The sequence below is a fragment of the Pipistrellus hanaki genome (assembly GCF_964339955.1).
Source record: "Pipistrellus hanaki genome assembly, chromosome: 1".
Lineage (NCBI taxonomy): Eukaryota > Metazoa > Chordata > Mammalia > Chiroptera > Vespertilionidae > Pipistrellus > Pipistrellus hanaki.
In genome coordinates this window covers 67609692-67681780 of record NC_140503.1, presented here as the reverse complement: position 1 = coordinate 67681780, position 72089 = coordinate 67609692, and the positions used below count along the sequence as shown (strand labels likewise).

The window sequence follows — 72089 nt, the reverse complement described above, 5'->3', positions numbered from 1 at the left end:
TGGGAAGGAATTAGGAATATTTGCAATTAGATAAGGGCTTTTACACCCTTTGAGCAAGGTGTGAGGCATCCAAGCTTTTCTCCCATACCAGCAAGAATCAGTAAGACTTTAAGATTTGGAAACTTAACCTGTTTTTGCCTTCATTGTGTTAACCCAAGACCCAAAGAAATCATGCTGATCAGCTGTGGGAGACAGAAAAAATTTCCCAAACCAGCCACAATTTGGAGTAAATGAGAGTGAGGTGACACAGTGGTGGGTCTTAAGTTGAAGACGTGGAAGTCTTGGTTTTGGTCCTCTAGATTATGGCTAAAAGATAGCTCTGTGAGTGTCATCAGTTACTGCAGATGCTGATGTAAGAAGTGTTTTAGGAGAACGAGTCTGGCAAATGTATGTGGTGAAGCTTGGAGGATTGTATCTTCCAATGTGCAAGCATGACAATTATGTACTACTTTTTCTCCCTAAAACTCTATCTTTCTCCAGTTAAAATAGAACCACCTACAGTCTTCAGAAGTGATGTGACCAGGTGACACAAAAGATGTGTTATTATTTCCATGTAAGACATTTCAAGATACGACCTGCCCAGACTTTTCTCCTCACCCATATTAGTGTTTCTTTGTTTTTCTCCATTATGGTCAGATACTCAAGCATTCTCCAAGTCTCCTGCAGGCTTTGCACTTTTTATTTTTTTGCTGTTAATCCTCACCTGAGGGTATTTTTTCCATGGATTTTTAGAAAATGAAGGTGGGGGCAGGGGAAGAAAGAAAGAGAGAAAGAGGGGGAGAGAGAGATATATGAGAGAGAGATACATCAATCGGTTGCCTCCAACTGGGCTGGGGATCGAACCTGCAACCCATGTACATGCCCTTGACCATGAATTGATCCTGAAAATGTTATGCCCAGATTTCAGGATCCTCAAGGACCACCAGGGAACCGAGTCTGATGCAAAAAACCAAAAGAGCCTTTATTCCATGCTAGCATGGGCTCTGTCCCACTTACACCAGTGGCAGAAGAGAGCGAGCTTCAACAGATCAAAGGCTTTTATAGGGGTGGTGATGTCACTGCTTTGGCTGACCCCGATTGGTTGGGTGAGGGATAAGGTCCAGTTACAAAATGATCAGTAGTTAGCCCCACCCTGTCCTTTCACAACCCTTCAGTGCATGGGCCAACACTCTAACTACTAAGCATGCTGGCCAGGACAGGCTTTGTAATTTTTTTTTATTCTACCTTCAAATCCTGATTCTATCAGGAATACTCACTATTCCTTCAATGTGCTTGCAGATTTGATTTTTCTTCTCTTTATTCTACACCTTACTCTTTATCAGGCCTTTGGCCATTTACACCAAAATTACTATATTTGCCTCAAAGGATCAGGTCTTAAATTCTTCTTGTCCTGGGCCATGCTCTAAAGCAATTCCTGGATTAACCTCCTTTGACATGTTTTTGACATGTGATTCACCCATATAGGAACTCTCCATGGCATTGCCTCAGAAATCCCTTAGCCTGATATTCAAAGTTCTCCATGGCTAGGCCCACTGCACTCTCCACCCTCATCTCTTACTACTCTGTTGTGGAGCCACCTATTTAGGGTGAAGACAGTGTCTGAAGAGTCCCTTGCTCACTAACTGTTTCTCTCTGTCTCAGTGCTTTTGCTCCTGAGGGTCCCCTGTCTTGGAAAACTCCCCTTTCTCTTCCCTTTTGAGGAATCTATATCCTGCTTTCCTCCCACCCCCCAAAGTTCAGCTTAAGGACAAGTTTCTCCAAGAAGCAATCTCTGATCTATCTTGCCCAATGCTTTGCTTCCCTTTATGTTGCTCATCTTTAACACTTAGCCATGCAGCGCCAGCATGCAATATCATATGGAGTTTTGAAATTACTCTCTAGTGTGCTGGGAACACAATACATAGTTAATAGAGACATTTGTTAACCTGACTTCATGCTTTGTCTCCTCCATTCAACTGCAATTGTCTTTAAGGTGATGCTTGTATCTTGTATTACTTCTGATACCCCCTTTCTTCCCCAGAATCTAATGCAAGGCCTGCCAGCAATAGGAACTTAATTAACATTTGAAGTAAATACATGGATAAGGAGAAATAGATCAACCTGAGGTCCTAGAGTCCTCCTCCTCTCTACCCCCACCCCGGGGACACTGATCAAACCCATCTGTCTCACATTGTTAGCTCCTGTCCAAATGGGAAGCTAGAGAACAGACCGAGACTAAGTGAGGATCAAAAATTGCTCACTGGTCTAATATGAGCTGACTGTGGGGCATGTATGCCGTTCTCAGCAGGGTACAGCTCCTGATGTGTTGTTTATAACCGAGAGTCCTGATTTATACATGGTACTCAAGTGTTAGGGAGATGTGGATGCTGGGTCCTGCTGGTATTCCTCTAGCTTCCTTTGCTGGGTCTTAACCCACCTCTGGCCACTTCCTCTCCACCCCCTCCCCCTTCCTCCTTCTTCTAGCTTTAAAGAAGCCCCGGCTGTCTACTTTAGAAAAAATGTAATACGTTTTCATGAAGTTGTGAATATCTGGTGATAGCAAAATATCACCTTTTTAAGAAATATTTGTTTTGGAAAAAGGGGATTTTATGGTTTAACTGAACAGCCCCACCATGGTGACAGTTTGGGTATGCATCCCAAGTTTGCAGTGAGGTATTTTACAGCAGAGACCTTTTGGTGGCACTCCTGAACCACAGGATGTGGTGACCACCTAGCTGTTTGTTCATAAGGCTGATTCTGAATGTGTGTAGTGCTTATTTGCATGATAGTGTGTTGGGGGATTTTCTATGTGTGTTTGAAGGCTAGCATGACAGGTGATCGGGACAGAACTGGCTTGACCGGGCAGGTAATAATGAGGGGCTACCAGCAAATTGAATTGCATCAGAAAAAAAAATTTTCAATCCCGACCCTTCAAGAAATTCATGTTCCTGGAAATCAGATGCCTCCTGCTCCAGGGCATACATAATTTTGATAAGCACTTATTGATAGGGCAGGAGGCAGTTCTTCCCTGCATAGCTGACTCAGCATCTCTCCCCCACACCCCTCATCCCCCTGCACCCCATCTCCAGGCAGGTGCATTGGACATATTCCTGTTTGGGTTCTAGACGAACAGAAGGTAAAAGAAAAACAAATACTTGTAGATTATATGAGAAAGGAGAATGACACTTTGTGACACATGAAAATTACATGAAATTGCAATTACAGGGTTCACTGTTTTATTGGGACACATCATGCACATTCCTTCACATGTTTTTCTCATGTGATCATTACAGCAATCCTGAGATCTGAACTTAAAGCCCCATTTTGCATATGAGGAAGCTGAGGCTCCCCGAGTTAGGAGACTTCTCAGGGAAGGGGAGGGCCATGCAGTGGGAGCCATCCTCAGTGCACATGCCCGTATTTGCTCCGATTGAGTTAAATGAACTTACCAAACAGGTAAGGAGATGAGGAGTGGACTTCAAATTAGACCTGATGGCAAACCAAAACCACCTTGCAGCACAGTGCAAGGTCAGCAACCGTAGATCATTTTTGCTTTGCCTTGAATGTTTATCAGCTGTGAATCTTCCTGAGCTCGTTGATGGGGGCAAGAGGCAGTTCTTCCCTGACTAAAGGAGATCCATTTGGAAGTTCAACCATTATTTGGCAGCCCCTGTCACACAGTTCAGCTTCGTGTTTCGCAGTGGGAAGATGGATGTGGTACATTTCCTTTCTCCTTGCCTACAGTTCTGACATGAACGTTAGCCTTAATCAGCCAGTGCATTCTGGTGAGATTGCTTTGGAAGTCACCCCAAAGTCACCATGGCTAAATGGGATGCGGCTGTTAAGATGGAAATGCATTTCAGTTAATACCTCGGTTGCATGGAAGCTAAGCCAGTGCCAGCCCTAATTCCTAACGGAAAACAAATCCACAATAATCCACCTCCTAATTCTGTGCAGACGGGCTCAACACCAGATCATGCCAGTTGTGAGGCCTCTTTCCCTCTCAGGGAGGCCCAGACCAACCCCTCCCAGGCAGTCACTGAATTTGAGATCAGCAGCCATACATGTAGACGTGTACGGCTCAGACATCCACAACATCCCTTGGTTTATCTGAAGTGAAAACATCCACTGTGATGACAGAAGCAAGCGCCTTCTTTTCCAAGGAGCAATGAACTTGGCCTGAGCAGCAGTCGAAGTATGCTCTGTTTTGCAGGTTGCAGGCACAGCTCTGTTGGGTTAACCTTTGCTTTGTCCTATTTCCTTTTAACTATCCTTTTTAAAAAATATTTACTTGAGGAGAAACATCAATGTGAGAAAAGGAAGTCCATGGGTTGCCTCTCATACCTGCCCTGACTGGGAATCAAACCCACAACCTTTTGGTGTACAGCGATGACACTCCAAAACACCGAGCCACCCGGCTGGGGCCCTTTTGACTCTCCTTCACCTTGATTTTCTCCCTGGCCTCTGAGGAAAGGTGTTGATATTTATTCATTCACACTGAGCTGTAAGTGACTGATGAGAGAGGCCATTAGTTTCTAAAAATATTGACATTTGAATACCATTGTTTAACTGGGGTGAAAGGTATGAAGGGAGACAGAGCAGACAGGGTGGAGGGGAAGATACTGATTTAGGTCAAACTCCAGCCCATGGGCCAAATCTAGCCTGCCACCTATTTTTGTACAGCTCACAAACAAAGGGTGATGTTCATATCTTTAAAAATGGTTGGAAGAAAATAGAAAGAAGAATGATATTTTGTGACATGTGAAAATTACTTGAAATTCCAGTTTCAGGGCCCATAGTTTCATTGGAACACATCATGTTCATTCATTTACATATTGTCTGTGTGGTTTTTGTTGCTGTTTTTTTTTGTTGTTGTTGTTGTTTGTTTTTGTTTTTGTTAATCCTTACCCGAGGGTATTTTTCCACTGCATTTTAATTTTTATTTTTAGAGAAAGTGGAAGGGAGAGAGAAAGACAGAGAGAAAGAAACATCGATGTGAGAGAGACACATTGATTGATTGCCTCCCGCACATGGCCTGGATAGAGCCTGCAACTGAGGTATGTGTCCTTGACAGGATTCAAATTTGAGACCCTTCATTCCGAGGACCAATGCTCTATCCACTGAGCCAAACCAGCTAGTGCTGCCTGTGGTTACTTTCACGCTTTGATGGCACAGTTATAGCTGTGACAGCGACTGTATGGTCCATACGACCTAAAGTATTTATCCTCTAGCCCTTTACAGAAAATGTTTGCAGTCCCTTTAGGGTAAACCCATGGTCAGCAAACTGCGGAGCTGCATGTGGCTCTTTGGCTCCTGAGTGTTGCTCTTCCACAAAATACCACAGCCTGGGTGAGCCTATTTTGAAGAAGCGGTGTTAGAAGAAGTTTAAGTTTAAAAAACTTGACTCTCAAAAGAAATTTCAATCGTTGTACTATTGATATTTGGCTCTGTTGACTAATGAGTTTGCCGACCACTGGGGTAAACTATGTATATAGCAAGCAAGTAGCTCCCAAGAAGAAGGCAGTTCCAAAGTGGAAAGGTATATCCTTTTAACAACAAAGGTGGGTGAGCAAAGCTTTTACTTCAATTAGTATCTCCCTTGCTAGTATTAAACAGTAAGCTCCTCTCAGGGACAGAAGACCACAGAAGATTTCCCACGGCAGTAGGATCTTTCCTCCAAAATACTTGCTATAGTAGGGTATAGATTATCTCACTCCCTCCCCCATCCCCATGCTGGGGCAAAGGTGCTTTTGGGTGGCTCCATTCTGGTGCCTAGCTGCCACTGCAACTTTGATTTAAAGGATCCATTACTAGTTCCAGCTGGTTATGTCTACATCTTCCAGTAAAAACAACAACTCCTTAAAGTTTTTTGTTTTGTTTTTTTTTGCTTAAAGTAGCTTTTTTTTTTTTTTTTGTAATTTAGTCACTTATTAAATCATTTGTTCCATAAACAATTGCAGAGTACCTGCTATCTGCTAGGTGCCAGACATACAAAGAGACTGCAGTACAACCTTAGTCCCTGCTTTTGAGGGGCTCCCGGTCTAGTGATGGAGAAACAGGTAATGATTAACACAGACAGTTTGAACATGAGCCATAGCTTTACCATAAAGGTTAGGGTTAGATGCCTGTGAGATCTCAGAGGGCACATAGAACTCAGAGGGTACATAGAACTCAGCTTTTCACTGAGTACTAAGTAAATTTATTGATGAGTTACTTAAATATACAGTTGATATTCAATATTATTTTATATTAGTTTCAGTATAGAGCATAGTGACCCCATTTTGATAGGACACTTTTAGCTTATCACAGACCGTTTAGAAAGAGGCCTATTTCCCCAAGCATCTGGTGTCCCTCAAGGACGATACTGGTTAGAGCCAATAGGTGGCAACAAATGTTTCCTACCCAGCGGAACTAAGTAGATTGTTCTGTGATGTTGAAATTAATTCTTTCTTACTGACTATTCCTACTTCTTTATTATTCTGAAAAGTCTTTGATTCTGTCTTGGAATATTGAAAATCAGCCATATGAGGCACTATTTGTTTGTTGGGGGCAGGCCATATGCTTGGTTTGTATGAAGCCATGGAAAAGGTCTGTCCTCTTGTCATTCCAGCAGAATTCACATCTGTTAGCCTCTGGGGCATCACACCCAAACCATCTGCTTGACCACTATTTGCTAGGGGGTTGGGAGCAAGGATGGAAAGAACAGAGAAAGTAAATTAGCAAGCCTTTCTTTGGTGTTTCAGAATGCCGAAGGGCAGCCAGGTTCCTGTCCTCTTTAGACTCAAGTAAAGGGGAAAGTCAAGCTTTGAGGCACTGGAACTTGATGATTCTCTTTTCATTATAAATTAAAAAACAACAACAACAACAACAACACATACAAAAGATTAAGGACACACTTGAAAACTTACAGATACATAAAATTTTGGTCATGCCTGGATCAGCCCCCAAAAGTTAAATATTTCAGGTGATCAAGCCACATGTGTGAAAAATCTCAATAGCAACATCACTAACTCCCCCTCACACAACTGAGTCTTCTATGCACACTTAGTATAGAAAACAACATTTCTACTTATTTAGATATGCTCATCCCTGGTTACACATAAGGATCATGCAGGGAACTTTTGGAACATACTTGCCATCAGGTGCCAGGCCTGGAGATTCAGATTTAATTGGTTCAGGTGTCAAGTCCAGCATTGACATGGTTTGTAAGTTCTCCCAGGTGATACTAATGGGCAGAAATGTCTCTGATTTGGAAAAAAACAAAACAAAACACTTGATATTCTTTTCTGCAGCTGCTGGTCACCTAATTTCAGAAGCCAAACTTTCAAAAGAACCCATTAGGTTAGGAAAAGAGGTGTTAGAAAAATAAAGAAGTGTGATTCAATGAAGAAAAGGAATAACATCAAGCAAAACCAGCCTGGGTTTCTCAACTACAGTTCTCTTATGACCTTGGGTGAGATAATTCTTTGTTGTGGGGCTGCCCCATATATTGTAAGTTTAGCAGCATTCCTGGCTTCTGCTCCCAATAGCAGCACCACCCTACTCCCCCCCACCCCCACCCCGCCACCCCACTTCCCCCCTTTCCTGACCCCCAGTTGTGACAAAGAAAAATATCGCTAGTCATTGCCACTATATGTAACTCTCCCCACCAGCAATTTGAGAACCATTGATCTAATTAGAGAGTGGGTTTTCACCTCTTCTTTATTTAATCTGATCTCTCTTTCCTAAAATTAATAAGCCTAATAAGTTCTTAAAACCCATCTGGAACTGGCAGAAAGGTTGGCAACTTTGCTGAAAGGCCAGGAAGGCTATGTTTGATGATGGGAATAGCCATGTTTGTGGATGTTTTGGAAATAGGGTAGCATCCAAAGTATGAGAGTTTTTTGTTTGTTTTGTCTTTTTAAAAAATGAGAGGTCATGAATCTTACTATAAATTTATCTTCTGGAGGGAAAATCTTACATCCAAAATTAGTTTGTATTTAAAAATACAAACCACTATTGTTACAAAATTTACCTGGCGACTGAAAAATACACAGGGAGTACTCAGAGATACAGGATAAACCCATTTATTTTCAGATGTTTCAGATGTACTAGTACAGTGATTCAGGGAGTCAGTTCTCCAAATCCCTGTGTGAGTGAATATGGAGGAAGCTTTGCCTTTATACCCTTTGGTTTCTCTGTCCCCCAAATATTGATCAGGCTCGGGCCTTGCAAAAAGGCCCATCTGTTGGGATGCGGAATGTGAGACCACACCCAAAGACCTGGCCTGGCGCCAGTGCTGATAGGCCCCTCCGGGGTTTGTGTATGGTTCATGGTTTATGGCCTCTGCAAATAGGGTACATTCTGAGAAACAGGTTCTACAAGGCAGGACAGGCATCAGTGAAGTTAATTATTGGCTAGCAAGAATGTGCCTTAGAAGGCAGGTTACTGGCACCGATTTAGATTGCTAGCCCCCCAACAATGTCTTATATTCCCCATCACTATAATACTGTAGTATGGTCAAGCTGAGAGAGCTTACATAGACATATTTCAGAAACACCAGAGAATAATTTTGATGCAATGTGTCTTAAATCGACTTCTCAAAGTATCACTAGATTTACTAAAAGTGTGTTTCTTATCAAACAGAATAAGCAATTAATATAAGGATCAAAGCCCTAACAGAAGACTGACAGTGAAATTATTAGCATAGTACTGTGACAAACCTCAGGGGGATTGTTAATTTCCTGGCTTCAGAATGACTTGGTTGACACCAGATATTACAGACAGTACAACAGTCACCATGGCAACAGCACTTGATTTGAGAAGCTGTAGGTTTAAAAATGAAAAAAATAAAATTGAAGCTAAGTAGTTAGGGCTAAATATACTTTTATGATGCTGAGGGTTCTGTGGATCAATATGTGCCTATATTTACTGATCACTTACTATTTGCCAAGCCCCGAATTAAATTCTTGACTTGCATTAGCTCATTTAACTTTCACAATAGCCCCCACGGTCATGAGTCTTATTATCCCTATTATGTAATTGAGGAACTGGTGGTTGAGCTTGCAGTGTTAACTTTCCCAGGTCACAGTGCTGGGAAGCCACATTTATGTCCATCTCAGAAGTTCCCAAACTCTTTCTGTTCACAGTGCACTCACTGTTTAGGTAATTTTTGTTTTATAGAGCACACAGGCTAAAAGAAATACTTGTAGGTTCCATTTATTAGATAGTCCAGACAACTTGATAAATAGTATTTCTGTCCTGACAACTTTGTAGTCATTTGAAAAACAATAGACATAAATTGGAAGAAAAAAAAAGACATGTTCTATATCATCCTATCTAAGAAAAGAGTAATAGGTAAATTGACCATCACTCCAAGACACAAGATGGTCGCCCCATGTGGTCAAATATGGCTGCCCCCATGTGGACACAAGATGGCCACCACAAGATGGCCTGCCGGGGATGGAGGTTGTGGACAGTTGGGGGAGACCAGGCCAGCAAGGGAGGGCAGTTGGGGGAGACCAGGCCAGCAGGGAGGGCAGTTGTGGGTGATCAGGCCAGCAGGGAGGGCAGTTAGGGGTGACCAGGCTGGCATGGAGGGCAGTTAGGGGAATCAGGCCAGCTGGGGAGCTCTTAGGCATCAATCAAGCTGGCAGGGGAGTGGTTGGGGAGTGATCAGGCTGGCAGGCAGAAGTAGCAGAGGCAGGCAAGAGGTTGGGAGCCAGCAGTCCTGGATTGTGAGAGGGATGTCAGACAGCCCGTTTAGGCCCCATCCCAGATTGGCCCTAAATGGGCGGCTGGACATCCCTCAAGGGTCCCAGATTGGAGAGGCTGCAGGCTGGGCTAAGGAATACCCCCCTATACCCTGTGCATGAATTTTGTGCACTAGCCTTCTAGTTCTTAAATAACCAATCACTTAACTTAATGGGATAGGTGCAACCACTCAGTATGCACAGCTTCTCCAACTTGGAATCAAACTGAGGGACATTTCTACCCTCATTTTCAATTCTATGTCGAGTTTGCATGCTACTTGCTTTTTAGCATGGCAATGGCCTCAAATGTAGCTCTGTGAAGATATGGTATTATCAAAAGGAGTGTTTCAATCTCAGGTTGAAGCTGTGAACTTAGAGTTGTCTATTTGCACCATGTCTGACAGATATCAAATATGGCTGTGTTTGTCTTGAAAACTTAAAAGGTGTTCATCGTTTGGCTGTGAGCTCTTTGACAGGCAGCCAGATCCTCTTATTCATCTGCATACTCACCCCTCCCAGAGTGCCTGGCACACAATAGGAGGTGAGTGGGTGAAAGCAGAGGTCTGAATTGTTCCCGATTCTTGGTTCTACCTTTACTCTCTAGAGAAAAGATTTATCCTGGGTTTTTGAGAGGTGACTTTTTTTCTAAAGCTTATACATTCCAGATTCCCCTCCCAAGGATAAGCTCAGACTAACCTCCAAGGGCTGGGGAACCCAGAGCTCCATCGCCAAGCCCTGCTTGCCACTAGCAAAGTCAGGGTCCAGGAAGATTATCCACACAAAGTCAAACTCTCTGTGACCCCAGCGACCCACACAGCTGTCCCCCAAAGGAGTAGCAAGTGCAGTCACACATGTTTGCCTCCAAGGCTCTAATGCAGCTCTCTGTGGGGGATGAGAGCAGGGAGGGAGGGAAGGAGTTGTTTGTCATGAGGACAAAGAGTGACCTTAACTGGAATGAATGCTCTTGTTTTGGTTTCCACAGTGCTGATACCTCAGGAGATTTATTTGAATGGAGATACATGCTTTCCATCCACCAGCTTTCCATAATCCCATTCCAGGGGTAGTGCTAGGAGAAACCACCATTAACTCTCCTTTCAAATGCTGTTCTTCATTCTGTCTCCCAGCCCACAGACTTCCTTATCTCCTGGCCTTCAACCTTCCTTGATATCTTTAATGCTGGGGGACTAGGTTAACAGATATATCCATGAAAAGCTCATGACATTCCCCCCCCCCCCCCGCAGTAATCCTACTTCTGGGTATTTATGTATGAGAATGACATGTATGAGAATGACACATGTATTAACATATCAATTCCAGCAGTATTTGTAATAATGATAGCTTAAAAATCTAATCTGGTGTATTTTTTAATAAGGGGCTATTAAAATAAATGAGCACACTTTATACACAAACTATTAGACAACAATTTAAAGCAGGTGTGGACCCACTTTTTTTTTGTAAAGGGCCATAGAAGAAGTATCGTAAGCTTTGCAGATCATAATTCTCTGTTGCAATTATTCAATTCTGCCATTGTCATGCAAAAGCAGCCACAGACAATGAGGAAATGAATGAATGAATGAATGAACTGTGCTTCAAAAAAACTGTGCTTCAAAAAAACTTTATTAACAAAAACAAGTGGAGACTGAGTTTGATATGTGAGCTGCTGTTTGCTCATCCTGATTTAAAGGAATGAAGCAAGTCTACATATATTCCTATGGGAAGACTTTTAAGATAAGAGTAAACCAAGATTGAGCTGAAACCAGTTTGGCTCAGTGAATAGAGCGTCAGTCTGCGGACTGAAAGGTCCCGGGTTTGATTCCGGACAAGGGCATGTACATTGGTTGTAGGCACATCCCCAGCAGGGGGTATGCAAGAGGCAGCTGGTTGATGTTTCTCTCTCATCGAAGTTTCTAGCTATCTATCCCTCTCCCTTCCTCTCTGTGAAAAATCAATAATATATATATATATTAAAGAGTAAACCAAGATTGAGTAAAGCAAGGAGGAAAAAAGTTCAAGGACATATCTAAATACACAGAATATTCCTTCAGGCTATACAAGAGACTGTAGGTGTGGTTGCATCTGGGAATTGGAACTGGAAGGCTGGGAGAAAGGGAAGATAGAGAGGCTTCTGCTGGATATCATTTTGTCCCCACTGGAGTTATATATGGTGTGTGCATGCTTTTCTTATTCAAGAAAAACATACTCTTAATAAGTGGGTTCACAGTAGCAGAACCCCAATTTGAGATATTAGCTGAGCCTTAGTATCTCCTTCCCTAGCTAGCATCCCCCTACCTGAACTCTCCATGTTATAGAGCACATTTGATTCTCCACACAAATTACAAACTCTTTTGAAGGTCTCTTTATATTTGCATCCTTTCTTGCTTCCTGCCACACATACAATTGGTCCCAGTGTTTTGCACCAAGTAGGTCTTTTCCACATACTCAGGACACTTCAGTTTCCTGTATCAGCTAATGTTGATGCTATAAGCAGCACCTGGGCTACTTCAGTACCACAGCAACACCCCCAAATCCCAATTTCAGTTACTTCTGTGTAGGTAGAATCAAATTAAAGTCAACTTCAGGCACTGAAGGAAGCAATGTGTGGGAATCCTTGGTCCACGGCAGGCACTCACTCCAAGCTGAATATTCACATAAATGAAATGACCACTGTGGCAGAGTCACTGCTCTGTGTTCATCACAGAACCACTTTTCCGGGGTGCACATGAAACATCCCCAGCCTCCCCCTCCAGTCTTCAAGCTGTCCCAGGACCACAGCGAAGGTGTCTACAAGCCCAGGGCCAGCTTTCAGGACACCTACACACTGGGCATTAATCAGGGTGAGAATGGAAAGCACCCCCTCCTGTCTCAAAGAAGGGTTATGTGCTGTCACAGCGGCCCAGCTGTGTGGTGCGCTGGGCAGTACAGCAGCAGAGACAGCTGCTGTGGCAGTATTGACTGCCACCCACTCATTCTCCTGGAACAGTGACCCAGCTCCCTGCTGGAGGACGGCAGGACGGATGATGAAATTCTCAGATGCTTGCTTTCCAGTGACATTTATGACCCTGATATGTGAGTTGCCATGACAATTTCCACATATTAGATCTACGTTCTCTGGATCCTTCTATGTCTTCAGTGGGGAGTAAAACTTGCGATATTCAGTGTTAGAATTCTCTCCATCCCTACGGAGTCTCCAAGTCAGAGGTTTCGGCATTCCTTGTTTGTGGCCTACGGTTGGCATATGAACTGGGTCTCAGGGATGGATTCACCTTGAGCATGAGGGAGATAAAAAGAAAATAGTCAGTCATAAGGACAATAAAATCACCTGATAAGATGACAACCACACAGTCTTGGAGTTGGAGGGACCGTAAAGATTGTGCTGTTCAGGCCCAGCATTTTGCAGGTGTTAAGTGAATACAGGAAGGGAAAGTGACTTCCCCAAGGTCACAGAGCTACTTAGTGAATCCCAGAGGGTTAGAACGTGAGTCTCCTGACTCCATTTCCAGCTCAGTGCCTTTTCTAGAGGCCATGAAATGAGGGCATTGAATAGCCAGTAGAATTTGTTAAAAAGTGGAAAAGAGAGCCTGCCTTTCTTTAATTCATTGCTCAAAAGTTGTCATTGTTTGGGGCTGGAGGCTGAAAATTGCAATCAGGGACACTCCTAAAAATACTAATGAATTCTTTCCTCTTTCATGAACTATGACACAGGTGCACGAAGGGTTAATTTATGGGAATTGATTTTGAAAATACAACTTTTTAATGTAAAAAGAGGGCAGTTATAATATCTTAGTTGCAAATTTTCCAACTCTGAGAATTTGTCAACTCTTTATTGCATCTTCAATGTTCAGGACTTTCAAATTGGAAAACCTTCGTAGGTTTCACCTATATGTAAGGTGATGATGATGATGATGATAAAGGGAACATTTCTTGAACACATACTACATGCTAGTCACATAGCTAAAGTTAAATCACATGCTACAGGATCTACATTTATTCTTCCACTTAATCTCAATAAAGTCGAGTATTACTGCTATCCCAATTGTATAGACGAGCAAGCTGAGGCCTAGAGTTTTGTGGTACAAAGACTTAAATGCAGTATCTACATTCAGACAGGCAGAGAGCCTGTCCACACACTGTTTTTCATGAAATTAGAAACAGTCCTTTAGAGGTGCAGGTGGCCATCCCATCCAATGTCTTTCTTTAATAGATGAAGAAACTGGCACTTAAAGCAGTGGTTTGTTGTGAGTTACATGATTAGTGACTGAGCCCAGGCATCGCACCTCAGGAGAATGCCTTAAACTGTATTATTGAAAATGTTTTTATTTAAAAAAAAAAAAAAATCTCACCTATGCATTTTTTCAGCAGCTTCCCAGATATTTAAGGAGAGCTGTTTAGCTGTGGATTACTACAGATTAGCTGTGCAATCATTAAGAATCCTGGCTTCATCCCCTCCAATCTTGGGCTATTTGTTTCATGTCTCTGTGCCTCACTTTTCTTTACATGTAAAGTGGGGATATCAAACTCCTGTACAGTGCTTGACACAATGAAGCCTCTGCATAAATATGTGCATTTGTATAATGATGTTATCATGCATATGGGAGAAAGTGGAGTTGGAGGTGGGGGATAGGGATGTCCCCATATTGTGCAAGTAGCGCTCTGGCTGGACATTGAAACCAAGTGGCCACTAGCCTTTTTCCCTTATGCCCTTAGAACTGTACCCACACATCCCTCTCTCCAGTCTGCTTACTGCCCAAGTTCCAGTCCACCAAAGCTAGCATTTGTGCTTGCCATACTATCACAGAGCCATTCCCTGCCTTCACTCTATTGAGAGCCTTGTGTTGGGCAACTCACTTTGCTGGCAACTCACTTTCCCTGGGCCTTGGTATAGTCATCAGTTAAATGAGGAGCAACTAGAGAGAGTAATGTGTGAGTTAAAGTATATGTTAAAAAGAATTTTATGGTTGGGTCTAGAAATCTCATATTATTTTTATGGGAAATGTGTCTTGAGTTACAAAAAATAATCAACAGCGGAAACTGGTTTGGCTCAGTGGATAGAGCGTCGTCGGCCTGCGGACTGAAGGGTCCCGGGTTCAATTCCAGTCAAAGGCATGTACCTTGGTTGTGGGCACATCCCCAGTAGGGAGTGTGCAAGAGGCAGCAGATCGATGTTTCTAACTCTCTATCCCTCTCTCTCTTCCTCTCTGTAAAAAAATCAATAAAATATATTAAAAAAATAATCAACAATCAGGATTTTTGGAATATAATCCACTGTACCCAGAAATATCCTACAACAGCTGTGCAGTACAGAAAGAAGGATTTTCAAAGAACGGGTTGGGGGTTGAGGGGTGGAGATGGGAGCTGGGGATGTAGTGTTTTGGCTCAGAAACTCTATTTTGAATAGAAGAGGCTGGAAGCTCGAAGGGTAGGAGAGGAGAGTCCTGAACATTTGGCTGTCTTTCTGCACAGATAATAAGTTTGACGACCTAGGGTGAATCCAAAGTGACATGATGCTGTGGTCCTGAAGGTTACCAAACTGAAAAACCTAGATGCTGCTGTAGCATCAACATTAGGTGATACATGAAACAGATGTGTAGGGGGAGGGCGTAAAGAGAGGGAATGTTCTGAGAAACTGAGGTCAACAAGTTCCTATCACTCTTTTAGGGAAGCTCCCCACCACCCCTAACCCCTCAGATCCACGTCTCTGTTTTCTCCTCATCCTTGTTGTTGGTTAACTTAATGGGTGTTCATGTGATCAGTCAGCTTTGGCAATCATTGGCTGAAATCTTGGATCTGAATCACAGGCAGATGTGACTGCTGCCGTGTGAATGCGGGAGTGACTGGCTGTGTCATCAATAAAGAGTAGTGATGGTCATCTGCTGCTGCTTTGCCCGGGCCATTACGCCTTCCAGATCAATCTGGTATTGTCTAAAAACTCAATCAGTCAGCCAGTTAAGTAAATATGTTGAACCAGGCTCCATGCTGAGCACTGGGATTATTAGATTGAAGATGACCCGGCTGTGCTTTTGAGGCACCCACCTCTTCATTGTTAGGTCCAACTCTACTCCTTCTCAATAAATCTGACCTTCTCTTCATCAGTTCTGAGCTGTGATCCAACCTGTCCATAGAGAAACCTCTCTTTTTCTGCTACTTCCCTTCACTAAGCTCTCAGTTTCAAGTACTCATACACCCACCCCATGAATTTTACTCATCCTGCAGCCCTCTGATGCAATCCCTCACTCATCCTTCCTCTTCAGGGTACATTATTATTATTATTATTATTATTATTATTATTATTTATCATTTGCCCTTGTGCTATTCATAGCATTGTGTTAGGAAGAAAACACATTTATTTTTTTAGACTTTTTATAAGATTTTTTATTGTATGTTATCTTCTCATTTTTTTTCAAACATTTTTCCTCTCTCTGTTCCCTTGTTTTTCCCAGTATTGACCAAAGAACAAATGGTGAATTTATGCTCCTAACTGACAGGCATCCAAGAGACTTCAGGGGTGAGGAGCCAAGACAGGAGCATGGGGGACAGATATTTTGGAAAAAACAATAACAGATACACAAGGCAGATCCTCTGCCCAGGGAAACAGATTGTTGTTGGGTTTTGGTTTTCTTTTTCTTTTTTTTCACCCCTTTGCCTTTCTCTACTTGCTTCCAAGACGGGTTTGAAGCTAGACAGCTCAAACAGAGAGCCTAGTCCACCAGCTCCAAAGTCCGGGACATCTAATTTTTATTCTACAGTCCTTTACTCTGTACCCCTATACAGTCTCTTTGCCCATTCTCTGTTATGTGGTTTTCACTTCTTCACCCTTGGTGGATAGCCTACCTGACTATTTTAGTTTTACACTATCGCCATATGGACAAGGCTGCCTGATGGCGGGCGACCTTGACAGACATCTGGGTGGGAGGTCCAGGGGAGGGGCAAAAATACATTTATTTACACAGCCCTGCATCTCCTTTATTTAATGATTTTTAAATTGATTTTTTAGAAAGAGAGGTAGGGAGAAGGAGATGGAAACATAAATCAGCTGCCTCCTACATGACCCCTACTGGGGTGTAAGCCTGCAACCAAAGCATGTGCACTGATGAGGAATGGAACCAGTGACCTCGCTCAACCAACTGAATCACACTGGCCAGGCCCTGCAATTCCCATTTTTGTCCTCCTAAAAAAGTTGAGTTCCAACATAGATTTGTGCTTAGAGGGGGAACTTGTGCAGTCTGAGCCTCTGCCAGTAGATAAGAAGGAAGTAAAAGGGGCTGAATTCTGCTTCAGCTCTTGGACCAGGCCGCAAGCCCAGCAGCCCACAGAAGGGGGCACTATTTTCAAATTGATCTGAGGGATGCCTATGTCTAATTGCCATGTCCAATGGGACGACCTTTTTACAATTTGTCTGCCTAAAGTGGGTGCTTTTTCTAATCCACAGAGTTGAATTTCTTCTAGGTGTTGTCCTTTCCACACTTATGCCTCCTCTTCTTCATGGCTGCCTTCACTTAAAACAAAGCCCAATGCATGTCACGAGAACAGGCTGAATTTACATTTTTCTACTAAAAGTTTTGATCCTCTTCCCTATGAATAAAAGCCTTTTTAATTTATCATGTAAAATATGCGGGGACTAAAATAGAAGCAGCAATCCCACCAGGCCAACAAGTGCAGGATTTTCCCACCTAGAGAGATTAAAAGTGCTGAAGGGCTAGGAAGAGTTAAGCCAGTACCTTCCATGCTTAGTTAAATAAATTGCTGATTAAAGTTCTACTTCAGCAGGGCAGACACCTTGCAGAATCCTCTTGTGACCCACAGGCACAACCGCACCATCTGAGCTGAGGGCTGAGGGCGCCCCTGCAGCTGCTGGCTGAGCTCGTCAGGAAGCCAGTGTGTGCCGTGGGGAGGCAATTAGACAGATCAGAATCAGGAGCTGCTCCAGAGGGCACATGAATTAAACACTGAAACCTGGAAAATGGAAAGCCACTTCTACTTACCATCAACTTCACTTTTTCATCTTTAACTTGAGTGGAAGAATTGTGAGATGTTGTCAGCATACAGTTTTCAGATACTCTCTTTTCTCAGAAATGACTGTCCGCTGGTTGTCTAGTTGTTTTATTTGCTTTAATGACAACTGGAGAATTTTTAAAAATCTCAATGTTTAGGCAGCACCCCATATCAGGTACATCAGGGTCTCTGTAGATGGGTCCCATCAAATGCTCCTCAAGTGATTCCAACGTGCTAAGTTCAAGAATCACCATTATAGATCAGTGCCTCTCAAAGTGTAACATGCATGTAGAGTTCCTAGTAGGTCTGGGATGGGACCCAAGGTCCTGCATTTCTGACTGGACCCCCTGATGCCAGTGCTGCTGGTCCACTGAGGGTAGAGAACTCTCCTCAATGGGTTTGACTATGAAAGGTACAATGGAACAGGGCAGATAGCTAGAGGAACATATGGAGTCAAGGAAGGATTACTGGTATTATTTTAAAGGGCATTATAAAAACATGTTTGTACAATGATAGGAATAGTCCAGGAACAAGAGAGAGGGTTTAACAATGAAAGAGAGATGGAAACAACTGAAAGAGCAAAGTTTTGGGAGATGCAGGAGGAGTGAAGTCCTGAGTAAATATAGAGGAGTAGAGTCTTCACGGATCAGAAGGAGGGAGTATGCACACAGGCCACAGACTGAGAGAAAATATTTGCAAATCGTAAGTCCAATGAAGGACTCATATCCAGAATATATAAAGTGCTCTCAAAACTCAATACAAAAAAAAAAACAACAACAAACAACCCAATTACAAATGGGGAAAATATATTTTTAAAGAATTCTTTTTTAAATTTTTACTTATTAATTTTTAATAATTTTTAATTGATTTCAGAGAGGAAAGGAGAGGGAGAGAGATAGAAACATCAATGATAAAAGAGAACCATTGATTGGCTGCCTCCTGCCCACCCCATAATGGGGATTGAACCTGCAACCGGGCATGTGCTCTTGATTGGAATCGAACCTATTACCCTTCAGTCTCTAGGCAGATGCTCTATCCACTGAGCCAAATTGGAAAAATATTTTAATATTCACTTCACCCAGACATACACAGATGGCAAATAACAGCATGAAAACATGCTCAACATCATTAGGGCAATGAAAATTAAAATCCAATGAAATGCTACCACACAGCTGTTAGAATAGCCCAAATTGAAAAGACTGCCATAGCATGCGTTGATGAGGATGTGGAAAAACTAGAGTTCTAATGCATTGCTGGAATGTAAAATGATATACTTATTTGGGGAAACAGTTTAGCAATTAAAAAAAAAAGTTAAGTATACTTTTGCCATGTAATCCAGCCATTTTACTCTTAGGTATTTACCCAAGAGAAATAAAAACAGATTTTTATTCAAATATTTGAACATGAATATTCATAGCAGATTTATTTGTAATAGCCAAGAAGTGAAAATAGTCTGTTATGATCTGAATGTTTGTGTCTCCCCAAACATTCTTTTTAAAAGTATATATGTAGTTATTTACTTATTTTTAAAATTTCTTTATTAAGGTATTACACATTTGTCCTTATTCCCTCATTAACCCCCAACACCCCCACTCATGCCCTCACCCCCCTGGTGTCTGTGTCCATTGGTTAGGCTTATATGCATGCATACAAATCCTTTGGTTGATCTCACCCCTTTATTCCTATATTCACCTACCTTCCCTCTGAGGTTTGATGTTCTGATCAATGTTTCTCTGTCTCTGGATCTGTTTATATATGTATTTTTATTGATTTCAAAGAGGAAGGGAGAGAGGGAGAGAGATAGAAATATCAATGATGAGTGAGAATCTTTGACCAGTTGCTTCCTGCACACCCCTCAATGGGGACTGAGCCTGCAATCCAGGTATGTGTCCTGACAGAGAATCAAACTGGTGACTTCTTGGTTCCTCGGTCAATGCTCAACACATTCTTTAAGAAAAAAAAAGATAAAAAGCCCAGATCAAATATATGAACAATAAAATGTCAATAATTACATGTCCATCAACAATTGAATCTATAAAAACAAAAACAAAAACAAAAATGAACAAGCAGAACAGAAACAGACTGATAGATACAGACCATTCTGATGATTGCCAGAAGGGAGGGCTGTTCAGGGGATGGGTAAAAAATGTGAAAGAATCCTATATAATAAAAGTGTGATATGCTAAGTGTCTGACCAATCGGTTAACCATTAAGTGGACCGCTTGACCAGTCGCTATGACATGCACTGACCACCAGGGAGCAAGTACTCCTACTGGTAGGTTAGCTTGCTGCTAGAGTACAGCCAATCAGGACTGTGCAAGAGAGCTGGACATGCCCTGGAGTCCTCCCTTGGTCCTTCCCTGGCCAGCTGACCAGTCCTCATCGGCCCCAATCGAGACTGGGTGAGATATAACAATGTATATAAACTGTAATTGAAAAATTAAAATGATTTAAAAAAAAAAAAAGAAAATACATTATAGATGTGATTTATTTAAGAAAGACAATATAGAAGTATAGCAACAGACCCATAACAATGTAAAAGGATTTGGCTCTAATCAAATGATTAATCAAATGACTGGTAAATGAGTGTAGTATATATTTATCTATATATATGTAAAAGGCTAATATGCTAAGTGTCCAAATGTCCAACCGGTTGCTATAACACTCACTGACCAACAGAGGGCAGATGCTCAACACAGGAGCTGCCATGATGCACACTGGCCATTTACAGAGAAATGGCACTGTGAACATGTGCTGAGAACCAAGATCAATAGTAATTAATGCTGAAACCGGTTTGGCTCAGTGGATAGAGCATCAGCCTGCGGATTAAAAGGACCCGAGTTCGATTCCAGCCAAAAGCATGTACCTTGGTTGCGGGCACATCCCCAGTGGGGGGTGTGCAAGAGGCAGCTGGTTGAAGTATCTCTCTCATTGACGTTTCTAACTTTCTATCTTTCTCACTTCCTCTTTGTGTAAAATCAACAAAATAAATAAATAAACAAACAAACAAATAAATAAACAAACAAACCATCCCTTTAAAAAAAAATAACAGTAATTAATATAAATGTCCAGTCAGAAGGCTGAATTGGGTTCTTTGAATATTCACAGGATTGGGCTCTTTGAATATTCACAAATAATATTTGCATTTTATTACCTACTGCTGACTCAATGACCTAAAGCAAACTCCCCCAACCTGATAATCTTACTGTTTACTAAACATTACCATTGATATGTCTATTTGAATTCCTAAAAGGCAATTGTGTATTCTAGTAAATAAAACAAATGGGAAAAGAGACTCAGTGGAACTTGGCTACTACAGCTAAGCTTTCCCTGGCTTCCCCCATAATTTCAAATTTATATTTCTTGTCTTGTGTTTTAATTTGTGCATCAGCTCTTTCTACAAGTCTTTGAACCTGAGGCCACGGTGACCATAGCCTCACAGGCCTAGTGTCCATAAAGTAACCTTCGGCTTCCCCCAAGTGGGACACTGGCCCTGCCACCACCCCAGAGTGACAGCCCACCAAATCACAGCTGATGCTGCTGAAACCCCATGGCACATGGCCCACAATTCATCCCAGCCCAGCCCAGAAATCTGGGCGCCAGTTAATGATGTCTTATATTATAGCAATGCCTTTCTTCCTTTCCCTAGCAACTACCTTCCTTGGAGTTTCTTCAGCCTAGGAGCACAACATTTTACACTTTAATGAAATGTCTGTGAAGTGTTTTCCTTTGTCTCATCTCATTTGATCCTCACAGAAGTCCTGGAGTAGGTAGATAGAGACTTGGTGGGATCCTATTTTCTTTTCATTAGCCAGAAAACAGAGATTTAGAAAGTTTAGAAACTTGACCTGACTGAAAAGAAGTAAGAAATGGTGGACTTTGAAAATGACTTCCGGTTTTCTCACTGTGCAGAATATAGTCAAACACTGTTTCAGTTAAATATTTTACCCTTTGTTCTCCCTGCTTGATCTACAATAATAATCTGCTTTGTGTTGATATTTACTGCTGTGTTTCTGACAATTATCTGAAAGAGAAGTTGGGGTGCTTTACTGGGTTGGAAAAAATTTAGTTAAATAAGAAAGCAGGTCTAATTAAGCAAGTTTATCTATATACATAAAGCTCTTGCTGGCACCAACTGTATGTGTGTTTCCATCTGTCATTGTGAATTTGGTTGAAACTCCTATTATAAAAAAAAAGGGGCAAATAATGATATTAAAATATTTCTTCTAATTAATTTCCTTTCAATGTGCATGAATTCATGCACTGGGCCTCTAGTGTGATATAAAATAAAATGTTTAAGGTAGACATCATTTTGATTTCCTAATTTAATAAAGTTTTGCAGTCTTGATGATCATTTTTAAATTAAATTTATTGGTTAATAAACTTATATAGGTTTCAAGTGTACAAATCTATAACACATCATCATTATATTGCATTAAGTGTTCACCACCCAAAGTCAAATTTTTTTTCATCACCATATATTTGACCCCCTTTACTCTTTACTACCACCTCCTCAAGCCCTCCTTTTCAAATGGTAACCATCATACTGTTGTCAGTGTCTATGAGTTTTTATTTGTCTGTTTGATGGTATCAGATAAGAGGCCTTCTGCTATGATGATGTAAAGATTTTTGTAATTATTATCCCACTTTCCCAGCCAATCCATCATATATCAGTAGGTGGAAGTACTGAGGCAATTCCCTCAGACTCCTCATGCTCTCGCCTACCCTTTGAAGGCAGCTTCTGATTCTAGAACCATCAAGCTTCTTGCACTTTTAACCTTCAAGATGTTAAGACTGTACAAAACCACCTCAGAGGCCCAGAATTCTGCAAAGACAGGAAAAACACTTTCCATTGCTATAAATAAAAACCTGAAGCCCGTCACACCTCATTAATATCACACATGTTAGGAGCCACAGACAGAAAGGAAAGAAGTGCAAACAAAACATCTGTTGCTTTATTTAGAAACCAAGCCCACGCCAGAAAAACAAGTCTCTGGTTTTCGGGCATGTGGAGATTTCAAGTGCCTTACCCTTGAAGACTCGAGGTAGGGAGCATCATGTTCAGTCCTGGTTCGTGTCCGCAACACTTGGTGCCAACTAGAGCAGAAGGAAACAGCAGAGCTTCTTTCTCTGCCTTTGTTGACACCAACCACCCAGAGCACAAAATATCTATCTTGGACTCAGGCCTTTCACTGAAAGACTCCCTGGAGGAAAGGCAGAGGCCATCCAATGCCTACTGATGATTTCTCAACTCAGCAATTCCTGAGACCTAATGACAGGCAAAGGAGGTGGCCTGCACACCCCTCTGAAGGCCCAGGTTGGCACCAGGGCTGTTGCTCAGTGAGAGGGATGGGAAGATACCCTAAACTAACAAGGACATCTCTGCTCTGGATCCTGCACCACCCTGAAATGCCCCCACTTGAGTGAGAATCCACCAGCTGAAAGACAGAAAACTGACAGCAGAGATGTCTCTTAATCAGGTCTCTGTTTTCTATTATCTAAATTCCACACTTACATGTACTTTATTTTCAATCCCTATTTTTTTCTTCCATTTTCTTTTCCTCCAGCATGCATGCCAACTCCTTCAATGTGTTTCCTAACAATAAGGGCTGCCATCTGCATGGGGGCTTCCAGATTACCAAGTGCTTTTATAATTTAGAAGTGAGCTTCTTTGGGACACGGTCTTAAATTCTGTTCACTTTGATTCTTAGAATCAATCCGAGCCAGAGATAGGGTTGATTCCAATAGTCTAGGTACCTCGAATAACACACCCAGAAGAGTTTTGATCACTGTTATGAAGATAACAATAGGAATTTGAGGCTTGGCAGAACTCCTGTTGGAGGCCCCATCTGACAGTCTATCACACAGTGTCCCAGAGAGCTGATATCACACTTTGGTTGTTTCTGTGTCTCTAGGCCCACAGTGGCCCTGGCCTGGGCCATCTGCAGCAGGGCGCTCTGACACTGGGGAGGCTCTCATTTTGAAGTTGTCAGTCCCCATCCTGTGCTGACTCACAGTCGACTTTTAGAACAGTCCTCACGGAGGTTTGGCTTCTCTCCAGTGGGCTCAGCTGAGGACCAGCTGCCTGCTTGCTCACGGCCTCTGGTCTCTCAGCCCAAGTGCCTGGTGTCTGTGCTCACTCTGCCTCGTTCAATCTGGATTTAGCAATGAACTCAAGAAATGTTTGTAATGCTTTTGAGCAGGAAGCATCCTTTGCTTCTTGGAGTACAAGGAGATATTTTCTTAGTAGCATCATTTAATATCTCCCCTCTTCGGCTATGCTTTGCTGAGTCTTAGTACTCTAAAGTCAGTCCTGACATCCTGCGTTGCTGTCAGCATCTGACATCTGGGACTGTGCCAGCCACTTGGGGCCTCAGAGGGACAATTGAGCATAATGAAGATGGCAAAGCTAAAAACAAAAAACAAAAAAACCAGCAAAAAATTGCATACTCGATGATGTTGAGCCACTAAATTAACTAATAGTAGAATTGTTCTACCTCCAAAATTTGTTAGGTTTTAAAGTGTCTTTGTTAAGCTCCTTTTAGTTGGGTCTTCTGAAACTTGAAGCCAATAGCATTTTAACTGAACATTTTCTCTGAACATTAATATTGGAAATAATTTCTGCCCACGTTGCATTTCTACAACATGTCAGCTATATTTCTGTTTTGGCAAATTTCAATCTTAGACTGCATGGTTTGCATAAATACAACTTCCCTCATCAGTCTGTACTCCTGATCTTGGTCAGCAGAGCACTCCATGCCACTCCACTAACGCACTTCATGTACCACTAATCCTGTCAGATGCCCTGTAAACAGAGGTTCTGTGGTCACTTAAATTTGAGAGATGCAGTATGTTAGATCCTTCCCTTCCTTCCAGATCACTCAATACATTAGCACATAGAAATAATGAGGTGTAATTTTATGGGTGAGGTTCTAATCCTTACTAGATGTGTGGTAATCCTTGGTTTGTTATTTAATTTTTATGAGCCCCAGTTTTCCCACATGTAAAGTAGGTAAAAAAGAAAAAGAAATTCTTATCACACACTGTTGTCATGGAAACCTGAAAGAATGTATATCAAATATTTAGCCATGTACCTGGCCATGCTCCACATTGCTTTGGGCTCAGGTCACCGGCACTAGGAGCTTCTTGCTTCATGACCTTGTCATTAGTTCTATACTATGCTATTAGTTCATATTTGTGAGCTTATTCACTGATTACTTTTATGTTTCAGAAAAGTTTCTCAGGGACTTTGTTTCTTTCCAAATGGCTCAAAGAGCACATGGTAAGTGGAGCTCATGTAAGTTCTTAATAATGATTATAATTACTATTATTGTTGTTATTATTATTAATAGCAGCACACTAAAGGCTCAGAGAAGTCCCACAGCAGAGAAATCTGGTGTTGCATTCCTCAAACTTACCCGAGGATGCAGCCACTTAGACACAACACCTTCCCATATCCAGCAGAGCTGGTGGTACATACTTTGAGAAATGCAGCTCTACTCACATCACTCAGGCAGGAAACCGGATAGCTATCCTAGGCAAATCCCTCTCCCTCACCATCCCGCCCTCCATTTAGTCCATCATCCAGAGGGTTTGTCCTTCTGATCTTACCTCCTAGATCCTTTTCAGACTCGCCCATTCCTTTCTATCTCTATCAGCACTGCCCTGGAGCACCAATATCTTTGCACAAACCTAACGGAACTGCCTGCCTTTTAGTCTCACTCTTCTTAAACCCACCCTCTCTCTGCACCAGAGGGATCCATCTATGCAAAGTGATCATGTAACTTCCTTATTCAGCGCTTTTCAATGGCTCCCCAACTCCTATAGAGCAGAGCTCAGCTTCCTCACTGAGGCACTCAGGTGCCCGCCCCCCCCCCCCCCCCCCTGGCTGCTACCTCTCTCTCCTTGTCTCCCAGGCCCTGCTTTCCCTTTTCTACCCTTCCTCTACCAAGCTGCCCGTGACTGCCCAAGCATGGGTGCTCCTAGTGCACTGCGGACTTCTCTCTGCCTGGAACTCTCCTAACTTGCTTCATTTGCCGCTTCCTTATCATTCACAACACAGCTCGAGGGACAGTGCCTTGTGGTCTAAAATCCCTTCTCTGTGCTTCCATAGCAACCTGCTTCATTGAAAGTATTTGTTCATATGTTTATATTATCACTTATCCTGCTTCATTGAAAGTATTTGTTCATGTAAAAATCTCTCCCATTAGACTGTGAACTTTTTAAATGCAGAAATTGTGTTCTTATTCCCCTTGGCCCACCCAGCTTGCCTTTCTACCCTGGGGCAGGCACTCATTAAGTCTGTGGTGAATTCAACTATTCTCACCTGTCTTCATGCTCCAACTAAAAATATAAAAAGACCAGGCGCCCCAGAATGTCTACTTGGACTCTGGAGTGGCCCACCCCCGACCCTCTTTTTTCTGTCTTGGCCACAGCCAGCTGAGGTGGGTAACCCCAGAGGGACTTAGGACTCCAGCCTCGCCTCGGTCTGAGCTGGACACCAGCATGGCCGCCTGCAGTAGCGCAACCCGCAGCCTCGCTGCACTGAGTGGGGAAAGCCTGTCAGGCTGGCTTCCTGCTGCCCTCTGGCTTCAGGGTGGTTTGAGATGAGTTGGGCTGGACGATCCAACCTAGCAGCAGCTGTTCCTGCCTTTAGGGACATTGGGGAGACAGCGAGGAGAGGGAGTGAGCCTGGGAGCACAGAACCAGCCCCACCTGGGGGTTCCACAGGTGCCTGGGAGCAGGTCCCTCCATAGACACCAGCTTTTGGCCAGCATTTAGCATCATAAAAAGCTTTGTGTTCTATTTAGTGGTAATGATTTTTTAAAAATCCAATAATCGAAATGCATGCAATTGGATTGTTACTCAGAAGAGTCAATCTGTGCCCTAAATCAGGATCTCTGGCAAACCAGCTCCGATAAGGCTTCTAGGCACAGGGGAGAGAAGGCAGCCTCAGCTTTATCAAGCCTGATTTGATTAGTTTCGCCAGTCAGTTTTGTGCACTCTGGCCACAGGATAAATCATCTCTCCATCTTGCTGGTCTGCCCTTTTCCTGCTGATTTAAAAATAATAACCGTACTTCCCTGTCAAATGGTCACTGGGTTTATAAATGATGCTCAGGAGGAAAACCCATGAGACCGCCTGCCATCCTCAGATGTCACGTCTCTTTCTTGGCTAACAGAAAACTGACCTAACTCAATAGCAAGAGGGTCATTGTCACTTCACCCTTTTATCCACAATTGGAGTCCCTGAGAGAACATCAGTCACAGGAGAGGATGTTTCAGAATGGTGTTTTACAGCTCACATTTCTAATCATTTAGAACCATGCAATGTTTCTGAGCAATAAAGGAGCTTAATACAATCAAATTGGACCATTTTCTTTCACAGATTAGGAAACTGAGGGCCAGGACAGGGAAGTATTTACCTTGCCAGAGCACCCAGCAGGTTGGAGGTGTGATTGGAAGGATGTAGCAGGAGTGTGCATGGCTTCAAAGAGGTCTTCTGGTACCTATTTCAACTCACACTGGTCTAATCCTTTTCTGACCATGGATGTGCTCATGCTGCACAGCTATACCCTGATTCTCTTTGATTCCTGATGTATCCTAGTTATTCTCTAAACTAGACTGGAGACTGTTGCTAGACAGGATGAAGACTATTTTAATGGTGACTCTGTAATACTTAACATGAGGTTGGGTATCCTATCTAATAAAATAGTAATATGGTAATTGACTGTCACTCCGTGATACCCACAGTCCAACTGTTAGCTGTGATGTGTAGGGGGCAGACGCTCAATGCAGGAGCTGCCAAGTTGCAGTGACGCACCCACAATCGGAGAGGAGGGAGCCTGATTCTGGGGTATGTCACCCGAGAACCACCCTCTCGAAATCCTTTGATTGGGGGATAATGATGAACTAGCTTCATGGCCCGCAGGCCAGGACAAGGGACCACACTGGTGCATGTGCACTGGGCCTCTAGTATATACATATATTAGTCACCAGCAGTGTTCTGGTAAATAAGCTCTCAAAAGGAAAATAAAAAGTCCCTGTTTGTAGCATATTCTGTTTTGTTTTTTTTTTGTGGTACAAATCCTTCCCTCATGGCACTAAATGTGAAATTGGGAAGAGATATCCAGGACTGGCTCTCTTAAGCCTATCCAAGCCCATTCCAGCACTAATAAACAGGTGTCTGATGCATTGTGCACACACATTGTATGAGGTGTACTTGTCAGCAAGCCTAGGGTTAAAGAGATATAGTTTGTCAATGTTTGGCATACATATGAAATAATTAGTCATCATAATCCTCATTCATTGATTTGCTAGTAAAAATTGTTGGGCATTTGCTAATGTTTTAGGTATTGTTCTAAGAATTAGCTTCAGCTAAATGGGGGAAGCAGATATTAAGCAAGCAAACAAAAGAATACACAGATAATTGTTTAGTTATAAACCAAACTATATGTTCTGAAGAAGATCCAGGGTTCTGAGAATATAACCAAGGGAACTTAAATTAGAGGAAGCAGGAGTGAGTAATTCAGGAGAGGACTTATGCAAGTGGAGTGAAAGGGGGACACTCCCAGGAGAGGGAACAGTGTGTGCAAAGAACCTGAGGCAGGAAAGATCTTGACCCTGTAAGAGATTAAAAGAAGGGCAGTGTGGCAGGAAAGCAGTGGGTGAAGGGAATGGGAAGAGGTGGGACTGGAGAGTGGGCTGGGGCCAGGTCACACAGGGCCTACACGCTCAGGAAGTTAGATCCTATTTTAAGTTCAGTGAGAAATTACATTAGTTTACACAGGGTAGTGACATAATTTGAAATAAAAATAACATTATTTTACACAGGGTAGTTCTAGACCAGTGGTCAGCAAACTCATTAGTCAACGGAGCCAAATATCAACAGTACAACAATTGAAATTTCTTTTGAGAGCCAAATTTTTTAAACTTAAACTATATAGGTAGGTACACTGTTATTAACTTAATTAGGGTACTCCTAAGATGGTCTTCGCTAAAAAACTCAAGGGGCCAAAGAACCGCATGTACCTTGTAAGCCACCACTGTTCCAGACATATTACTATGATTGTTTTATAGGAAATAGATGGGTGGGCTGGAAGTAGGGAGAAAAAGTGGAAAAGGTAAAACCAGTAAGGAAACTATTACAGAGTAGAGGTGGGAGATGGAGTTTACTTTTTTCAGGGAAAGGAAACTCAATCCAGATATTTGCAGTAAAATCTTCACATGCTCCAACCTATCCCTCCACATGCAGTAATTAAATGTCTGTTGCTAAACCAGTTGTCTTTCAGTTGGATGGGGTACCTGGAAAAATGTCTACACTTTCTCCAAAGCAGGTCCCCTGGTCTCAGGGACATGTATCCATGCACATTCTAAGTGGCATTCATCATTTGCTCTTCCTTCCCTCTCCTCACACTCTAGATGCACCCCCTCTGTGCTCCTCTGAACTCCTGCTCTGTGGGTTTATCTGCACTGCTTCCTTCCTCAAGGGTCATCTAAGGACCGGTGTCACCTTCTAACTCTTTGTGACCCATTAGACAGAATAAGGAACTCAACCAGAACAGTGAATCAACTGTCACTATGCATGCTGTTTAGCTGACATGGTTTTCAGGGAAAGATTTTTCTCAGTGAAGCAGCAGTTCATTAACTTATAATGTGATGCAGGCTTCTTTTCTATTGGACACCACCACCAGGCCTCTGAGCAGCTGCTCTGATTAGCACTGCTCTCCTGTCATGGCTTGTGTGTGTGTGTGTGTGTTGTGTGTGTATATATATATATATATATATATATATATATATATATATATATATAATCCTGCCATGGTTTTTAAATAACAGATCATGATCTATCACAAAGTTAGTTGAGTGCAATCAACTCTTATAAAAAAAGGGTTATGCCAAAACCAGTTTGGCTCAGTGGATAGAGCATCGCCCTGAGAACTGAAAGATCCCAGGTTCAATTCCGGTTAAGGACATATACCTTGGTTGTGGGCACATCCCTGGTGGGGAGTGTGCAGGAGGCAGCTGATTGATGATTCTCTCTCATCGATGTTTCTGACTCTCTATCCCTCTCTCTTCCTCTCTGTAAAAAATCAATAAAATATATTTTTAAAAAAGGTTAGAATAGAAAATATCAGTGTGCATTACACATAGTAATTGTACATAAAATGTCGAAGGTTTCATGCAACTTATTTTAGTCATGGAGTGCGTTTTGGGTCACTATGGAAAATGTATTTGTCACTGTAGGTCAGAGTTCAAAACACTTGAGAAACACTGCTTTGTTGCTTCCTGCTGCAACCAAAATCTTCTTGAGCCATGATTCTCTCCTCCTTCCCCCACTCACTATTGCTTCTCCACACCCACTCAGGAAGCTTCCTATCCAAACACATATGTTCCCTGCTGGATCCCAGCACAAAGCACAGCAATGACACTTTACAGTTTTCTCGTCTCTCACTAGAAAAGAGTTTCTCATTTCCCCACAGAGTTGGGAAATTATTTTGATCTATTTTTCTGTAGCAAAAAAAATGTGCCAAAAAATAAGATTGCGTAAGTCAGCATAGACGTTCCAAATTGTAGTCTGAGAAGAGTTTACAGTATAAATTCAAAGATAGTTTATCTGATTGGAAAGAGCAAGGTTCACCTTACCACTTTGTGGCCATACAGGAGAGGATCAAAGTTTTGAGGATGTAGGGCATCTGCCAGACAAAATTTCAGATTAACACTGAATAATTGTTTTAGCAGAAGTATGTCCCAGGTAATATTTGGAATAATAAAAAATTATTCATTGTTTATCTGAAATTCCAATGTAACCAGGCATCTTGAATTTTTATTTGCTAGATCTGAAAATTTTAATGGCATGGTAAGCTTATACATTTGGAGGGAGGTGTCTTCTTTAAGTTAGAGAATAACAAAATACCTTTCTTTGAAAAATTTACAAAAATATATGATACTGTAAACATGTTAGAGATTCTTTTAGGACATTTGAAGAGGCTGTGAGATGGGAAAGTGAGGGGCTCTGACACATCGGCTGCAGGAGCTTAGTGGTGACTTGGTCAGCTTCCCTGTCGCTCTCAGTGCAAAGAGGAAATCTGTAGATGAGCCCTAAGCTATGGCAGATAGGGAAGGTTTTCCACCCACTTTGGGGAGGGAGGGGGTTAATGGCTGAAGGAGCAGTAAATAGTGAAGGAAAAGTAGATGGTCCCTGCTCCTATCATTTAATGAAGAGAGGGAGGAAAGAGGGAAAAAAAAGGGAAGAGGAAGAGGAAACAGAAAAAGAAAGAAAGAAGACCAGAAGCCAATAAACACAGAGTCCTGGCAACAACACCCCATTTCCGTGCCCATCACTTGGAACAGTGATTTTCCAAAATAGTTTGCTTCCTTTGGGAGTGAGGACAACTTTTCAAGCTGATCACAGTATTGAAAGCTTTGAGAGAGTAACTTTTCAGACTCAACCTCTCCACCACTCTTTCAAAAACACTCAGGTCCTCCTTCCCCACCTCCTGCCCCACTTTAGAAAGACAGACACACGTTAACCATCTCCAATTTTGTACCAAGGTGCATTGCTCTGATAGTGAAAATAAGATGTAAAATCCAAGAACACATCACTCTAGAGCAGGGGTGGGAAACCTTTTTTCTTCCAAGGACCATTTGGATATTTATAAGATTACTAGAGGCTCTGTACACAAAATTTGTGCACTCGGTGGGGGAGGGAGGGTTATCCCTCAGTCCATCATGTGTCCTCTCAAAGTCAGAGAGCCCTCAGGGGATGTCTGACTGCCTGCTTAGGCCCATGGGGAGAGGGCCTAAGCAGGCAGTCAGACATCCTTAGCATTGCTGCGGAGGTGGGAGAGGCTCCCACCACCACCACTGTGCTCGCCAGCTGTGAGCCCAGCTTATGGCTGAGTGGTGCTCCCCCTGTGGGAGCACATGTACTACCAGAGGACAGCTCTTGCATTGAACATCTGCCCCCTGGTTGTCAGTGCATGTCATGGTTTTTCTGCCATTGGGCTGAAACTGGTGCTCTGACATCCCCCGAGGGGTCCCAGATTTGAGAGGGCACAGGCCAGGCCGAGGGACCCCACCTCTGCACGATCAGGGCTAGGGATTGATGCAGGAGGTTGGCCAGCTGGGGAGGGGCCATGGGAGGGCTCCAGGTCGTGTCTGGCCTGTCTCACTCAGTCCAATTGGCTGGACCCCGGCAGCAAGCTAACTTACTGGTCAGAGCATCTGCCCCCTGGTGGTCAGTGCATGTCATAGTGACTGGTTGACCAGTACTCTGTCTGCCCCCTGGTGGTCAGTGCATGTCATAGTGAGCAGTTGAGTGGCCTCAGCATATCATTAGCATATTACACTTTGATTGGTTGAGTGGCCATCTGGATGACCAGACACTTAGCATATTAGGCTTTTATTAAATAGGATTTGCCTAATATAATTCACGTAATATAAATTTCTACTGCTCTGACAAAAGCTCCTAGATTTTTTGAATTTTGAGTCCTGCCTGCAATTGTCATGGCAGGGCTGGACCAAATGATTTTGGCCCTTGGGCTGGACATTCTCCACCACTGCTCTGGAGGGGAGTCCCCTGAAAGAAAACTGAGGAAGGCCGAAGGAGAAATAATGAAGGGAGCAGTGGCATACTCTGTTCTCTCTCTCTTCCTCTTCCTCACAGTTAAGATTCAGAAGAGAGAGGTTGTTGAGGGGGGAATACATATTAAATCAATTATTTGAAGTTTTTAAATCACATTTCCCCCCTCTCCTCGCTGACGAAAAGTATACCCGATGTTCTTATTAGTTTGACAATGAGAACTGCCTTTGTCAATTAGATTACATGGTAGATATTTTCTATAATCTGAGGGTATTAAATCTATAACTTCAAGGTTTTGAGGAAAATATCTTTTGGTTTGTTTGTTTGTTAATCTTTACCCAAGGATATTTTTCCGTTGATTTTTAGGAAGCATGGAAGATATAGGGAAAGACATAGTAGAGAAACATCTATGTGAGAGAAATTCATCTATTGGTTGACTCCTGCATTGGCCTGCCCTGACCAGGACCTGGGCCATGGAGGAGCCTACAACCAAGGTACATGCCCTTGACTGTAATTGAATCAAGAACCCTTTGGTTGGCAGGCCGATGTTCTATCCACTGAGCCAAATTGACTAGGGCTTGTTCAAAAGATCTTGAATGCACATGTGCAACATACAGTATGTCAGAAATGACATTTTATATATATATATATATATATATATATATATATATATATAATTATATTATATATTATATATAATATAATATAATAATATATTATATATTATATTATATATATTATATTATATATTATATTATATATAATGTATATAATATATATAATATATAATATATATAATATATATTATATTATATATATTATATTATATATTATATTATATATATTATATATTATATTATATATAATAATATATTATATATATTATATTATATATATAATATAATAATATATATATATATATTATTGATTTTTTTACAGAGAGGAAAGGAGATGGATAGAGAATTAGAAACATAGATGAGAGAGAAACATCAATCAGCTGCCTCCTGCACACCCCCTACTAAGGATATGCCTGCAACCAAGTTATATGCCCTTGACTGGAATTTAACCTGGGACCTTTCAGTCCGCAGACCAACGCTCTATTCACTGAACCAAACCGGTTAGGGTGGAAACTACATCTTCTGTAACTATAAAGAATTATAATAGAACTTGTAAATTTAAAATATGCCCAGGGTATATAATTTTCCCTACTTCTTTAAGTAGGAGGAAAACTTTTGAACACACAGCCACAGGCTTTGTTGCCCTTTGGTGGCACTTCCTGTGTTTCAAGGCTGCCCCAGGGCCTATTTCAACCATCTGTGACAGGGGCTGGAGAGACTCTTCTTGGGAGGCTGAGTCAGTTGCATGGCTGAGCACTGTGCTGAGCTTATAACCTTGGACAAGCCTGTTCTGGCCCGGGATGACATGGAGCATCTCAATTGTTATGATACAAAGCATTTCCATCTGTTTTTGGTCCTGATATTTAGAAGCAGTCCCTGAAAGCAAAAGGATGTCAGCCACAGCCTTTCTCTCTCTAGGCATAAAGCCACTTGGTTGTGGATGCCAAGAGTTGCCATGGTTCTATGTCAACGCTTTGGTCCTTTTTATTTCTTCAGACTGTGAGTGCAAGAGTTTAGAATAAAGAAGTTCTGCAATAGTGAAGGGTCATTTTGTTTAAAGGCTTCTAGCTCCTTGCTTGGTTGGCCTTATACCTAAGGTATCTTTTTTTGACCCAAATGCTGGGATTGCTCAGGAAAACCAGCTATAGGCACATCTGGCAGGGCACAGGGCACAGTTCATTTCTGGTACTGCTGGGCCTCTGTTGCACGTCACCTACACAATGAAACCTAAAGAAACCCTGTGACACATATTTCAAGAGGTTGAAATCAGAGATTCAAACACTAAGAGGCTGTGAAACTAATGAAACAGAGGACTCCGTGCCCCATTGCGCCCAGATAACCACTGGGTTTTCAGAAAGTGTCTCAGAGCATGTACTGTTCTGGCTCCACCCGGCCTTTGTAGACTGGTGAGGACACCAACCATGCATTTTAAAAATACCAATATTATCAGTGAACCAATTAGCAAAGTAATGGTCCATCTTAAAGTAAGAATGTCCCAACATGGATTATTGGCTAATATCACCCAAATGCAATGTTTGAAATTTCTCCTTATTCAGTATGTGTCTCCAATAGGATTGAGTCCTAATGAGTTACTGAGGGAGGAAAGGAATCCTGGGGTAGTGGGAAAAATGGAAAGTTTGGCATCAGACAGATTGGTTAAAACCTTGATTACTAAATCTCTCTGAGCTTCCGTTGCCTTATTTGTAAAAGGAAAATAATGATCGCTATCTGTGTAGTGATTCTGGGGGATTAGAGAAGATACAGGTATGTATTTGGCCGAGTGCCTGACACACAGCAGAGAAGTAACTGCCATTGCCCTGATATTAATAATAATCATAACCACCACCGACCAGGCGTCAAGATTTGTTTAAGCCCATTGAAAATCTAAAAGAGAAACACTGCTGAGATAAGCAACAAGAGACATAAGATTATGAAGAAAACCATACTGACTGGGTTTCCTCCGTTGCCCATATCAACATACTGTAATCACATTTACGGAGAAGATAAACCATCACTCAGAAATAAAGCCCAGGGGAGACTTCCCCAAGGAGGCACATTAGGTCTGGCCTGAGAGGAGGACCAAATTCTAAAATACATCCCCAAGGGCCAAGAACTCTTCTTTCCTCCTCCCACTAGGTAACATGACAGAGGACAGAATAGTAGGCGTACTAACCTGTTCTTCTTGGCAGAAACATTGTGTGAGTGAAGTTCCTCCTCTCCCTTGGAGCAGCTGAGCACCCTCCTGAGTGAGCACCCATCTCTCAGTAGGTGTCAAATGCCTCACAAGTCCAGGAGGATTCGCCACAGTCAGAGAGAATAATGTGATTATGGTAAACCTCTTTATCAGTGTAGCTTATTATTTCCAGCAACTTGAATTGATTCCAACTGTGGACTCCACAGGGAAATGAACCCCCCTGATTTGCTGAACTCTCTAGCAAACTGAACCAAAGAAAGTTGTCCATTCAAAACCCTCCTGTACAAAAATAAACTTAGGGAGCCATTTTAAATCTATATTCAATGTATTAAGGAAATCTAAAATCAGATTAGCCTATTTTCCAAATGACACTGGAACAAAATTAAGTTAATTGGGTATCAAGGATATTGTAGTTAATATATTGGTAATCCCAGTGTTGTTCTGGTGTTTAAAACAGGCTCTCTAGGGGGAAATATATATGTATATTTTTAACCTTCACCTGAGGATATTTTTCCATTGATTTTTGGAGAGAATGGAAGGAAGGGAGGAGGGGGAGAAGGAAACATCAATGTGAGAGACACATCTATTGGTTGCCTCCCCCACATGCCCTGACTCTGGCTGGAGATCCAATCTGCCATGAAGGTACTTGACTTTGACCGAGAATTGAAGCTGAGACCCTTTGGTCTGAGGGTTGATATTCTAATCACTGAGCAAACCAGCTAGGGCTATGATATATTTTTATTTATATGTTTTATATATAATTACATATAATTATATATGCAATATATAGTATGTACACTATATTTATTAGTATGTATATATTATTATAGAGTTTACTAATATAAAGGATTGCAACATACCACTTATAAATAATAATGATATAATACTTTTAAAAAATATATATTTTATTGATTTATAGAGAGAAAGGGAGAGAGATAGAGAGCTAGAAACATCGATGAGAGAGAAACATCGACCAGCTGCCTCTTGCACACCCCCTACCGGGGATGTGCCCGCAACCAAGGTACATGCCCTTAACAGGAATTGAACCTGGGACCTTTCAATCCGCAGACCGACACTCTACCACTGAGCCAAACTGGTTTCGGCGATACAATACTTTTTAAAAATATATATTTTATTGTTTTTTTACAGAGAGGAAGGGAGAGGGATAGAGAGTTAGAAGCATCAATGAGAGAGACACCGATTCAGCTGCCTCCTGCATACCCGCTACTGGGGATGTGCTTGCAACCAAGGTACATGCCCTTGACCGGAATCGAACCTGGGATCTATCAGTCCAGAGGCCGATGCTCTATCCACTGAGCCAAACCAGTTAGGATGATGCAATACTTTTTACTGTATATTTGGTAAAGCCAATTTTCACAGAAGGCTTTTTTTTTTTTTTTAAAGAATATATTTTTATTGATTTCAGAGAGGAAGGGAAAGGGAAATAGAAACATCAATAATGAGAGAGAAGCATTGATTGACTACCTCTTCTATGCCCCCTACTGGGGATTGAGCCCACAACCTGGACATGTGTCCTTGACTGGAATCCAACCTGGAACCCTTCAGTTCTATCTACTGAGCCAAACCAGTGAAGGTGCTTTTGATGATTTTTTTTTTTCTCAACTATTGTATCCATAATCATTCTATGGTTGCAGTTAACAAATCAGTAAAATTCTGATCTGAATGTTGGTTGATACTTTTATTATGTTAATGAGTAATATAAAAGTAAAACAAGGAAGATGTATGTCAAAACATTGCTCATTTGTCAATGATGTGAATGACTTTGCTGGTTCAAATAATGGCTTTTGAAAACTGGGAGAATATGTCTTCAGCTTTTTGTGCTATGCACAATAAAATGGCTATAGATTTTGTATCTGCATAGTGGAAATACCATACAATGGTGAGCTAGTGTCCATCTTTCCCAGCTCTATATTTAGTAACATCACATTGGCCAAGAAAAAGGCTATGGTGCCAGTATTCACATCATGGAAATAGGCAGATGGTAAAAATCAGGGCGAGATTTATTGTTTCATTGATTGTAAACTTAAGAAAGTGTGTTTACACTGCATTATTAACACTTTCTTCATCTCTTTCTTAAATCTGGTCAGTGAAACAATAAATCACTTTCAGACATCAACAACTATAAATAACATCAAAAGCATATCTAATAGTATGATATAGTAAAAAATAAGCACATTGGTGACTTTTGAATATTCACTACCTTTGCTTTAACATACTTCAATTGTAAGCATATATAATTTAATTTTTTATAATGGCTGTGTTTAAGCACCAATATTCAAAATTTCTGATCTAACAGTTGGCTCTCATAAGCCTGCACCAGGCACTCCTGTTCACCACTGGTGTCTATCCAATGCTCATTCGCCCTCCTTCCTTTGTATTTAAATAACTCACTTCTTTCACCATCACCACCTATAACATGGAGGAAGATGACCTCAGTTTTGGGGGCAGTTTGCAGTCCCCTTGCATGGTGTAACACACACTTTTAAAGTCTGTTGAAGGTAAAGCAACAAGCAGACTGTCAAATTACAGCAGGGAGGGGAGGGAGATCTGGGGGAGATAAGAGATCAACCGAAGGACTTCTATACATGCATATAAGTACAACCAATGGACACAAAACTCTGGGGAGGGTGGGTATGTATGGTAGGAGGGGCAATGGTAAAATATGTACACAGATAATAATTTAATAAAAGAATAAAATAAAATAAAAAAATAAAGTCTGTTGAAGGAGTGATGGAAGCTTCCTCCTTCTTAGACAAGCAGCACAAGAAAACATGATTCCTTTTCTTTCTCCAGATATTGGCATAACTGAATGGGCTCAGGAATGGCCATACTCATTTTCCTACCAGCCTGAAGATAAAATCAAGTCATAAAACAAGGTAGAAGCATCAGCATCACAGAGAGGAGAAGGTGGGACCTCAATATGTCATGCCTGGAGCCCAACCTATTTCGGATCCTCTTGTTACATGAGATAGTAACTGTCCTTGTTGTTGAAGCCATTTGATTTGGATTTCTCAGTTACCTGCAGCTAAAAATTAAGTTGCTTCCTACTCTGCCAGGAGTTTGGGAGACATATCTATAATAATAAAAGCGTAATATGCAAATCAACTGAACGACCAAACAGCAGAACAACAGTCTGTACCACCTCCTGGTCAACCATGCTACGACACACACTGGCACCAGGCCAGCCAAGGCGGGTATAATGTGATTGGTCGGGAGGCTCAAGCCACTTGGCTGGTGGCGCTGCAGCGGGTGGGTGGGGCTAGCCAGCGATTGTCCGGAAGAGGGAGGCCCAAGCCAGCCAAGCAATCGCACCTCATGCCTGTCTCTTGCAAAGGGAGGCAACTGGTGTTAGGGGAGGGGGCGGCAGCTACGTGCAGATGGCAAGCAATGGCAGCGGCAGGGCTGGGCCCAGCTGCCAGCAGCCAGGGAAGGGAAACCCTGATAGGCCCTGATCATTGACCAGGCCTAGGAACCCTACCCCAGGGGTCCCAGATTGCAAGAGTGCAGGCTGGCTAAGGGACATCCCCCTGCCCTCCGTGCACGAATTTCATGCTCCCGGCCTCTTCAGAAGCTCAATTCCAGATTGGGAAATGAGACTAACTCATAGGAAACAAAGACAAACTCCAGTCACCACAACTCATAAGTATCTGGTTTGGTTTTTTTTTTTTTTTTTTTTTAAACTGAGATATAAGTGACATATAACATTCTATTAGTTTCATGTATACAACATAATGATTTGATGTCTGTATATATTGCAAAATGGTCACCACAATAAGTTTAGTTAACATTTATAACTATGTGTACTACCATTACTACAATTTTTTATTGTGGTGATAATTTTTAAGATATACTCTTTTAGCCATTTGTAAATATACAACACGGTATTACTAACCATGTTGTGCATTATATCCTATAGAGGCCTCATGTACGACAGTCGTGCACTGGGGATTGGGGGCCCCTCAGCCTGGCCCGCACCCTCTCACAGTCCAGGACCCCTCGGGGCACATCCATCTGCCTGTTTAGGCCCTATTCCCCCAGGGATTAGGCCTAAGCTGGCGGTCAGACATCCCTTTCACAGCTCAGGGCTCTTGCAGTCTGGGACCCTTCACTACTTACTGCCCACCTGCAGCAGAGACAGAAGAGACTTCTGCCATCACTGCTGTGCTTGCCAGCCATAAGAGTCTTCTGGCTGAACAGTGCTCCCCTGGGGGAGTGCACTGATTACAGGGGGCAGCTCCTGTGTGAAGCATATGCCCCCTGGTAGTCAGTGCGCATCATAGTGACGAGTCGTTCTGCCTTTTGGTTGATTTGCATACTAGGGTTTTATTATATAGGATGACTTATAACTGGAAATTTGTACCCTTAGACCACATTAATCCATAAGTGTATATTTTCCCCTTTTAAATGGGAGCATAAACCCTGAACCTAGTAGGATTTCAGAGACAAGTTTGATCAGCCAGGCTAGCGCTACCACTGATAGCTTCATGGAAGATATGGGGTTTGGCTCAGGGCATAAAGAGTGAAGTTAAGAAAAGCAGAAATAACATTCCATATGAAAGAGGGAGATACATGGAGAGACTCCTAGGAATGCCACCCAGAGTTCTGACTGATGACTGCACACATCCTTAAGATCAAAGAATAAATTTCCTTGGTTTGCAGATTGCCCATACCTGTAATTTTTGTTATAATAATTTGTCTATCCTTTATGGGCACTTGTGTTAGTATAAACACACATTTTTAGAAGTCTGTGGGGGTTTTGAAGAGTACAGCATTGCAGATTTGCCTAATTCCAGTCTCTTCTTTTTCTCTTCTCCCTTCCCCTTGGTGTTTCCATCTACTCCAGCCTGTCAGTGCCCACTCCGGTGGCATAATGGGATATCTAACTCCTGCCTTTAGGCAGGGCTATGCTGCCATTTTTAACTAGTAATTGCCTTATTTTAATAAAAGCCAAGAAGGAGAACTTATAGCCTCCCTTGACATAGCATTTATGGCTTTCTGTTCTCTCTATCTGAGAATTTCTTCCCACTTTTCACCCAAATGATCACAACTGACGTGTGTGCCACTGCTCTCTCACCTAGTCCTCAGCTGTTACCTTTCATCTACAGCAAAATCTTTTCATGTTCCATTACCTTTTGCCAAATACCTCAACTGTATATGTGTGATCTAAGTGGAATGTAATTGGGAGGATGGACACTTAGCGATAGTCAGCAGAAGGAACTGAGTTGTTAAGAGGCTTTGGCAGTTCCAGAAGGAGTAAGTGGTAACAGCCCTGATAAGTCTTTGGGACCACAGTTGCCTTGCTTGGGTTCCTGCCCAGTGAAAGGTGTGTATTCTTGGATGCCAGTCAGTGCTTTGCTCAGGATCATGAGCAAATTAATAAGGATACAGAGGGTTTGAAAAGAGAAAGACAAAGAGAGACAGTGAGAAACCGAAACCACAAACCCCATTGGAACCAGCATTGATATTTATTGTACATTTATTCTGAGTATCATACATGGAAATAACCTTCTTTACTCCATATTTCAACATAAGCTATTGAACACAGGGAAGGGTTTCATAAGTTGGCTTGAATTAATACTATTGTTTTGGCCTTGCAGTTCCCTAACTGACAGCAATATTTTCTCCTTACGTCTAAAAATTAGTAGGCATTCCTACAGATACTTAGTTAAGGCAAACTTTAAGGTTTCTCATAAGAAATAGTTTTTCACAATTGTATAGAAGTGCCTTGAGGTCACAGGAGAAAAACACACACTCTTTTTAAGCAACCATTTAGATTTATAAATTAGTGTTGCAACCAGGCAGATCTGAGACAGGTCCTTATGGTTTATTACAGGATGGGGAGGCCTAAGCATAAAGGCAGGTGGGAGTAGTAGGAAGGATTTCAAGGGAAGAAAATGGAGAAAGCTCTGTTTGGAAGATAAGGGAACAAAATGTTTAAGAGTCTTTGTTTGAATCCCAGCTCTACCACTGGCCAACTGAGATCTAAAGCAAATTAAGAATCCTTTCTGTATTTTGGTTTCCTTATACATAAAATGGGGTAATAATAGTCCCTATTTCAGAGACATGGTATCAGGATTGAATGGGTTGCTATTTGTAAGGTACTAGTACATAGAAAATTGTGTATTGTTAAATAAATGAAAAATCAGAATTCTAAGTTGCACACAACAAATACCAGCCCTTATCAATTAAGCAGATCTGGACTTTGTTAAGAAGATATTGGCTATGTCATAGAATGTTTAGGAGGAATAGATGGGCAGGATGCAGAGCTGATCTAATAAAGACAGCATTGGCATGAAGGACAGGGTAGTGTGTCAATGCTGGGCCCAGGATGCTGGCACTGGAAGCTGGAGGTAATTGCCTCCATTACTTCCAGAAGGAATTCTCTAATATCCTTGCTTTCTTGGCCACCAGCCTCTAATGCCTGTCAGGGGTGAGGGTAGGTTAGGGCTCATGTGGTAGCTGCAAGGGAGGCCCTAACAAGGAAGATGAACACTGCCTCACGAATTTGGAGTTTTTCTAATTTTAGAAATTCAGATAATAAGAAGTAAAAATGAATACTAAATGGGCAAAGAAGGATTTTAAGAATATTAAATGGAAAAAAAACCTACCAAATACATATACAAGGCTCTCTGAAATATTTGTTGATGAAATCTGGGTGAGAAGTTTTATAAGGGGATGAAAAATGGATAGAAGAGAAAATCATTCAAATACATTAAGGAGCTCAGAACAGTGCAGAGGAAATACTGTGCTTCAAATGGAAGGTTGCTTGTGTCCATTTTTCCCTTCTTTGGCAGGGTCCTCATTTCAAAGTCCCTACATCCCAGGTCCTTCATCTACCACAACCTTCTTTCTTACCTTCACCCAAAAGACTATTCTGCACCCTATTTTTGCTATTAATCAACTATTGATTCATTTTCTTGCAAAGATGTTCTCCAAAAGTGGAGGTAGCCACTGATAAACTATCAATGTGTGAAGTTTCCCAGGGGTCATTTGCATTTCAAGAAAAAAACAAGGCCTTTAAGCTCTGGACCAGTGACAAAAGGTGGAAACAGTGCCTTATGGCAGGGAGCTCTGTCCAGCACTGTAAAATCACTCTACTTAAAGCACCTGCCTGCAATGCCAACTCATCTCCTCAAAGGGCTCTTCCTCATGCAGAGTAGCCACAGACTGGTCTACAGACACAGGCTTCCAAGGGTCACCCACTGAGCACATGACCATATGGTGCTTGCACCCACCCCTGTCCTTTCCATCACTGTTCACTCATCCATCTTTTGCCCTATGAAGACACAGCTTTCCTTAAAGGGCAGTTCACCCCATTTTTTTTTTGCTCTCAAAGATTAAAAATAGTACTTTTTTCAATGACCTCAATAATTTAGAGCCCATGAATAAGACATTTGCCCAAGAGGTTACACTGGCACTTCTATTTTTACTTAGAGTCTCTCACCAACCAAAGTGACCTCTTTCAAGGAGCCAACATAGACACCCGTTGATCTGGTTTCTCAGGGAGTAACCCAGGGAGAACTTGCAATGCAGAGTCTTTTCTCAAGGGCAAAAATGGACCAATAGGTGTCAGTGACCTCAGAATGTGAGTAACCAAACATTAACTTAGGCACAGATGCCTTGCTCAGAACTCCTGGCGCTGCTAAAGCATGCCCAAGGAAGAGCACCTTCTAAAAGTAGGGCAGGTAAATTTTGCCTATACTGGTCCTTCCTGGGGCCATATCCTCCCTAAGATACCATTTTCCAAACATTGAACTTCAACAGAAGAGCAATGCAACAGCTCAGATCCCTAAATACAAGGGCTGCTCCAACCTCCTGACCACATCTCCTTCACTTGCTTTCATTACACATTTCCTTGCCCCAACTTCTCTATGGACTACTTTCAGGAAGGTTAAGTATTTTCACTGGGCCAATACAATGGTCACTGAAAGGACTTCACATCAGGCCTTTTGGCCACCAGTTTAAAAGTATTTGATTTTTTCTTTCATATTTTTATACCCTGGAATGGCCCCCTTTCCTCAAGTCATCCATAGCATTCCCAAACCTACTATTCTGCTGGCATCCCCAACCCCAGCCTCCAAGAGACCTGTTCTTACTTTTTATTAACTCCACACTCATAACCATTGATATTGTTTGTACAACACTGAGCTATCAGTGTGAGGCTACCTCAGGTTCTTTCATATGACCTCATGTCTCCTGGCTCACAAAATCATTAATTCCTTCTCACCCCTTTCCCCTGGAAAAACACACATCCCATGTAATATTTTCCTCATGCGGAAACTGAGGCACCATAGCTGGTTCATGGTCACAGGAGCAGAGGCAGAATATGAACCCTGGAAAACTCACTCAGAAACTATTAACCACTAGACTTTACAGGATATAAGAGCATACCCTCTTGCTCTCCTTAGTCATATAGAACCCTGCAAGCCAGTGTCCAGTTTCTCCCCTGGCTCTGGTATATCCTCTTTGTCCTCTCTAGAAGATGAGATGACATTTATTTAGACACATCCTTGGTGGGCATCCCTTAATCTTTATCCCTTAATCTTTCTGCCAATACAAGAGAATGGGTTGGTAGGAGTGAATATCTTTAACAAAGAGCTTCCTGGTTTAAAAAATTTTAATTGTTGATGGAGGCTTGATTGAGCCAAGACATCCTCCCTGGTCCAATCTAACTACTTTAAGCAATTGTTCATTTTCATAATTACAGTAAATTATAATAATCAACACCTACCATCAAATTTCTTCCCCCAGATCTTTGAAAAGTGAAAATGAAGTTTTCAGGGAGAGTTTAAATTAGTCTCTAGTTCTGACTCATGATACCTTTTGAATAGGTATAATTTTAAAAATCCTAATTGGAATTTCTAGGAGAAGTATAGTTCATTAATTAATCCACAAATATTTACAAAGTGTCTGTTTCTACTATAAGTTAGGTATTAGATTGAATAGCCTTATAGGTTCCTTCCAATTTTGAGAATCTATAATTCTAAGAGAAAATTGAATTGGGCCTAGAAGAATCCACTGGCTTTTGTAGAGAGGAGACAAGAAGGGACAGCTTTCTATCTCATGTTAATGAAGGATAGTGATAGGAACAATAGTGGCTAATGCTTAGTGAGTTTGCTCTGGTGGAGCAAAGGGAACACTCCAGAAAATCATGAGAAATGTGGTGGAATGGGTAGATGGGACAGTTTATAGGATGCCTTGAAAATCAGACCGAGGAATTCCAAATTGGTACTATAAGCAAGAGAACTTATTTGTCATGATTCTGAGCTGGGGAACATGGTTTCTTTAGAATAAGACCTGTACAGATACTTCTCCCAAGAAGACATACAAATGGCTAACGGATATATGAAAAGATGCTAGATTTTATGAGCTATTAGGGAAATGCAAATAAAAACCATAATGAGATACTTCCTCACACCTGTTAGGTAGGCTATTATCAACAAGACAACACGTATTGGAGAGGTTGTAGAGAGAAAGGAACCCTCATACCTTGCTGGTGGGAATGTAAACTGGTATAGCCACTATGGAAAAACATTACAAACGTTCCTCAACAAATTAAGAATAGAGTTATCATATTATCCAGCAATTCCTCTTTTGGATAACTGCCCCAAAACTTGAAAACATTTATTCATAAAATATATATATATTCTTATGTTCATTGCAGGATTATTTTTTGTAGCCAAGACATGGAAACAACTGAAATGTTCTGCAGTAGATAATTGGATAAAGAAGATGTGGTACATATATACAATAGGATATTACTTAGACATAAGAAAGGATAAAATACTTTCATTTGTGACAACATGGATGGATCTTGAGAATATCATGCTAAGTGAAATAAGTCAGGTGGAAAGAGTAAAAAACCATGTGATTTCACTCATATGTGTATTATAAACAGCAAACAAACAAGACAAACAAGCAAGACCTCATTGACACAGACAACACTATAGTGATTACCAAAGAGAAAAGGAGGTGTTGGGGAGGTAGAAGAGAGTAAGGGGGTCAAATATATGGTGACAGAAGAAGAATTGACTTTGGGTAGTGAACACACAATACATTATACAGATGATGCATTATAGAATTGTACACTTGAAATCTATATAATTTATTAATCAATGTTACCCAAATACATTTAATTTAAAAATTAAAATTTTAATTTAATTAAAGTGAAAGAAATCAGTGGTCATCACTAGTGAAACTTCCCTTCCATTATACTGACAATTTAATGAAAATGTATATATTTCCAATTAGAGTAGAAAATTGACATGGCTGTGGCATAGTTCAGAAATGGGAACGGAAGGCAATTCTCTCCTTTTTCACAGTTCTCATTTTCTCCTTAACTCTCATCTCTCAGAATATGATGATGTGGTTCGCTAGATGTTCCAAGGGCTGCTAATGAGATGCGGCTATAATCAATTCACTTCAGCCTTCGCTAGAAACCAGATTACCTCTTCACCTGCTGCATTCCCCAGGTGCGTGTGAGGGCCGACACATGTGGTCATGAGGAGAGGCAGCCCTCACTCAGGCAGACCATGACTCTTGGTTAGGCCTTCAGGGAATGAAGGGGACAGGGGCCTTTCACTGCCATAAAGTCAGAAGGAACATGCAGGAAAAGAAACGGCAATGCTTGGATTCAGAAATAGTTTGGGAACAAAGAAGAGAAAACCAAAGAGGGACTTAATTACACATAGGGCATATGACCAACAGAATCATAACCAGTATTTGTTTAACATCCCAAAGGACAGAACAAGAAATAATAAGCAGGTATGGAGGGTAGCAGGACTATAGTACTATCTTCACAGGAGAATTTGCTTCTTAGGAAGAGCTGTTAACAGGCCAGGTGACTCAAGGAGTTGCAAAATTTGTCTCTTTAGGTCTTTAAAAATAGCTCCAATTTGTGTTTGCCTGGGAGTGGGCTATAACATGATAGGAAAGTGCACTAGTTAGCCTTTCAAAGTCTTTCCCAATCAAGTGTTATGTCTCCTTTCAATTGAACTAAATTAATTTAGCCCAAATTTATTGAGAATGGTTAAGATCTGGGTGGTTTTTGTATGGCCTCTGGCCCTTATGCCTTCAATTTCTTATTCCCTGTGTTTGCGATACTCCCAGGCCCAACTCTTTCCCTTCAAAAATCCATACTTGACTGCCCAGGTCTCAAGAAACCACCCAGGCCTTGACATTCTGAAATATGTACAGTCTTTGCCATACACTTAAGCAACTGAACATAAACTAATATTTTGTATTATTTATTGTTGGCCGATGTTGGTTTTGAATCCCAACTTATTGTCAATTTAATAAGGCAAAAGCAGTATACTTTGTCATTTTCCCCTAGGGGTCAATGCGAAATGCTTCAGTTTAATTAATTTTTATTCATTGACAGCAAAAGAAATATCAAATAAATTGTTTATATGTAATTTAGTATTTATTGACATCTACCACAAGGGACTTTAAATTATTCGGCAGATTTTCTCACTTTTAGAAATCAATATGTAGTGTAAATTAAATATGTTTTTAAACCAAGTGTCTTGTTACAGGCAAGATGTTGGCTACTTAGGACATGATTCTATATAAATTAGTAGTAAACATAATTTAGAAACTAGGTTCCTAAATGCAGAAAAAAGAAGAATTGAAAGATAAGTTTAATTTAAAAATTTGAACAGAAGAAACTTTGATGGAAAATTATAATAGTAAAGAATATTGCATATAGAGAACATACTGATATTGCTTGCAATTAGGTTAAAAAGAAAAGAAGAATGAAAAAAAAATAGGACTACTGGTGAAATCCCAGAGAAAGACAAAAGTGTTGGTTTGGGACCAGAAGTCAAATGTATATGGTGGTGGATCACTTTGTTGTCCAGGAAAATGAACTGAAAGACTTTTGATGCCAAATTGGTCTGAAGTGCTAGGAACCCATAGACAAATTTCCTGGAATGATCTGTTTTTAGATCATTCAATTTGTCATACTGAATTTTAAAACAAATAATGACTATTGAATAGAAGACCAAGGCAGTGTCTCCATTAACCTGGTGGATAATGTAACAAAATTAGGAAATCCTGATAATAAGGTTATGACTCCAAAACCAAGGCATAATCACTGTTTTATAATTGAGGATTTGGTAAATTACCTCAATCACAGTTAAAGTATCACTTCCAGTGATAAAACTGTAAAATGTTCTTATGTCATATCATAAATGGATTACAATTTCATGATGAATTAGACTATAATCTAATACCCCGCAATGCCAGGAAACACTTTAGCTTCAATGATTCAGAGGCCCTTAATAACCCTGCAGTACTCTAGGGTTAAGAACAATCACTTTGAACCATGAAAACCTGGACATTTGAATTTTCTGGTTATTGGGGTATAATTACCATCTTGTCATAGATCACAAAATGAATAATTAAGAGGCAGAATTTAGCTATCTGACATACTTTGCCTATTTCCCGGGAAATAAGAGTTTAGCTCTCTTGAGATTCTTTGTCCCTTTATGTTGTTATTAATGATAACTGAAATAATATTAGAGTTGTAACCAGTCATTTTTATCAGTGCTGCCAAAATTCTCTCACATCTTAGCACGCATGGAGAGTAATAATTTGTGAAAATGGAAAAACAAAATGTTGCTGGGGCTGTGGCCTCATGATGCCCTTTCCTGCTGCCTGAGGGTAAGAGACCAATCTATGTCTCTACTCACCTGGAACCCACCTGTGGCACCCTGGTAGGGAAGCTCTGGTGATGGCCAGTGTCTGAGCACCTCACCCGTGGTTGTCTACTAAGTAACTGTCAGGGAAACGTGGAATTCTAGCATTCTCATCTAGGGTGAGTAGAAAGAAGATGAGCACCTCATGGAAAAGAGGACTTGGCATGCATCCCTGAGTAGAGTGAGCAGAAACACTTGTCTGTAAGCAGCGGCAGCTGTTGCCCTCAGGGAATTTTGCTGACAGTATGAGAGTGAGGCATGATGTCACAGGAACCCTGGCTTGGCCAGAACAGCATGGTTTCCAAGGCAGCTGATCTGTTCATCCAGATTGAAAAGATTTCTTCTCCTGCTGCTCTCCCATCCTCCCCTTCCCACGCCTGGCTGAGCGATCATTGTAAAGCCACGCAGCTCCTTTCAGAAGTAGGCCATGGGAGCCAGGGCTGGGTGTTTTCTTCACTGGCATGTTACAATTATCACCGAGGATGGCTCTGATGACAGCATAATGCATGTGGTGTTTTGTGCTGAAAAAGTCAATGTCAGTGGCTAAAGAACAAAACTTCCCAGTGATCCAAGCGCAGTTCCAATATGACATATGATCTGAATGGGTCCCAATTCATGGTTATCATTCCTCACCCTCAAGGTTATTCCTACAAAATAGTTTATAGATCTAGTTTTGGGGAAGCCATGAAAGAAAACTTCTTCTCTACTCAGGAACTTTTAAGCTCTTAACAGAGTGTCAACAGGACAGGTCATATAGGGCCTGTGTTAGAGTTCAGAATTTAAATGTACTGAAGTTGAGAGGAAGATGTTGGCCTCAGAATGGGGCTGTAAGAAAAAAATCTAAATACTTAGTCCACCAATTAGTAGCTGCGTGACATTGGGAATTTTAATTAACTTCTCTGACCCTCCTGTAAAAAAAATGTATACTAATACCACTTTACAGACTTCTTAGAATGACATGACTAAATGTAAGTAATACGCTTAGCACAAAGCCTGCTTCAATAAAAATACTACATAAATAGTAGTTATTGCTAATATTTATAGTTATTATTCCATATACTAATCATGCTTTTAGGAAGGGAACTCAGAAGAAAATTATTATTCATGATTTCTAAATTCTTCTTAGTACTGATCAAATTGCATGACTACTGTGTATATATTAGAACCATGATACCAGTTAGTAAGATGCTTGAACAAATAATCTCAAATAAGGAGAGGACAATTTGGAAGATACATGCCTCCACCAGACCAATATTTAAAATCAAAAATTTCTTTAAGATAATAAGAAATTTTGCCGAAACCGGTTTGGCTCAGTGGTAGAGCGTCAGTCTAAGGACTGAAAGGTCCCAGGTTCGATTCCGGTCAAGGGCATGTAAGTTGGTTGCAGGCACATCCCCGATGTTTCTCTCTCATCGACGTTTCTAGCTCTCTATCTCTCTCCCTTCCTCTCTGAAAAAGATCAATAAAATATATTTTTTTGAAAAAAGACACTAAGAAATTTAAGTGAAGTATTCTTTTGTTCAATAAGTTAAAAAATGAATATATTAATGTTGGCATTTTTATACCAAAGCTATAGTTTAATCTTTCATATTATTGAAACATCTAAAATAAGCTAACTTTTATTTTTTTATGCTTAATAAATATTTATTGTTCAGATTACAGTTGTTCCTCTCCACCGCCCCTCACCCCCATAGCTCCCCTCCACCTGGTTCCCACCCCAACCTCTGCCCTTACCCCCGCCCAACTGTCCTCATCCATAGGTACACGATTTTTGTCCAGTCTCTTCCCACACCCTCCACACCCACTTCCCCCTGAGAATTGTCAGTCCACTCCCTTTCTATACCCCTGACACTATAGTATTCACCAGTTTATTCTCTTCATCAGATTTTTTATTCACTTGATTTTTTAGATTCACTTGTTGATAGATATGTATTTGTTGTTCATAATTTTTATCTTTACCTTTTGAATACATTTCAGCATTTCATACAATACTGGTTTGTTAGCAATGAACTCCTTTATGTTCTTTTTATCTGTGAAGCTCTTTATCTGACCTTCAATTCTGAATGATAGCTTTGCTGGGTAGAGTAATCTTGGTTGTAGGTTCTTGCTATTTATCACTTTGAATATTTCTTGTCACTCTCTCTGGCCTGTATAGTTTTTGTTGAGAAATCAGCTGACAATCATATGGGTGCTCCCTTGTAGGTAACTAACTGTTTTTCCCTTGCTGTTTTTAATATTCTCTCTTTGTCTTTTGCCCTTGGCATTTTAATTATGATGTGTCTTGGTGTGGTCCTCTTTGGATTCCTTTTGTTTGAGTTCTGTGTGCTTCCTGGACTTGTAAGTCTATTTCTTTTACCAGGTAGAAGTTTTCTGTCAATATTTCTTCAAATAGGTTTTCAATATCTTGCTCTCTCTCTTCTTCTGGCACCCCCATAATTTAGATGTTGGTATGCTTGAAGTTGTCCCAAAAGCTCTTTACACTATCTTCATATTTTTGGATTCTTTTTGCTTTTTGCTTTTCTGGTTGGGTGTTTTTTGCTTCTTCATATTTAAAATCTTTTACTTGTTTCTTGGAATCTTCTAGTCTGATGTTGGATTTCTGTATTTTATTCTTTATTTCAGTTAGTATATGCTTAATTTATAGTTGGTCCTTTTCCATATCCTCGAGGGTCTCACTAAATTTATTGGTGGTTTCTAGAAGATTCTTGAAAAACCTTATATCTAGTAGTTTGCTTTCCTCCATTTCTGTCATTTGTGACCTGTTTCTTTGTCTCTGCATTTTGGCTGCTTCCCTGCTAACTTGTCATGTGACATGATTATTTTTATTTATTTAACCATGAATTAGCAACCTAAAAAGACTTTGCCTGATTCATTATTCAACATTAAGTAGCTACTTTGTACTTTAATGTGAGTTACTAATTTATAGATTACTTTTACCACAAATCATCTTAGTGACAAAGCACAGTTCCAGACATAGATTTTGAGGATAAGCAGCTTTAAGCTGGAAAATGTGTAAGTCATCTTGATGTTTTCTCAATAATTCATTGAAGAGAAACAATGAAAAGGAAGTTACTGTTAGGCAGAAAAATATCCTCTTCACAGTCATATTCAGCTATTAAGTTTTCATTAAGTGGAGTGTCTTTGCAATTACTTTAAGAAATCATTATATTTCTGCAACTAAGCTGACAATGAATAAAGACCTCAGTAAGTTGGCTATTTTAAAAGTCAGATTTGAAATTCATTTGGAAATGATAGCAACAATTTTCCTGTAACAGATTCAGAGAAGATAAGAATGCATGAAACCAAGAAACCAGACCTACCTTACCTCTCCAAATTAACATTTATTGTAAAATGGGACTTTTGGGAGTTCCCTTTCTCTGATCAATTATTCTTCCTCTCCTTCTTTTTTAAATTTATTTTTATTTTTTATTTTTTTATTAAATTATTATCTGTGTACATATCTTACTATTGCCCTTCCCTTCCCATATATACCCTCCCCCCCCCCAGAGTTTTGTGTCCATTGGTTGTACTTATATGCATGTATACAAGTCCTTCGGTTGATCTCTTATCTCCCCCAGATCTCCCTCCCCTCCCCGCTGTAATTTGACAGTCTGCTTGTTGCTTTACTGTCTCTATATCTATCTTTTGGTTCATCAGTTTATAATGCTCTTTGTTATCCATAAATGAGTGAGGTCATGTGGTGTTTCTCTTTCATTGACTGGCTTATTTCATTCAGCATGATGTTCTCCAATTCCATCCAGGTTGCTGCAAATGATGAGAATTCCTTCTTTTTTATGGCAGCATAGTATTCCATTGTGTAGATATATACCATAGATTTTTTTATCCAATCATCTGCTGACAGACACCTAGGCTGTTTCCAAATCCTAGCTATTGTAGATTGTGCTGCTATGAACATAGGGGTGCATATATCCTTTCTGATTGGTGTTTCTAGTTTCTTGGGATATATTCCTAGGAGTGGGATTACTGGGTCAAATGGGAGTTCCATTTTCAGTTTTTTGAGGAAACTCCATACTGTTCTCCACAGTGGTGTACCAGTCTGCATTCTCACCAGCAGTGCACAAGGGTTCCTTTTTCTCCGCAACCTCGCCATCATTTGTCGTTTGTTGATTTGTTGATGTTGGCCATTCTGACAGGTGTGAGATGCTACCGCATTGTTGTTTTGATTTGCATCTCTCAGATAATTACCTCTTCTTCTTTTTAAAGCACAGAACATGAGGGCACAAAATAGGAGCTTATCTTGTCCAGTTTCATCATTGTACAAATAAATGGCAGAAAAGCCTGGGTGAGTTCAAATCCTGACTCAGCCACTTTCCAGCTGTGTGACCTTGGAAAAGCGATTTATTTAGGGTTTCTGAGCTGTAAAATGAAAGATTCAGACTAATTAAAGTATTTACAATATTGGGTTATGATAAGAAGTGAATGGGCCCATGCACAAATGTTAGATGCTCCTACAAGTGAGAGAACTGAATCTGTGAGGAGTTAGGGATTGGTTAAGTTTCCTCGGCTACTGGGCAGTAGGGTCCAATCTCCTCACTGCAGTCCAAGACACCATCATCTGCAGGTGAACAGCATGGTAGTGGACATAGATCCTTTCTGCCTAAACAGCACTCCTTTTCTGGCAATAACAATGAACATTTCTTTTGAAAAGTCACCTGACCACCACCCTTAGTCCGTCTATCTTCCACTGTATTTTGGGGGAGTGAGGAGTGTCACTTAACCCTAGCATGGGCAACCAGAACATTCCATCACCCTGGTCACAAGGTTTGGTTCAGTGAGGGGAGTGTGGCTCCAGATTAATGAGATGCCTTCCAGGACTTTTGCTGGAACAATTGGGAGAGGGAAGCCCTCATTCAATAGATGTGACTGTTAAGGTACAAGCTCAGAGCCCCTGGGGTCCATCTGGCCTCTAAGAAGGTAAAGCCTGAGTGATGCCAACAGAGGGAAAGATAGCTCATAAACAACAAGAGAAATATTCCTGGAGGCATCACTTTTTTCTTGGATCAAATCACATCTGATGGTAGGGGAGATCTGTCCCTGGGCATTTCATTTAGTCAGCCAATAAACTGGCTGCTATCAGTTGCATTGAAAAAAATTCTGATTTACACAGACAGTTAAACAATGCACCATGTAGTTCTCACCTCGGGCATAAACTTGAGTATCTTCTTGTATGAAACTGCTCTGAAGCACAAATAGTCCTGTTACCACATGGAGAAAAAAAATTCAGCAGTGCTTTTTACTCCACGATAGTTCAGTTTTCATCTTGTTCAGCTCAGCAACATGGGGCAGGCAGCAGAGGGTGGGCTCTGAAGTCAAAGTTAAGTTGGAATTCCTGCCCTTCCACTGGTTAGTCACTTCTCTTTGGCTGTGAACTTCCCTGAGCCTTAGTTTCCTATATTAATAGACTTATTGCAGGGGCTCAATGAGATAATGCAAAAGACTAAGAATTAAGAACACAGTAAAGATAAGAAGGATGATCACTGTTTGCCCATATGTACTAGATTCTGTAGAGCACTTTATAGGTATTAATTCACTGACTACTCATCATAACCCTGTGTGGTAAGGGCTCCATTCCTCATTTTGAAATTAAGGAAACTGAGAGACAGATTAAATAATTTGTACCCACCTGAACAGTTAGTCAGTGTTGGAGCCAGAATTCTTATTTCAGATGCATTCTATTTCTGAAGATCACTACTTCTCTAGAGGAGCTCATAATATAGCCAGGAATGGAGTTGGGTGAGAAGACACAAATGTTATTTTGGAGAAGGTGTCAGCCCTCTGAGTTTTGGTTTCCTCATCTGTAAAATGGGTTTACCCACATCCCAGGTTTTAGTAAGATTAAAACACACCATTAAGAAAAGCACTTATTATCAACATCATTACCAACAATGCCTATAAAAGGAGACAAATAGTAGCCCAAAATTTAAAAATATTCCCAAAATTTGATTTTTCTTAGTGATATTAATTGGTGAATATATCTTGTCTTCATGTTTAAACAAACAAACAAACAAAAAAAGGAAATGAAAAATCACTGCAACAGAGAGACTGTGTTTCTTAGCTATCTCTTAACAGCAAGCAAAACAGCCGAGGGAGAGCCGCAAAAGCAAAGACTGAGGAGAACTGCACATGAGTGTTTGTCCCTCCTCAGTGCCCTACCTCCCTGCAAACACTTTATTGTGAAAATGAAGTAACAGTGCCTTGTCAGAGGTCAAGTGCCTTAGAATAAAGCCTAATAGTTTTCATATATATTATCTCCTCTCATCTTTTCATCTTCTCCATGAAATAAGGATAGAAATGAAAAACTTAAGATATTTTATAGTTGATTTTTTTGTTGTGAAGTTATATATGCTCACTGCCAAAAATAAATCACAAATGCAAAAGGTATAGAATGCAAGGTCACACAAATAATTCCACCATTTGCTATTGAGATTTTCATACACACACCACACGCACACACACACACACACACACACACACACACACACACAGAGCTGCCTTTTTCAAGATATTTTTAACATCTTACAATGTCTTTTTAAAAATTCCATTATATGGAAATGCTTAATTATATAGAAGTACTTGATTATATAGAAGTACTTGATTTATTTAACCAATTCATTACTAATGAACTTTGGATTGTTTAAAAAAAATTTTTTTTACAATGAACAACTCAATTACACACTTTTTACCATTTGCTTGATTATTTTCTTATGAGATATACCTAGACTCAGGAGAGCTATGTAATAACAATAATGCACTTTCAAACTCTTTTGCTAAATGTAGTTAAATTACCTCTCAGAAAGGTTTTCAGGGAATAAAATTACTTTCCACTTTTCCATGGACCACAGCATAGAGAGATTCAATGGCTTGCTGAAGATAATTCAATTACTCACTGAGATGTCTACATATTCACCTTTTAAAAGCCTTAAGTGAGGTGCTTTAGAGCTGAAAAGACTCATTGAAATCACTTCATCCAACTCTAGAATTTTTATAGGCAAATTGAGGAAGGAAGGTGTGTAATTCCTTAACTCAAGGGTCTTCTCTTCAGTCCCTTTTTGAATTGGAGCTTGGTGTCTGCAACTTGACTTGGAGCTATCTTGCCACTCCCTTACTACAAGTTCTAGATTTTCTTTAATGGGTCTATGTTTTTCTGGTAGTCAGTCCTTTCCACCACTTTAATCAGCCCACCATGGAGACCAGCAGTCAGAGTACAGATAAAATCTTAGACCTGGTTCTTAAAATATATATATATATATATATATATATATATATATATATATATATATATATATATATATATTTTAAGTTGGAAATGGTTCTCTTTAAGTCCCTTTCAGACCTAGGTAGGATTCAGCGATGCTTTTTAGATATTTTCCTTAGAATCACGTGTGATTAGTTTCAGGTCTTCCATGATGACCACTAGGCGTCAGACTTCCCCATCTCTCCTCCAACTATGCTGCTTACCCAGTAATTAATTCATTTACTCACAGTCCTTAGCTCTTTCCTAAGAGGACTTCTTTGTCATCACATGAACATGGTCATTATGATGCAGATTCCTAGCAGATTTCAACAGGACATATCAAGTCTGACTGTCTCCTAGTTACTAGCTTTTCAACAGGGCTCATAATTGCAAAGTCCAAGCCCTAAATGAGGGGAAGGTGGAAGAAAGATGAACAACCAGGCTTTTCACCATTTCCAATTCGTTATTAATGAAGCCACAGAACATCACACTACCTTTCACTGCATAGATATCTGTACCCTCATTGCTAGCAGGGTGCTGGTGTGAACAGCTTTGAACACCATCTTTCATTTATCTTAAAGACAATGAAATGCCAAAGTAGTCCAACAGCAGACTCTGAGATCTGTACATAGAGTAGGTTGAAATATAACAGCATATCATCAACCAAGCACTTATTTACTGTTGGGCATGTAGGGCACTGCACTTGAAGTACTCTCATCCAGCCAGTTGTTCAATTATTCAACAAGTTTGTGGAATTCCTCCCAGTGATGAAGAGAACAACATGGAGTACATACACCAACAGGAGAGCTGTGTAATAACAATACTGCTTTCATACCACACCCAGTTCCAGGCTGATACCTCCTGTCTGAGAAGTAGCTATAAGGCTGTAAGGTGGGATTAAACCCATGGCCATTTCTCCCAGTCAAAGTGACTTTTCCTTTGCAACCGTGTCACCACCACCTGGGAAGGCCTTGGTGTCAGAGTCTTAGCACTTCCTCACTCCCTTCTCTTATCTCCCTACTGACCACATCTCCGAGAGTCAAAAAAACACATTTATTTCAGATATCGGGGAACTAAGAGAAAAATGGAAGAGGTTTTTTCAAACAGCATAGAAGGTCAGAGGCCAAACCAGAAACCAGCACTCTGGGCTCCATTGTAGGTGACCCCATGAAAATGATTTCAACCAAGACACAGATAATAACACACATTTCAGTGTCTTACAGAGAGCAGCCACTTAATACTGAGAAACAAATGCATAACAACAGAAAGCTTTATTTTGTGAGCTACTTTCCACAAAATACAGCATCAGACCTGTGATATCTCTGGGGAGGAAAATGCTCATCCTGGAGACGTTGTCTCACCTTCCTTTCCTAAAGGTAGAATTCCTTGTCAGGCACAGATTCAACTGGGATTTCCCACAGCCTATGTCAAACCTTTGCAAAACTGCTCAGCTCAATCCTTGCAGCCGAAATTTCTTTAGATCTATTTTAATTTGCCTAAGAAATCATTACTAGAGTGTGTCTCCCCAAAGAATCGGGTTTTCCAATTTGATTATTTTGAACTTTGCTGAACACTTCCAGGGTTTTGGAAAAAAAAAAAAAAAAAAAAAAAAAAGTAATGTCTCTGCAAGCTATGGCTATAAAATAATGAGACATGCATTCTCCCTGTTCCTCTCCATAGATGCAAACTTGTTCTAAATAATCCAAATTGCTCTATTTTCTCTGCACTTTCCTTTGAATTCATAAAAAAGTATTATTTTAAACAAACACACATAATAACAGCAACAAGAATAACACAACAAATTATCAGCATCTTCATAGTTCATAGTTCACAGAAAAATCTCAGACCTTTCTTTTCAATTTGGATCACCAGGTTCCAAACAATCCCATGATAAGATCTTCTCTCCTTCCTAAGAAATGCTTAGAGTGGCTGTGAGCCACATTTATTTCCCTTTCCACAGCTCCTAAGAGGGGATGTGACAACATTGATTCACCACCCAACCCAATGTCAGGCCAGTGCCTCATCTACCAGCCTAGCACCCTGGCTGCAGGCTCCTTCAGGTCAGTTCACCTCTCACAACATGAGTCATCTGAAAAATTGAACTGGGCAGCTCAGTTCTTGAATATCCATTCTGGTTCTGTGAAGATATTTTCTGAATAAGCACTCAGCAACTGCACTAGCTTCAGTTGAGAAATAAGACATGGGCATTCCCGTTAGAGCTGGGGCGAAGAACTGGCTTCCGAGGGCAAAGAATGGGCAGTCCTAACTCTAGGTAAGCAATTTTAGAATGTGAGATTGAGATATCCACAGCGCTTAGTTTCCCAACTAAAAACCATATGTTGCACTGGGAATTGTAAAAATTCTAGAGATGGGGTTTGAATCCTTATTTAGGACATAAAGAGTGGACTAGGAACTGGAATTTCCAGAACATACCTTTACCCAAGACCCTACATCTCTTGCATCTTCCCAAATTCTGCTAAGAAATTAAAAGTCTGTGAATCTACTAAGTACCAATAAGCTTAGGCTATTGGTTGGCTTAGCTTACTGGTTCCCATGACCTTACAGGGTTCAAATTTGAATATTTCATCATAAATAATCAATAAAAGTAGTTTAAATATAAGAAATTTTTTATGATTGCCCCTTAATTGGCACTAGATAATGCTTTTGAAAGTACCCGAGGTCTTCATGGAAATGTATGAATCCATTCTGGTTATCAAAAAACACTTAAAAAACAGCTCTATACTCAGTACTATGAGGGATTAAAAAGAACTGCAACCCATGGGGAGATTACAGTCTAGTACAGGCTATGTTGAATTTACATAATAAGTACAAGTCAAAACAATACCCAGGCATGCCAATTAGGTGAGACAAAATGTGTAAGCTATGTGTGTATATGCTTGTGGAAAAGTCTGGAAGGGTACATAACAGGTGTTCCACTGAGATGAAGTTATCTTTGAAGACAAGGGTATGAAATTTTTCTATTTTCCTTATGTTTTGATTAAAATTTTTTCAACAACAAATATGCAATATTTGTATAAATTATGTTTTAAAGCCGAAATAAGAAAACAACAAAGGATTTGGATGAGACCGTGCTTTCTTATACCAGGAAGGCTTTGTGAAAAGGGGACACATGAATTTAGCCTTCAAGGAGAAGGAAGACTTCAGAAGGTAGACAAAGAGATGGGTAATTGGGTGAGTGTGGACTAGGAAAATAGGACCTGTACTTGGAAAAAGTTAGTATCTCTGTTAGTGGTAGTAAGGAGTCTAAGTGGGCTGTAAATGGGCATGAGCCTAGAAAGAAAAGATGGAGATATATTGGGAAGATTCTTAAATGCCAGCCTGTGGAATTTGGGCTTGAGCTGATAGTCAATGGGGGGGTGGGGAGGTGGTCACTGAAGTTTCTCTAACAAGGGAGCATATAGTCAAAGCAGAACACTGGGAGGTAAATTCAGAAGGTGCTCAGGCTGGCTGAGGAGAGGGCAGAGACTAGAGGCAGGGAGGCACCTGGACCAGAGGCAATAGAGGCTACAACTCATTTGTCCTTGAGGAATAACAAGGAAATAAAGACCATGTAATGCACCAGGAAGACTCAAAAGAGGACTATAATGTCAACATATGATGTGTAACAATAGCAGTGAGGCTGATTTTCAGATGTAGTTACAGAATTGCCTCCGTATAGACCCATGAGAAGTGGACAATTTGATTGTTGACAGGCCACTCCAGGTGAAGGCATGCACCAGTGGAGAGCCACGCTGGTCAGCAGACAACACACAAACTTCAGGGCCCTTTAGGGTTCCTGGCTCTCAGCTCCGAAAGGAATGTCCTCATTAGGTCAAACACAAGGTTTTCCACCCTGGGGGAAGGTCACTTTCCCCTCAAATGATTGGCGTGTTCTAAATCCTGAACCATGCAAGGCCCCGAGCACATTTAGCAGATGGAGCAGAGGGGACAGGAGGGGCTTTTGGAAAATGCACTATTATTCCAGTAAGTTGATATTAAGTGTTCCTAGGAAGCATTTATGAGCTAGTCTTTACACTCATCACAACTCAGAGATGCAGGCAAGCTGTGCTCATCTTGCTGGGAAGAGGCACAGCCTCTACACAGCCTCTGTAGGAGGTTATAAAAGATTTAGTCCAATGGGTTGGGGACTAAAACTAAAATTCTTAAGCTTTTCAGAACTCACCACATTCAGGTGCATATCACTTTATATAGATCCAGACCTAATTTCTCATTGCCTCCTGTCACAATTTCAATATTATTTTCTCCCCTTCATATCATAATAAAATAGTGAAACTTAGAGTCTTTCCTATTCCTCTCAGTCCTTACTTCTGGCATCAGTTATTGTTCCCCTTAACCAACACTGAAGCTGGCGAGAATACCACCAAACAGAATAATTGCCCCTTTAATACTCCTTTCTATACATTTTTTTTTTTACAAACAAAACATGGCACAGCATAGCTAGTCTTGCAACCCCACATGAACATAAGATGGTCCATTTAAAGGACTTTCTTGATACACTCTGATTACACACATATGATAACATGCATATGAAATGGGCCCCAAGACACAGCACATCTCTGCTCTCACTCAGGAAAAGCACATGTGTGGTTCTTGGACCTGCAGCCTCTGCTCTATGCACTGGATGAGTGTCGGGGGAATCTGAAGTTGTCCAGGAGATAAGATGAGCTTTTCTCGCTGTGCAACCTGGAGAAGGTCTTAGAAAGAAATGTAAATGTGGTTCTGGGTTTTCTGAAGAAATACTGAAGAGCAAAACCTCCATGAAGGTGTTGGCTTGGCATGGCTAGATTTGGCAGTGTCTGGCTTTTCTGTTCAATGATGAGTTGAAAGAATGGATCCATTTATTGAGAGTCAACAGTGACTGTCCAGCACCTTCCAGGACCTCTTAGGCTTTGATAGTGAAGCCATAGACTCGCCACTGCCTTTCATTGTGTTGCACAGGCATCTGTACCCTCATTGCTAATAAAGCGCAGGTGTGGCTGGCCCTAAACACCACCCCACCTTCATCTTAGGGACAGGGTATTGCCAAAGCAGTTAACTCTAGACCCTAAGTTGTGTGCACAGAATGAGTTGAAATATAACATCATGTACCAAGCATTTCATGAGTGGCCACTGCATGTAAGACATGGCTCTGTATTCCAATCAAAGTTATTTTCAACTATTTGAGTGCTCATTAAATACCTCCCAGGCTCTGAGGTCCCAAAAGAATCACTTATGCAGTAACAAGACTCCTTTCGAACTGCATCAATACCAGCTGTTTGAGCACTCCTGTCTTAGGAAAGCCTGTAAGGTGGAACTCAAGTCATGACCGTGTCTCCCAGCCAAAGTGACTTTGCCTTGCAACCCATGCCACCTTGAAAGGCCTTAGTGACACAGCCTCAGAAGACCCTCACTTCCTTCTCTCCCCTTTCTCCTGACAAAATCTCTAAGAGAGGGAGACAAATAAACCCTCCTTTCTCACATGGAGGAACTGCGACAGAAAATGGAAGAAGTTTTCTCAAGTAGCATAGGACAGAGGCCGAACCAGCATTCTGGGCTCCATTCTGGCCTCTATGAGCTGCGTCATCAGGGTTTCATGAAAACAATGCAAATGGTTTTCAGTCAAGACCTAGATGATAATGGCAATTAATGCTGTTCAAGTTCTGCCACCTCAGTGATGTTAGCATGTATCAGTTATATGTGAAGGGAAGGGAAGGGAAGGGAAAGGGAAGAAGAGGGAAGGGAAGGGAAGGGAAAGGGAAGGAGAGGGAAGGGAAGGGAAAGGGAAGGGAAGGGGAAGAGAGGGGAGGGGAGGAAAGGGAAGGAGAGGGGAGGGGAGGGAGAGGAGGGGAGGGAAATCATGTTGACCAGACAGATTTCATCATTCAGAAGTATTCCACAGGAGCTGTTTGACCTCATTCAAAGAAGGATCTCAGAGTAAAGGAACTGGAGTTAAGCTGCAGAGAAGGTGGAAGAGGCTACATTTACTGAAATACCTTCAATATGAGTCTAATGATTGGCCATCATTCTTTGAACCAATAGTCCCTAAAATGTATTCAGAAACACAAATTAATTCCTACCTTAAATCTTGTTTTCCAGCACCTTACCTCCAGGTTTGGCCGAGTATAAATACCAGCTCTAATTTGAAAAGGTAGCTATGCATAACAGTCATTTCTGAGGACCCTGCACTCTGTAAATGGAGGAGGGAAGCCATGTGTGTGAACCATCCTTACGAATGAGCAGTTTCTATGGCTTGAGAGGGGCAGAGCTGGTGAACAGACGTGCCCTCGCTGCCTGCAGCCATCTCTGCCCTGTCCAGCTGCCAGATGGCTCAGACAGAGACTGGAAAGTACATGGTGTTTCCTGCCCTTCAGCCCACCCTGGTGATCACACTCTGCCTTGCCTTTCAGAGCAGTACCCTGCCGTTCCTCAGGCAGGAATCTCGCAGACCTGGGAATGCCGGCAGTTCACACGTGCAGGTCACTGTCTATGTAAGTGCTGAGTGGACTTACATGCAACTCCCCTTTAACCATTTGATTCAGTCTGCCCAGGAGCAGTAGCAAAAGGACAGACAGACCAGGTGGGGTTCCTGAAGGAGAACTGTTAGAAAAGAGGTAGGAAAAAAGAAAAAAAGCAGAAATAAAGTGCATAGAGCATATCTGCCAGCAACCCTGGAAAATGTTACCAGACAACTTTTTGCTAAAAGCATGTCTACTGTTGACTGGCCAGTGTGGCTCAATGGTTGAGGTTCAACCCTTAAACCAGGAAGTTGTTGTTCGCTTTCTGGTTGGGGCACATGCCCACATTGTGAGCTTGACCCCCAGTAGGTGGTGTGCAAGAGGCAATTAATTGATGATTCTTTCTCATCATTGATGTTTCTATCTCTCCCTCTCCCTTCTTCTCTGAAATAAATAAAAGCATGTTTAAAATAAAAGCATGTCCACTGTTTACCAATAAAGATATTTTTAGGTGTATGAATAACTTCCGGGAAAGAATCAAGCCATATGGAACCAAACCAAGTTTGTCATACCCAAAATTGCTTTTCATTTGAATGCCTAGCAGTGGCTTTATAAGGAAGGAGAGTAAAAGGTGATATATATGGTATGTTTTAATGGACTCTGGGAAGATGTCCCTCCCTCCAAAACAATCACGCCCCTCTTCCAGTCCCTCCTGTTCTGCCAAGGCCCCCACAATTCCAGCATTAAAGACATAGTTCTTTCAAGTTTCACCTTTTCTAGGCCTCTCGTTTAACTTGTAAATAATTCTAAAAGGGGTCCCCCATGAACTCCCAATACCTTGCTGGTCATGTTCTTTGAGCTTGCTTTCAGCCCCAGGAGACCTCTGGGTCTTTGGAAGAGGGTGATGGTTAGGATGACCTGGAAGGGTGGTGAGTAGAGATGAACAGAGAGGCCTAGAAAAGGAATTGAAAACCTTCTTCCTTACTCCAGGTAGAGTGGTCCCATGCTAAGCTAAGAATGAATCTGCAAAAATGGCTAAGCACAAAGCCTTGTTTTCACATCAAGTCTTCAGATCATTTGATTCTGATAATTCCTTTAAATTTCTCTAAATCGTTATTAGAAGGTAGAATAAACTTGAAGAACTAGTTTTCAAATGAGTGTGTGTGTGTGTGTGTGTGTGTGTGTGCATTTGACTTCCCTACAGACCCTGAAATATCCTGGGACCAGGCTTTGCAATAGTTAATTTACTATAAATAAATAAGCTAAGCAATGTAAGTTACCAGACTCTTAACCATAAATGTCCTACATGAAAACTGACCCCTGTTTGACACCTCATCTATTTTAAAGCTACACGTACAAATTCCTCAGCTCTGCTAATCTGTAAAGGCTAAACTGTCCTTGCTTCTAGGCTCTGTGGAACTCTCTTGACAAGGAAAGTTGATGTCAGGGAATAATTAGGTTCTGTCCAAAAGGAGGAGGAAAATGTCAAGAGCTTATTATTTCTGGTTACCTTGTTAGACATTTATATGGAAATGCTGGCGAAAATAACACACACAAGCAGGATATTCAATGAGAATAATTGCATGGGCTAAAGAGAAATTAATTCATTTCATTTCAAAACAACTTGCTGTTTTATTTTAGAGCATGGGCTCTAACTAAAATAGAAATATACCAGATTAGTCTCTCCATAGATGACTGAGCAAAAAAGGCTAGATCTTATCATTTAAATAAAATTGGCTGTTATCAGACATAGGTGAAATATTTACATTGATGACATCCTTCACCCTACCCCTGACAGGATGATATAGATCTCAGTCATACATATCCTTCAGTCTACCTCTCTCACGCCAACCCTACAAAGACCCAACCATGTAAGTTATTAAGAGGTTCATAGCAGAAGTGACTTGATTGCAATGAATGAAAATTGGTTTGTATTTCACAGCCCCCTTGCAGAGAAATCATTATTTCTGACTCTGACAAGTGCAGAATAATTGAGTATATTTCGGGATCCAAATCCCCAAGTGATCAGCTCTTAGATAAATTAAATGTAAATTAATAAAATGGTGACATTTTAATTTTTACATGGAGACTACAGTTGTGAGAGGATGGGGAGAGCAAAATCTCTAAGAAACGTGAGCAAAACAAGAAGCCTGAAGCTTAGCTGTCTATGCTTGATAATCCAGGACTCTATTTTACATGGTGAACCATGCTGAGACTCCCCTCATCAGCTGGCAGATCAAGTCAGGACCTGCGGGGGTATGTGAGGGTGTGTGCTCTATTTCATTACACTGTCACCATAGGGGCAAGCAGCTTATGGGATGCTCATCATTGAGGGTGGACAGATCTTAGCTTGAATTAGTGGGACTACCTAGCTCAAAGGAATGGGATGAAGATGTGAAATAAGACGTGAATATCCGAACAGAACTACCAAGTCTTTACTGAATTCCTTAACACTTTGTACTTTTATATAGCCAAAGAATCCTACTAATTCTCTATTTTTTCCCCTCTCAATTATATTTTGCATTGTTGATTAGCTGCTAACAGAGAGGTTTAATGATTTGCTCAAGGTCACCAACAACAGGTTTGGATTTAGAAATGACTGCTTCTTGATTCTCTGGGCACTGAGCCAGTCTGCCTTCTCTCTTTAGCGGGATGCCAAATACCTTTATTTGAAATCATTTTTACTTTGGGTTTCTGTCTGCATGCAAAGTGTACATGGGCTGTGTGTGTCTTAGTGCCATTGCTGAAAGCAGCAGCGTGCTATTTCTAGCTGGAAATCCCATCCCCTCAGAAACAAGGCCCCATTGGGCCCCAGGCCTGGCTTTGGAAGCTGGTCCCAGGTGCTCTGTGTGTGTGTGTGTGTGTGTGTGTGTGTGTGTGAGAGAGAGAGAGAGAGAGAGAGAGAGAGAGAGAGAGAGAGAGAGAGAGAGAGAGAGAGAGAGAGAGAGAGAGAGAGAGAGAGAGAGAGAGACAGAGAGAGAGAGAGAGAGAGAGAGAGAGAGAGAGAGAGACAGAGAGAGAGAGACAGAGAGAGAGAGAGAGAGAGAGAGCCTGAATGGGTACAGCATTCCTGTGAGGGAAGCATCTTTACATCAGAGCTTACACAAGGGAGCAAAAGCCAGAGCTGCTCAGATCAGGTTCCCACATGCTGTCCTGCTCTTATCCCTGCAGAGGACCCAGGGGGAGGCTTCAACAGGGAGCCTTTGGCTGACACCCACCCCTGCTTTTGGGCCTACTCAGCAGAATGTGCTTCCAAGGTGGCCCAGAGGGTACAACGCTTTATTACCCTGTGACTCATCCGTAATCTCTAGCTCACTGAGAATTTAGGCAGAAGCTCCTGTAGAAGACCAAAGTGTGTGAAACTGGAGGTCAGTCTGGGACAGAAAGTATGCAGGTCAGTGGGAGGGCTGGGGCCAGAGCCTAAACGTGTATTTTGTCTCCCAACCTTTTCCAGCAGCATTTGATGTTCTCTCATGATCTCTAAGCCTTTGGCTCCTCTCTCCTCTCCTGCCCTTTGCAGCCACCATGTCAATCGTCTGCCTTGTGGCTGTTTAATTCTGCTGCCCAATGTCCCTCAACTTCTCCTCCTTCCCCAGCCTCCTGAGCCAGGCCCAAAGGTTGTTTAAGGTCCCCAAAGTTACAAGGTGAACGGCTGCTTTCTGATGAAGCCTCACCGTCCCCCACCCCAACGAGCTTGTGAAAGTAATCCACACAAAAATAGCCTCATGCTAATCAGCCTTAAATTGCTCCCTGGTTTTTCTCCATGCTGATAAGGTGCAATGAATCCTTTCTGGATCTTTTCAAAGAACTCTTTAAGGTCATTCCCAGATTGTTTGTTTGTTTGTTTGTACAATGTCTTTTGAGACTCCTAACATTTAGGTTTGGAACCCTTTCTGTAAAGTGCAGACTGGCTCTCTCCTCCTTGCTCACTTTGGATGAGATGAGAGAGGACGGTCAGAAAAGATGGGAACACACCCCACTGAGAGGATGGACTACAGAGGGCATGGCAGGATGCACAGCTCCCTGCTTCTTCCTCCCGAGGGCCGGTCCTGGAAGATGGGCATGAATAAACCTTGAATGAAACCTCAAGTCCATCCTAGAGCGGGTCTAAATCTTTGGGGTACCGGCCATACTGAAGCAGTCTCTAAGTTGTCTTCCAGTACAGATGACCCTGAGCAGGTCTCACAGGTGAGTATTCCTAAACTTTATAAGCAATTCATCCAGGAAGAAATGATAATTAATCATTGCTCTGCTGGAGCCTTTCCCAGTGTAGCATCTGGGATTCCCCACTTCAGCATTCCACACGGGTGGAGAACACTGTCCCTCTGTAAGTTAGGAGGTTCACAGCAACCAGAACGTACTTTGGAATATTTTATTTTCTGGCCCAACACATATTTATTCATTCACTCTGTGTGGGTAAACTGAAGCTATTTAAGATTGAGGTGATAGTAATACTTAATGTATGAGCAAGAGCCATTTCTGGGAGAAAATTTATATATATATATATATATATATATATATATATATATATATATATATAGCAGTAGGAAAGGAATACCTGGCACTGCATGTGTGTCTGTGCGTGTGTGCCTAATTGTGGTAAAATGCACATAACATGATGTTTACCACCGTAACCACTGTTACGTGTAAAGTTTAGTGGCATGAAATTCATTCCCACTGCTGTGCAGCCGTCCCCAGGACTTGTGATCTTTCCAAACTGAAACTCTGCGCCCATTAAACAGCAAACCTGCTCTCCTCTCCCCGCAACGCCTGGCAACCACTATTCTGCTTTCTGTCTCTATCAATTTGACTACTACAGGTACCTCATGTAAGTGAAATCATTCAGTCTTTATCTTTCAAAAAGTTGCAAGCACTTCTTACGTATTAACTCATTTAATCATAACACCAGCTCTATGAGGCAAGTAAAAACTATGATCACCACTTAACAGACGAAGAAATGGAAATACAAATAGGCTAAAGGAGCAGCCAAAGGAAGTGTTCCCAGAGATCAGAGAAAGGAACAGTCTCCCTGCACGTGGCCCTTCATCCCCAGGGGTCCATGAGCCACTGGCAAGGAAGCAAATGAGGCCTCTTGGTGGAGACCGCCCAGAACTTGCCAGCCAGGCCTCCCTTTCTCCACCAAGGCTGAGCAACTGCACAGGGCACTCCTGCAGGAGACAGGAGGGGATGTGTGTGCTGAATGAGTTAAGTGTCCTTGTCCCCACCTCCCCCACCCATGCAGTGCAGGCTGAGCTGGTGACCCGGGCAGGATCTGAGCCAAAGGATTAATCTATCACAATGAGACCTTCTATTTTAGGCAGGCGGCGAGAACAGATGCCTGGAGCCTGCACACCAAGGAGGCAGCTCACGCAGGGAGGCACCCACTCAGGCTGCTCATATCCTCCATTCCGCTTGCTGCCTAGAGAGGAGAAAGGGACTGGCCAGTGGCAGGCAGTTCCGTGCTGACACCTCAGGAGCATCAAAACTAGACTGGCTGGCACCGGTCGAACTTTTTAGGTGGGCCTTTCTGCAAAACCAACTTGTCTTTCCGAGGCTGTCTAGACTCTGCAAAGGCCACCTCAGTGACCCCACTTTCCTTACAAAACCAGCCCATCCTTCCCTTTCATGGCAGCTTCTTGCCTCCCTGCCACTGCACATCCACTGCCACCACAGCCGATTTTTTTCTCAAGTCCACTGAGATTGCCTCCCCAGATCCAGACTCCAACCTCCACTGTAGGAAAAGGAAATTAATTCACTGCTGCTGCCTCAAGTCTAGACCTTTTTCAGGGGTTTCAATGGCCAGAAAGTCTAGCTTTAAAAAAAAATATTCACCCAAGGACATGCTTAGCGAGAGGAAGGAAGAAAGAGAGAAACATCAAGTGGTTGCCTTCCATATATGTCTCAGCTGGGGATCGAACCCATAACCCAGACAGGTGCCCTGACTGGGAATTGAACAGGTAATCTTTCAATGCACAGGACGTGCTCAACCAACTGAGCTGCTCCACCAGGCGAGCCTAGCTTTTTTTATGTGAAGTAGCACCTGTGTCCTTCAGAGCTTGTGTCCTGCTATCTCCTCCCTCCCATTACCTTCGACCATTTGATTTCCTGTTCAAGTTGAACTGGACAGAGCCGCCCAGCAATTCATTGGTGGTGGCACTTCTAAGATATGCCAAAGAGGAGAGGTGGGGGGGAAACCACAGTAGTCAGATAGAAAGTCCAATTTGGGTCGGAAAGCCCAACATTAAAATGAAATTGCATGTTAAATCAATCTTGACGCCTTTGCAGGTATCAGTCCCTTCCAGACAGAAAGGAGCATATTTTGGGCTCTGGAGAAAAGCATTGTTGCAGGTTTTATTAGAGACTCTGAGAGACAGTTTTACAAATGTGATGCCTTAAATATCTAAATATCTTAGAAGGAAGATAGGAAAACATTTGGAGGGAAAAGGGGTCGTCTCTGCTTTTGTGGCTTTTCTTGTCCGGCTTCTAAAGGGTTGGGATCCTATTCTAATCTCACCAGTGTGTTTGGCTGACCCAATTATTATTTAATGTCATCCCCATTTCTGTCTAGACCACTCAATACCCAAGGACTCAATCTTTGGCTTCATAAGATAAGATTAGTCGATGACGATCTTTGGCCAAATATCAGAATAAGTATGTAAAGCTTCTAAAAAGCTCTCAAGCACACACTTTATAGGTGTAAATGATGAATAACTGAAAAGGCTCAGATCTTTTGGGTCCTGGTTGGACTTTAGAGCATGAAGACTTGGCTCCTCCTGCTGCCTTCTGCCTTTTGCCAGCCTCCCAGGCTTGCTTCCTGGGTCCACACAGGAAACCAACCACAGAGGAGGGGCGTCTTACCAAGCTGGGTGCTGGAGCATATCTGATACTTTGATGGGGCATGCGTGATCCAGGCCATGTCTGGGTGACAGTCAAATACACGGCCTCAGTTGAGCTAATGACACGTGTTTCATGCCTGAGGACACAGGCATAATCCCCTCCTACCTTGTGTGCAGTTAAAAAGCTGCTCACATCTACACTAATGCTTAGCCGTTTCCTGGGCCTTAAGCTGTTTCACTGCTTCAATCCCAGACTTGCTTTCTGAGCTTTGGCTTCTCTTACAGACTATCCCACCCACTCTCACTGCAGCACTGGAAATCCCTCATCTTCTGAAGCCATATTTGGCTCACTGGAATCTAGAATAGGGAGCTGACTCTGCTTCAAAGTTAGTGCAGGGATTTTTAAACAATGTTCAAAGATCCTTGGTGTCTAGCAACAGAGGCTTGAGTGTGTGTGTATGTGAGTATGTGTATGTGTGAGTGAGTGTGGATATGTGTATGTGAGACTGTGTATATGTGTGAATATATGAGTGAGTGTGTTTATGTGTGAGTGTATATATTGATAGATATGAGTGTGTATGTACATGTGAGTGAGCATGTATGTGTTTGTATGCGTGTGTTTATATAAGTGTATATATGAGTGTGTGTTTATGTGTGAGTGAGTGTATTTATGTGCATGTGTGTATGTGAGAGTGTGTTTATATGTGAGTGAGTACTCACAACAGCAAGTATCTGAAAAAACAGAGGCTCCACAAGTCCCTTATGCACACAGACATTATCTACCAACCAGAACCAAAGATTGTTATCTGTTTTATGTATTGAGATACGTCATTATTTGATAAAATGAGCTTATTGTTTAAAAGAAATAATTGTCAAAAGACAGTGACCTCATCCTACTCCTTCATTATCCACAGGGGTACCCCTGGTATGCCCAGGTGGGCTTCCAATGCCTGCATTACTCCACATAGATGAGATCTCTTCTGGTTCCAGCCCCAGGTAATCAGGACAGAGCCTTGCAACTCCATATGGGCCAAGGTGAGTTTTTGCCAAGAATAACCTGGCGTCAAGGGATTCAAACTCTTTGCTTTGGAGCTCTGGCATTCCAGTCAGGGCTGGCCTAGAGCTGTCAGAGGGAAGCTCTACAGACTGTAAATGCAGTCTAGCACTTGACTGGAACTAGAGCACGGCTCAAAAATGATCACAATGAATAAGTCTTGGTAGCAGATTTCTTTAAACAAACACATGCCTGGCACTAAATCCTTTTGCATCAAGGACTTGAATTTTATTGCTGTATACTCTTGGGTTCCTAATAATTACCCAATATGACTCCAGCTGGCACGTCTTTCTTCAGAAAGAATATTTTCCAGGAGCCTAGATGCCTGTGCATAGTTAATATAGCTGCTGTTTTTAAAGAGGAGGATGCCTAAGTTCTTCTCACTTAGAGTACCTCAAAGCAACTCACACAGAGGCCTCTGTGTGCCACCATGAGAGTTAGCTATGGTCCTTAGGGAAGTACCAGACTCATTTGGATCTACAGGGCACTAATGTTTATAACTCAGAGTATGGTCATAAAAATGCTATTATAAAGGTTCCTGTGTAGCAGATGCAATACTACATGCTGTATATTTAATCTTTACAATGTCCCTATTGGTCTCTCTCGTCATCCTTATTCTGTAGAAGTGAACACTGGTGTTAAAATTCAAGAAGAAACACATCCATGATGCAAGATTAGGTGTGACAGAACTGTAATTCAAGCAAAATTTACCTGATTTCAAAATGATGTTCTTATCTCAATGCTATATGTTGATATATATTTATATGGCCTCTGGATACAGGCCTCACTAAGTGGTGGTGACCAAGGTGAGAGAATACAAGAGAAAAATAACTTACTCTTGACTTGAACTTTTCTGTGCTTCTACTGTCAATACTAACAGACTCCTTTCTCAACTAATAATAAGGTGGTGAGCAGCATGTGCTCACAAGATTTATTTGAGATCAATCAGAGCCTTGGTATGTCCTACTAAAATAGTCAAATACCTGAGGCATTGCTCAGACCCAGCTGCCGGTGCCTGGCCTGCAGTCACTAAGCCATAAAGGAAAGTGATCCCACCCAACACAACCAAAGAGACACCCAAGCCAAATCGAGTACAAAACAGGTGACTTAGAAAATATGCGCGGCATCTGGATAGCTCACACATTCAGCTGTTATGCATTGAGTACATAATTGAGTGCTGAGCCTTGGCATTCTCGTGCCTCTCCTCCTTGCCTCTCCCCTCCCCAACTCATCTTCCCTATCAGTCAGTTGTCTGGCCAACTGCAGAGACAACTGGCTGGCCCTCTCTCTTTCCATATATATATCTAATTAAAGATATGACTCTGAGTACACATTATATGTAATTTCACTTAACAACTAACATAAGGGAGTAGCTCTGCTTTATGGTAGGGAACTAATGGCCTTATTTCATAGGAGATAAAAGAAGGAGCAGAGGCACCATCTCCTCTGCATAATAAATGTCTCAGTGTCAGGGCATTTATCCCAGTCAGCTCCATTTAGAGGTGGAATAAAGCAGTGAGTCACAAATTTTAACATGCCCCCAAATCACCCGAGGATATTATTAAAATGCAGAATTTGGCTCATTAGGTGGGGCCTGGAAGTCTGCATTTCTATCAAGCATCAAGGTATTGGCACTAGAGCTTGTCTGAGAGGCATACTTCAAATAGCAAAGGATTAGAGTAAGAAGAGGGTGATAGGGGTCAAAGAAACATGGGTGGAAAAGGAGAGAAGCCCCCTAAAAGACACCCCTGAGATATTGCAGAACAGAGAAAAGCAGAAGAGGAAGGATGTGGGCTCTGCTTTATCCTGGCAAAATTACATACAAGAGAATTGTAGGAGCCCTGGCCAGTGGTGTTCAATTGGTTGGAACATCATACCATACACTGAAAGGTCACAGGTTTGATTCCTGGCCAGGGCACATGTAGGAGGCAACTGATGGGTGTTTCTCTCTCACACAGATGTTTCTCTCTCTCTCTTCCTTCCTCTCCCTAAAATCAATGTTTTAAAAAGAGAAAGAGAGAGAGAGAAAATCGCAGGAATCTAATTTTCCTCAGAATTTGTGGGCTGATCTAGGAATGTCTTGATCCAATGTGGGTAATTTTTGTGAAATGGTCTAGATGAGTTCTTGTATATTTTAGAATCACTAGAGTGTTGAAAAAATGTATTCTTGCTAGAATTTCATCCAAAGAATTAACTCTTGATATTTGGAATTAAGGCCTTTCCTTAAAGTATGTTTGTCTATTTTGTAATCTCTCCAGGTTAGTCTGAGAAACCTTGGTGTTTCTGTTCCATGTGGCAAAGGTTATTTTGCCCAGAAAAGCATGGTCAAAGAAGTCCATACTCCAGCTGGAAGAAGGCTAACCTCAGAGTCTGATTCAATGGAACCAGTTGCCCTACTTGGCTAGAGAACTGAAGCTTGGGGACTGTCAGATTCTACCTGCAGCCCAGCCAGTGTGACTAAGTAGTTGAACATTGATCCAGAGCCAAGAGGTCGCTGCTTTGATTCCTGGTCAGGACACAAGCCTGGATCGTGGGCTTTGGAACCCAGTAGACTGAGTATAGGAGGCAGCAGATCAATGTTTCTCTTTCATGGATGTTTCTATCTTTTTATCCTTCTCCCTTCCTCTCTCTCTAAAATAAATAAAACATTTTTTTTTTTTAAAAAAAAGATTCTACC

At 41.5% G+C, this 72089-nt stretch overlaps 1 long non-coding RNA gene across 1 annotated transcript; it reads right to left on the bottom strand.

The window, feature by feature from the left end:
- Nucleotides 1-12783: 12783 nt before the first annotated feature.
- LOC311628314 lies at nt 12784-47931 on the bottom strand. The gene is made up of 3 exons (XR_014796005.1): nt 47807-47931; nt 17690-17715; nt 12784-12973 (listed from the first exon to the last, which is right to left on the bottom strand). It is a non-coding gene; the product is annotated as an uncharacterized lncRNA (long non-coding RNA).
- Nucleotides 47932-72089: the final 24158 nt, after the last annotated feature.